This window comes from Aulonocara stuartgranti, assembly GCF_965226115.1.
Source record: "Aulonocara stuartgranti genome assembly, chromosome: 15".
In the NCBI taxonomy this organism is placed as follows: domain Eukaryota; kingdom Metazoa; phylum Chordata; class Actinopteri; order Cichliformes; family Cichlidae; genus Aulonocara; species Aulonocara stuartgranti.
Window position 1 is genome coordinate 10135059 of NC_138951.1, and position 72089 is coordinate 10207147.

A 72089-nucleotide genomic window follows, 5' to 3' on the forward strand; every position below is an offset into this window, starting at 1 on the left:
CCAGTGTTCATGGGTCTGGTGGACCCGCTAGAGTTTTGGCTTTCCAAATTAACACTATCAAACAATTTTATGTTAAATTACTCAACAGATGTTTACTTCATCCCAATTACAAGCCATATGAACAGCAAACATGGTTATTTTTTTCCCTTTACCTTTGTTAGATCACATTTATGAATTAATGTGCTTCTCGTTTTTTTTGTGTTTTTTTTTATAAAATGTTATAAAAAAAATAAATCAGTTATAATCAAGTGGAGTGAGTGGAAAGACACAGCACATTTACACGTGAAGCAATATGTTTCACAACTAAATGGGATCAGCAGCTCATCAATGGTGACATTAGGCCCAGGGTTGTAAAACGGGGAGGCGGTGCACACACTTATCCCACACTGTCCTGAATGGCAGCTAGCTTGTCTCTCTGCTGTCGAGCTGGTCTGTCGTCTCGGTTATCAAAACGGATAATCCTGGAAATTTGGTGGAAGACATTGATGCATGGAAAGGTTCTTGCCGGTTTCTGCATCCCACAGGGATTCTGTGGATTCCCCTTTGGACCTGAAAACTCCTGCAAGGATAAGAACCCCAAAGTAGGCCTTTGGGGTTCTTAGATGAATTTGGTCCATCTCCTTCCACCTCTCTCCAAAAACACACCTTCCTTCTAGATTACTGCAATCCAGAATAATTTTCTGGATGGAATCTGGGATGAAAAGCTCAAATGAAGACTTGATGTCCTGCACATGAGTAACTGTCAGCCGTGTTGGCCCTGGCTTATCACAGTAGCAGCTCTGCAGGGTGGCTCATTTCTTGGGCAAGAATGGTAAATGGTAAATGGCCTGTATTTATATAGCGCTTTACTAGTCCCTAAGGACCCCAAAGCGCTTTACATATCCAGTCATCCACCCATTCACACACACATTCACACACAAGAAGACCATTCAATTTCACCAGTTATTGACATCCATATTTCTTCACTTGCTGTCTGGTGGGCTTGTTCTGGTCCTGGAGCTGGCTGCTGATGGGGCACTCGTCTTCATTTTGTTACTAAATGGTGCTCAACCTCATCCTCTTCTTCAAAGTCACTGTCAGACTGAATTTTCAGAAATGTGAAATATTCTGAAACCTCTTTGTCAACATCATCATCCGAAGCCCCTCTCTCTTCCAAAATCAATTGGATGGCCCTCGCAGCAGATAATCTTTTGCCATCTTGATCAGTTGTGATAAGGAACCACACTGGCAAAGTCTTATTTATAGTATTATGCCCCTAATTTGCAGGTGGGACAGGGTATGAGAAAATAAAATTTGGATCCCTCAAGAAAGAGGGTAAAATGTGTGGGAATGTAAGAGCAGACGGTGTTGATAGTTGAACTTTCAACAATGTTGCAACTTTGTGCGGGAGCAGAAGGGGAAGAAAACACTATCAGCAGCACCAGAAAGGAGGAAGACAGAGTGTGGGAACACAGGACCTACACTTTCAACACTTTTATTAGACCTGGGTCCAGTGGACCCGAACACCTTGTATGTAATGTAAATGCGTGGGGGGAGGTACAGAAAGTCCAACAAACAATAAATTCTAGCATGCAAAAACTTCTATGAATATTTGTTTGCAATGATCATTGCTGTCAACCAGTTTATCACTGACAATGATGACGATGACTAAAGAAATCTTCCTCTCTCCTTATGTGTTCAAGATAAGAAAACATTGCATATGTTGGTAAAAAACCAAAAAAAACCAAAACAAACCTAGACTGTGCAACTGAACCTGTGAACAGGATGAGTTGCACAGTAAAATGACCAAAGAAGTGTCATGTGTAAGAGCACTCAAGTCAGTTGTTATGTAAGTTGTAACTCTACTTGAAGTGAAGTGCTTTTCCTTAAAATATTAGATATTTGTTCAGCCACTGCATAGAAGAAGAATCTCTCTGAAATGTTCGCTAAAGAATATGAGACGGTTAAAGATTGCACACTGTAAAAAATAACACATGAACAAGGAAATAAACCTAAAACTTTTGTATCTTAGGATCTGAATGCAGCACGCAGAGACTAACTACACAATTCACATTCCTGCGCCATGAAATTCTTTTGACTCAACTCAAGCCTTTGACATATGAGAACGTGACAGTAGGTGAGAAGAAAGTATTATACATTTCACTTCTCCTTAGCACCCATTCATATGTCAATCACCTGAGCCTGGCAGTTAAAAAACAAAACAAAACAAAACAAAGTGTAGGTGAAATCTTCAGCCTACCTGTGGACATTTTAGTGCTGTATGAAAAGCACTGTGGCTGGAGACTGCTAGTACATAAAAGATTCAATTACGGATTTAATACTAAGGCTTTAAAGAAGTTGAGTTTGAAACTCTTGTGAGGTTTTACAAGGATGAGAATGTGACAGGGAGCCCAGTTTTTATTGTTCAGCAAGGGCAAACAGTAAATGCCTGAGCACTTTACCCCCCACTATCACTTGAGCTGATCTCGAAACGCAGGTGTGTCTTTGGATGGTGGGAGGGAGTTTGGCAGCCCCGCTAGTATTCAGCTCAGTTTGAAGAGTTTCAGCTTTGCAGCTTTGCAGAGGCATCATGTGCTCTCCGCTTCCCTTTTTCTCCCTGCTACTGATCTGCGCAACAGGGTCATGGGCGATGGATGTCACAATGCCCTTTATGGAGTACCTGGACCAGGAGCAACTGGTGTGCCTGAAGTGGGGCTTTGACAATCCAGCAGGTGACATTACATTCCAGCTGGCGGTCAACACCACAGGCTGGGTGGGTTTTGGTTTGAGCCCGAACGGAGACATGAAAGGATCAGACATCGTCATAGGAGGAGTTGGATCCAGTGGAAGCTACTTCTCGGTTAGTTATGAAATAATTATAAATGAGCAGCTGTTGTATTTTTACTTATTTAGTATAAACAGCTGGAAGCTTTCATCCTCATTCATCTTGTTTAATTTAATTTTGTGTTTTGGTTTTCTTTTCAGTTTCATATCAGTTGTTTTAGTTTGGATTCTATTGAAAATTATTAATTTTTGTTTAGTTTTTAGATTTGCATAGTTTTAGTTTTTAGTGTTACTGTGTCCTGTTCGGTATTTGTCAAGGACAGAAATAGAAAAAATAGATACAGCGGTGTGAAAAAGTGCTTGCCACCTTCCTGTTTTCTTATTATTACATGGCCCTGTGTGAAAAAGTGATGGCCCACACCTTGTTAAATCACAAATTAACTGTGATTAACCACATGTTATACAAAGCTGAGTTCAGTGTCACTGCCACACCCAGGGATGATTACTGCCAGACCTGCTGAATCAAGAAATCACTTAAATGGAACCTGTCTGACAAACTGAAGCGGGCTAGGAGATCTCAACAAAACATTTCATGATCCAAAGAAAAAGCTGAGAAACAAAGTCACTGACATCTATCAGTCTGGAAAGGGATATAAAGGAATTTCTAAGGCTCTGGGGCTCCAGTGAACTATGGTGAGAGCCATTATCCACGAAAGGAGAAAACTTGGAACAGTAGTGAAGCTTCCCCAGAGTGGCCAGCCTACTAAAATTACTCCAAAAGTGCACTGATGACCCTTCCAGGAGGTCACAGAAGAAACCAAAACAACATCTAAAGACCTGCAGACCTCACTTGCCTCTGTTAAGGTCAGTGTTAAGGTTAGTGACTCCACTAAAAATGGGGCTGGGCAAAAGTGGCCTTCATGGCAGAATTCCAAGATGAAAACCACTGCTGAGCAAAAGGAACAGAAAGGCTCGTCTCAGTTTTGCCGGAAAACATCTTGATGATCCCCAAGATCTTTGGGAAAATATTCTGTGGCCTGATGAGTCAAAATTAAACTTTTTGGAAAGTGTGTATTCTGTTACATCTGGTGTAAAAGTAACACAGCGTTTCAGAAAAGGAACGTCATACCAACAGTGAATTCTGTGGTAGTAGTGTGATGGTCTGGGGTTGTGTTGCTACGTAAGGGCCCGGAAGACTTGCTGTGGTAAATGGAACCGTGAATTACAGTCATCTGCTCGTGACCTCAAGCTGAAGCACACTTGAGTTTTGCAGCAGGACAGTGATCCAAAACACACCAGCAAGTCCACCTCTGAATGGCTTAGGAAAAACAAAATGAAGACTTTAGAATGGTCTAGTCAAAGTCCTGACCTGAATCCGATTGAGATGCTGTGGCATGACCTTAATAAGGCATTTCATACTTGAAACCCCTCCAGTGTGGCTGAATTACAACAATACTGCAAAGATGAGTGGGCCAAAATTGCAGTTGTTGCTGCTAAGGGTGGCCCAACCAGTTGTTAGGTTTATAGAGAGGAATCACCATGCAGGTTTTGATTTTCCCCTTACTAATAAACAGCTTAATTTAGAAACTGCATTTGTGTTTACTTGTGTTATCTTTTTCTAATATTTAACTTTGTCTGATGATCTGAAACAATTAAGTGTGACAAACATACAAAAAAAAAAAAGAAATCAAGACGTGGGCAAACCCTTTTTCACACCACACAACTTTTGTAAGTGATCTTTCAAAAGGACACACCTAACAGTGCCAGAGACTAATGTCTGGCTTTCTGCTGTTGTTTTTTTCCATTAGGATCGATACGCCACGGGCAACTCCATGCCTCTAGAGGATGCACAGCAGAGCTACACTCTCCTCTCTATGCAGGAAAATGAGGGGCAAACCGTCATGACCTTTAAGAGGCCTATTAAAACGTGTGATGATAAAGACTTCCAGATCACTGTAACTATTTTGTTGCTTGTTTCTTTTCTTTCTTTTTTTTCTTTCCCCTTATCACAGTCTGCATGTGTGGGATTAGTGTGACACAGCCATCACAATTATTATTTTTATTTTGTCTAATGAAGGTTTTTTGGTTTTTTGGTTTTGTTTTACAAAATAGTTCCCATAAAAACATAAAAACAAACAAGTGAATCATGCTGAGAAGAGGTGCAACGTTTCTCTCTTCATACCACATCTATAGGTCTCATATGACACCACAATTAGACTTTGTTGTCTAGGCCTGAAACACAAGTTAAGTCTCTTTGTTGTACCCTTTTCTCTGTTTTCCTTCTTTGTTGCCATAGATGTAATTCTCTGGCTAATGCTCAAGTTTCACAGTCTACAATCTGCAATTCCAGTTCTTTTGTTAGGCTCCCCGGGCTTTTTTTCCTCCACACATTGCCCTGGGTTTCCAGAAGAATACAATGGCATGATTTCATTTTGAACACATGAAATGCTACACAGTTCCTAGTAGCAAGACTCAAAGACTATAGTACACCTTTGCAGTAGCACAGAAATCTACACAGTCAGCGCATTAAACCACTTTATGTAACATGTTAAGTTATTTTACAAGGTATAAAAAGATATTAATAATCAGAAACGTCTCACAATATCACCTTCCACAAGAATGTATATATTACTGTATTGCTTCTATGTGTAAGGGATCATATTGCCTGACCTAAATTACCATCTCTCTCTCTCAGGCTCAGCCAATCAAACTCATCTTTGCCTATGGGAAAACAGATGAGATCTCTTACCACGTGTCCAGACGAGGCACCAAAGAAGTAAATCTACTGAACTATATGCCAAAGTCCATCCCAACCAACTCCAGCTATCTTAGTGCTACGGTGGACAACGTAAGAATTACTGACAATAACAGTCAGATCAGAAATATCGTATTGTTTGTTGTTTATTTACCTTTATATTTGTTGTTTACAGATCATAGTCCCTTCCAACACTACCTACTATCACTGCAAAGTTATGCAGTTCCCAAAGTTAAATACAAAACATCATATTTACCAGGTAAGCATTATTTCTTTATGTTTCTGTCGTCACTGTTCTTTCATTTGTGTCTGATTGGGTAATTAAAATGCATATAAAAGCACACCCACATTGATGTATGTGTAAGCATAAATAAACTACCGTAATAAAAAAAGTGTCACAACAAAGTAGACTTTATGAATTTATATGCTGTCATTGTGATTTTTATGTTTATTTCAACCTCGTTCTCCTAATTTACCTCAGATCGAGCCCGTGATCGAGCACCTTGACCTCATTCATCATATGCTGCTGTACCATTGTCCCCCCAAAGTGACAGAGCCTTATGACAAGCCATGCTACATTGGAGACATAGGAGACAGCTGCTTTGGAATAGTGGCTTCTTGGGGAGTGGGAGGCGGGGTGAGAGAGACTGTACACTGTAAACCTAAAGAAGTTAGCAGAAGTTTATTAACTTAACAGTTGGACCTTATCAGAACTCCAATATTTTGATTGCATTTGACATGTACCTTTTGTCTAAAATAAAAGTAAAATTGTTTAATAATTGAATTCATAAATATTTAGTAACAAGAACTTAGTTTTCGTTTATGACTCCCGTGTGAATAAGCTGACATAACTTACGAGGAACGAGTACAACAGAGTCACTGTTTCAGTTTAGCAAAACTCAATATTTATTGTTCACTTTTATAATCGTTTTTTTAAATAAACAAAAGTCAAACATCAACTTTGAAAACTCAAAAACAAGTCAGACAAAATGTAAAGTTTATTTATATTTTTATATGTAGCGGGTACTTAATATCCAAAATAGTTAAAGTTCATCTGAACTGACTAAAATGAGAGAAAATATTGGATTAACTTGAGTTTGTGGGACTGTTTTTTTTTTTTAAATTAAATTTACATCACATCATTTTTTTCTTGTGTGTGTTGTTTCTGTGCCAGTGTTACATCAGTTCTCCTACAATTCATCTCTAAATCTTCAGGTGTACGAGCTTCCGGAAAATGTGGGAATTCCCATTGGAGGAGAGAAGAGCGATGCATTCTATAGGCTGGAAATCCATTACAATAACCCAGAGAGGAAAGAAGGTAAATAGTGAGTTCATTAAAACTAAGGACAAGTTAAAAGAGAAATATGACCCCTTGACCTCTGCAGTGAGGTTGCCGCATTGATCTGGATTATTTTAAAGTGTCACTGAAAATTAATCCAGAGTTGTTCAAAATGTTCATCTTTCACTATGATGAAACATTTCTGGCCTGATAGAAGCCTTAATTTTTGCCACAAACCCCTTCAAACACCATTTTTGGTTTTAACCTTAATTTAACCAGAAAGGAATAATTTTGAGATTTAGAAATTATTCTGAAAGTGTCTTGGACTATGTGGCACGGTGGTTAGCACTGTTGCCTCACAGCAAGAAGGGCCTGAGTTCAATTCCACCATCAGGCCAGGGTCTTTCTGTGGAGTGTTTGCATGGGTACTCTGGCTTCCTCCCACAGTCCAAAGACATGCAGTTTGTGGGGATAGGTTAATTGAAAAATCTATAATAATGCCCATAGGTGTGAACGTGAATGGTTGTCTGTCCCTGTGTGTTGGCCCTGTGACAGACTGGCGACCTGTCCAGGGTGTAGCCCGCCTCTCACCCCATGACAGCTGGGATAGGCTCCAGAACCCCCCGTGACCCTGAAAAGGATAAGCAGAAGCAAATGGATGGATAGATGCCTCAGACTAAAACGGGTAGCATTAATCTTAATCTTACATACCAACGCTGGGAGAAAACCGGCTCCCAGCTAGAGTGGGGGGCACCTGGGGAGCCATGTTTAAATACAGTAATGCTGTGCTTTCCATTGCCACCACCAAAACACCCAGTTAGGTTGGCGATCTAGTTAAAGTGTTGAGGCACTTTGACACCCAGTATCCAACTATGTTTGTCAAAAATTTAATATGCTTCCTATGATCTTGAATTTATTTACTTAACTTTAATATCATTATTATTATTATTATTAGTAGTAGTAGTATTTGACTGTTCTTTTTCTCTCTACAGGCATTAAAGACAGCTCAGGATTAAGATTACACTATACTGCAAAGCTACGGCAGCATGATGTGGGCATTATGACTACAGGTGTCTTACCAGGAAGCGTGAAGTACGATATCCCTCCAAAAGCTAACCAGTTCCACACCTACGGCATATGCAACACTGCTTACTTTTCAAAGGTATGCACCTCTGCAATATGGATTCCAAGATGTATTTAAAAAGTCTGTAAAAGTTTTTTTTCTCCTTCCCATAGTTTTTGAACCCTGTGCCTGATCTTCAAGTGTTTGCTGTGTTCTTGCACACTCACTTGGCTGGGACGAAAGTCAGAGCTGGCCACTTCAGGTAAAAAACAAAAAAAGGCAGACTCTATGCAGCTCAACAGCAATCAATGTCGTCTGCATGAATTTAGAGTTGATTTTCCCGGTGCATCCCACTGCAGAAATGAACGACAGATAGATTTTTTGGGCATAGATGAAAACTACAACTTTGATCTACAACAGGCTGTCAGTTTGGGAAGCATAAAGACAATCAAGCAGGTAAGGGTTCATTACTTCCATGCACATTCATGAACACAATAGAGAAAAATGGAAAACAATTAGCTGTCTATGGTTTTTTCCTTCCACTACAGGGGGATGAAATTGTAGTGGAGTGCACCTACAATACTACCAATCGTGCTTCAGTCACTAAGGTGGGTTAGTAGTGTATGACCTTGTGTCATCATATGGCTTGAATGAAATCAAGACTGCCTGAGTGAAACCAGAAAAAAATGTAGCACAAGTAATCTTAAACAAACAAGTGGTTTACTAGTTTTTGCATCCATATCTTAGAAATGACATGTAATGCACAATGTTCAGCTGTGATTATGACTGTTAAATATGTACTGCTTCCCATAGCAGCAAAATCCTTGTATCAAGAAGCATACAGATATGAACACAGTGTTCCTTCCTATTCATTATAATAATATCAAAAGATATGTGATCTGTAGTGAGGATAGGGAGTCAAGCGGAGACCTGGAGGTGTGCTCTGGAGCGAAGATGAATAAAAAGAAAAAATATCTGTAAATGAGAGGGAGACATTTGTAACGTGTGAAACTGCAGGGAGTAGAGGTAGTGAAAATGAACTAGCTTAAACACCTGGGGTTAACCAGGAATAGAGGGCAAGTGGGGTGGAGATGAGTGTCAGGAATGATTTGTGATTGAAGCAACAGTGAAAGGGAAAGTTTACAGGATGGTAAACCTTGAAAAGCACAATCTTCAAACCATACATCATAATGAGGCCTGTTGTCATGTATGGTTTGGAGATCGTGGCTCTGACAAAAAGAAAAGAGCTGGAGCTGAAGATTCTATTATTTTCATCAGGAACCACACTGGACAAGATTAGAAATGAGTACATCAGAGAGGCAGCTCAGGTTGAACAGTTTGGAGACAAGGCTGAGATGGTTTGGACATGTGCAAAGGAGGGACAGTTGATTTATCAGACAAAAGGATGCTGAAGATGGAGCTGCCAGGAAGGAGAACAAGAGAAAGACCTCAGAAGAGATGCAGAGGGTTGGTGTGACAGAGGAGAATGATCCACTGTGATGACTCCTAAAGGGAGCAGCTGGAAGAAGAAGATCTCGCAATCATTTTACACCATGAAAGCAAGTTAGACTGCATTGAATCTCTAATGCATGCTCCTTTCAGATGGGGTTAGCAACTACCAATGAGATGTGCCTTGCTTTCCTGTTCTACTACCCTGTGATCAACATCACCTCATGCGTTAGCATTCCAGATACCAAAGGAGTGCTGATAGACGCAGAGAAGTAAGCTCTGATGCAATGCTTCAGCCACCCTTTTGATTTTTTTCCCCATACATATGCATTTGAGTAAACTAGCTATATACTGATTTTTGACAGAATACCCATGGATAAGATCACTGAGTATGAAATGATGTTAAAGAAGGCACCGCAATATCAAGCAATCATAAACAGTAATGTAAGTATCAGTCTTAGTTATTTGATACTGTTCTTTTTTTCCTGTGGGATTTAATCAAATGTTTTTGAAGATTAAAAGATAGATACTGGCACCGACAACACGTTATATTTTATTATTTATAGGTTATATAAAATGTTTATATCAATAAGCTTGTTTCTTTACAACTTCAGACATATAGTGGCTGGGTTATTAAAGTACAGGAAATAATATGAATGTGAACGTGATCCCATCATTAACATTTGACCTATTGTTTTTGTTTTTTACATGTATTTATTTTTTATCTAACATTGTTTCCTCCTCTACATCTGTTCTGTATTGTTGCCATTTTGCATTTATGCTAAGCATCTTTGGAGTGTTAATTTTTATAATAATATTTGACTGGCCAGTAAGCCAGGCTTCTATACTGTCACACACATCTATGCATGCGTATTTAAGATTTTATAAATGGTTCTTATGGTTTATGATCAAAATATGATAAACACAGCATAATCACAAAGTTGGAGCTTTTATTTGTCTTTCTCTACAGTATGTGGCATTTAAGTGGAAGTCACTGACAAAAAAAGCAAGATATTTCATTGTTTTTTAACTGCAGAAAAAAAGTGTTATTGTGATTATCTTTTTTTTTATTTGCAGCACAATGCAAACCTTTTCCCAAATGGCACTGTAAGGGATCTGATGAAGACACCTGCTGCTTGCCAGATTAGAAACACTTCAAACAGATTCAGCACATCCTGGATTGTGAATCTTGCAGGAATCATACTTGTGCTACTCTGGATTATATTAATGTAGCCCAGGCATTGGCAATAGAGCCAGTTCCAATCCCTATAAAGGAAGACAGAGTTGTTCAAATCTTTACTGTATCGACATTACATCAGATTTTCCAAGCTTTTGGTTTCTCTTTTTATGATATCATTTATCTTTCTTGTTAAATTTTAATCACAGTCATTTTCTTTAGCACCTGATTGATTTTCATACTAAGCACAGGGACAGGGATATTTACATTACACATATTAAGCCATTAATACTGAAGCACAACTTCAGTTTGTAAGCTGGGATACTGTCTCTACCACAGCAGCAATAAAAACATTTATTGTTTCTGAAATGGCAATAATAAAAGTTTGCATGATTTTCAGTATGAATGCAGTTTTTTTTTCCTTTATTGCATTAATATTTGCTAATTGAGTAGATCAGAACTTTCTGTATTATTAAATCCAAATGTTGGTTGTTAAGATTAACAGTTAATTACAGATCAAGTGTACATGACATAATATGCTTCCCATGTTGCACAAAAAATGACTTTCTGTTTGGTGACATATATTCTATTGATTTAATGTCTAATTGTTAATTTCTGTGTTTAAAAAAAATCTGATCACTCACGGAATAAAGAAATTCACCGGTAGCAAATTGAACTGCCATTCCCGTAGACAAAGATTACAGTTCAGTTGCTTTCCTAAAGGGGGCGCTCTGATTTATTTGTCTGCATGTTACTGACTGTGCAGTCAGAGAATGAATGTGTACGGCTAGCCGGCTGGTAGCTTCGGCAATGTTGTCAATATCAGAATGATATCGCAGCGGGACAGAGGAGAACTTGCTCGGTTTTATACTGTTACAGATCCCAAGAAGCACCAGAAAGGCTACACTGTGTACAAAGTCACTGCAAGGGTAAGTAAATAGACGATGAGCACTGGGAAGGCTAGGCTAATGCTAGGTGTCAATAGCTAGCAGTGTTAGCCAAGCTGTTATGATTATAAAGAGACCCAAATAAAAACGTCAGGTTAACCGTGTGGCGGTGAATTAAAAGTGGCGACAGCTTTTGAGAACATATGTGTAGCTAATGGGCACATTCATACCCTCTCTTGTTTCAAAATACATGCTTTCTATTTGCTAACTTACACTGTCGATTTGAAGCGAATTGAATGTGACCCAGAGTTAACCCGGGTGTTAATGGTTTGATGCTAAACAACTAAGTTAATGTTATGTATAGTGTTGTGATACACAGATATTCAGGAGGTGGCAACTCGTTCTTTTGTTTCGCTACATTTTCAGCTAACAAAACTATTTAACACTTCTGTGTTAAAGCCGAAGTACTTTATGATCCGCATGTTGAGCAGAACCGAAACACAATACGTGTGTACGAATGAGGAGGAGGCAAGTGTAACAGTGAAGTAAAAGGTGGATGAGTTTAAATACCTGGGGTCAACCATCTAAAGCATCTGAGTGCAGGCTGGGTGGAGTGGGTGGAGAGTGCCAGTGGAGATTTCTGGCAGGAGGATAGCAGTAAATGTCAGAGGGAAGGTTTAGAAAGTTGGAGATTAGGTTTAGGTTTAGGTTTGGAGACAGTGGAACTGACAAAAAGAGAGAAGGCAGAGCTGAAGATGTTAACATTTTCATTGGTAGTGACCAGGATCGACAAGATTAGAAATGATTATATCACAGGGACTGACTAGCTTGGGTTGTTTAGAGGCAAGGCTGAAATGGTTTGTACTTATGCAGAGGAAGGATAGTGGATATATTGGGCAAAGGGTGCTTAACTTAGAACTGCCAGGCAGGAATAAAATAGGAAAACTACAGGAAAAAATTAATGGATGTAGTGAAGGAGGACATGCAGAGGGTTAGTGTGACAGGAGGATGCTAGGAATAGGGTGAGATACGTAGAGCAGCGTGCCTACTGATGATTGAGTTTATCTGATTATTAATCAGCACTTATGCGATCACATTGCTACATTCGCATTGTAAAAACTGGACTGGGGCAGGCTGAGTGTCTTTGTCTGGCTGCTGTCCTTGTTATGACTCTGGGTGATGTCTCGTTCTAACACTCGAGACTTCCGTCACTGTACATAATGCAGTCATTGTGACACTCAGAGCCTTGTCCCTGCTCATACTTGTGACAGCCCTGCAAGGAAGTTGCTCTAGCAAGAGATAGGGATCACTCACATGGATTTTCTCTTCTCCCTCTTTTACACAGATAATCTCCAGGAAGAATCCAGAGGATGTCCAGGAGGTAAGACATGCAGCTTTTTTTCAATCCATTTTTTGAGTGGTCAATGCTTCTTTACCTTTGACAACTGAGAAATACCAAGACAAGGGCTACTGTATTTCTCATCCAAAAATAATGGCAAGGAGATATTTCAGTTTCAGATATTTCGTTTTACTCGTTTTAATTCATGAATTTCAGAATCTGGCTTTATGGCTTCTTTACACATTATATCCTGAAACCGAAGCTTAGGTCTTTTAACCAGAAACATTGTGAAATGTAGTTTACAGATAATTAGGCCTACACCTGGAAACTTGTTCATATCTAACTTTTGCACTATTTATTTTAATCTAAATGCTTACTATCTATATATGCCTTGGTATGGACAGAAATCCACCGAAGTTACTCATTAATTATTCTGCTCATTTTACACGGTTTTACAGAGTATTTAAACCAACCATACTTGTCTGTGTTGTGCATGCATGCTGTCTTACATTTCAAACACACTGAGGAATGCAGTTAAGCCCACAACCAGTGCTAATGCAACAGGCATGATGTCAATTACTGTATGTGTTTCTAAGAGACAGAGAGATGTTTTGCCAGAAACACACATACCTCCATTACTGAGTAATCTTCCTGTTTGGAGGATGTGATTGGCCTAGTTTTTCCCCACACCATCCAGCAGCCTAAAATTTCCGCACACCACAGTAGCATCTCAATATGTGGCCATTATGCTTTTCTTTATTCCACTAAGTAACTGCTTCATTCTGGTTGTTGTGGCTTGTATTTAAAGTTTCGAAACACAAGATGACAGCAAAATGTGGACTACATTGATTTATGTTTTGGCCTAGTAGCAGTCACATGAGGGAAAAGTCTCTGGAGTTAAAGGCTGTGGAGTACTCTGGTTGTTATGTTAGCTATTTTTGAGTTTAACAAGATAGCATTATCGGTGACAATGAGCTTGCATTTACAAACAAGTAGAAAATCAGCTGCTTTTGTTCAGTCAACGATAATAATCATAATCCATTCAATTAAAGATAGATAGATCTTTAAACCCCAAATGATTGATTTATCTGTGTCTTCTGTGTCTGTCTTTCTGTAGATAACAGTGTGGAAGAGATACAGTGATTTCCGGAAACTCCATCAGAATCTCTGGCAGCTGCACAAGAATGCATGTGGCCAATCAGAGCTGTTTCCTCCCTTTGCTAAGGCCAAGGTCTTTGGTAAGAAGATGACTTTCTCTATTCCCCTGTGTCACACATTTGCCCTAAAATTATCCAGAGCGAAAGCTTGTCTTGATTGACAGAATTACTCCTCTACAGTTTTGTTCTTCTGTGAGATTTCTTTCGATTCTACAGTACCTCATCTTTGAGTTGTTGAGATTTTGAACAAAGAAAAATGTGAATGTTAGACTCTGTAGTAGGCGTGCAACTAAAGATTATTTTGTTAGTCGACTAATCTGCCAATTTTTTTTTTGATTAGTTAATCGGTCAACAATTATTTCAATAACTCTTATTCCCGCTGTTACCCTGTTGTCTCATCCCAAAGCAAATTAAAATAATGACACAGGAAACAAAGGATTTTGAAAATAATCAAATGTGTTTAAACATTACTCAAGAGGAACTCTGTGAGAATAAAAATTAAATAAATAAAAAATTAGGTAATACAAATTAAAGTGTTAGTAGTATTTTGGCAAAAAAAAAGTTATGTGCAAATAGGAAACTAAAAATGGCTTCTGTCCATAAGTTTAAATAAAGCTTAAAATTAAATCATAAAGATTTTTTTTCCAGTCCAAAATGAAAAAAATTTGCAAAGTTCACAGATGATTTAATTCATGAATGCACGATTGCAGTGAAAATGCTCTGGACTGTTATCTTTGAGATGATGTCCCCAGCTGCTGATAATCATGCTGAGGATCCTCTCTGTCATGACTTCAGTCATTTGAGAGGTGCAAGAGCCTCTTCTCAGGACAAACTCATCTATACGCCTTTGCTTAATACTAGGAAAGCTGAACAAAACAGAATTGGAAATAAAACCAAATCACAAATTTGGTTTTATTTCATAGTTTCTCAGATGGTGTAGTGATCAATACCAATTACACTGTTTAATCCTGATATTGATGTGAGAAAGAAACTAGGAGACAGTGTAGCTACTGCTGTTTAATGGTTTTCTATCGCATTTCACTTACTAGCCAACAAAACTGAAACAGTGTTCGCTTAGCAAGCATCATCCATGAAAAGTTTCCGACAGGTAAGCTAATATAAACATTACTGTACACACATGAACACAAACAAGGTATTAACGCAATGCACTAACTTGACTGCTTAAAACTGACCCATTCAGAGTCGACGTCACAGCTCCAGGGTGCCGGTGTTGTGTCAAAAACTGATTTCCAGATTTTTCCATGCGTTTTATATGTAACGTCTTTAGTGCATGGTTTTAGAACATGATGCGTCGAGAATAAAATTCCACGGTGACAAATTTTCATAGTTGAAGTCATCAATTATATCGACGCATCGTTGCAGCCCTGCTTTGTAGAGATGGATTTGCCCACTTCAGATAGCTTGGTGTTATTATACTGTAAGCAGGCACTAGTTATAATAAATACAGTATAATCACTTGCGTAATGGAAGCATCACTTATGTATGTTTTTTGCATCTGTGTGTGCCTGTCGTAGGTCGTTTTGATGACTCGGTGATTGAGGAAAGAAGACAGTGCTCTGAGGATCTCCTGCAGTTCTCAGCTAATATCCCTGCTCTTTACAATAGCCAGCATATCCAAGATTTCTTCAAGGTATTCTAGTACACATTGACAGAAACACAAGAATAATCGCAAAAAACTTTTGACTGAATTATTTTTTTATTGTCCAGGGTGGTGAGGTCCATGACGGCTCAGAGCTCATTGGACCAGCGGAACCCTTTTCTGAGTTCCTGGCTGACACTCTATCAGACTGTAGCTCTGATGGTAGGGTTGCACACAGAATGTCTTTCCTGTTATTAGTCTTCCTTTCAGCTTAGGTGCTGATTAGTAGGTGCTAATTCAAATTTGCTTTGCGATGTCTGGATATGTTTTTCAGTTCAGAGAGATATCAGTGGGGCAGAAGATTTGACTCTCACATCAGAGTATGGAGGTATGTACAATAAACTTGCACACTTTAAATATTTTGGGATATATATGGATCTAATAAATGGTGAGTGTAAAAAAGGATGGAGAGGGTGAGCATGGGTGATTTGTGACAGAAGAGTGAAACTAAAGATTTATAAGATGGTAGCGACCAGAAGAGACAGGATTAGAAATGAGTACGTGAGAGGAAGAGCTGAGATGGTTTGAACATGTGCAGAGAAGGAATAGTGGACATTTTGGACAATCAATATAGGGCTGCCAGGCAGGAGGAAAACAGGAAGACCACAAAGAAGGTTCGTGGATGTAGTGAAGAAGGACATACAGAGGAGGATACTAGGGATGGGGTGAGATGGAGAGACAGGTGATCTACTGTGGCTACCCCTAAAGAGAGGAAGATGATGATGTAGTTTTGTTAAAGGTTTATGTTTGTAGCTGTCCGTTATGACTGCGGGATTCCTGTTATTCCTAGGCCCATCCAGTGACAGCGACTTGACCTCCCTTGCGGTGGACACAGACTCTTTGGCTGAGTTGGATGATGGCATGGCCTCAGGTCACACCTCCCCAAACCAGCCACAAGGGGGAGCCACCAACATTAGCAGCAGCTGCAGCCCTCGCTTGCCCTCCCTGCATGTACGTCGCACTCCATCACCTGCCCCGGTCCCTGCCTCCTCAGCCCCTAACCCAGAGGTTAGCTGGCCAGGTCGAGCACCGCTCTTCCCCAGCAGTCTGAAAAAATCCACTGGCGGCAACCTTAAGGACGTTAATTCAGACTACTTGGACAAAGCCAGTGAGCTCATTTGTTTTGCTGTCCAAAAGGAGAAGGAACAGGACTACCAGGCAGCTTTTTCATACTATCGCAGTGGAGTTGACTTGCTGCTGCAAGGCGTGCAAGGTTAGTTTGACCAAGAGCTCAATAAATTTCTATATGGTCTCATAGTAGTTGAGTGACACTTGGGCTCAGGAACTTACCTAGAACTCTTGCTTTGATGTTGTAGACTGGCAGTTATTGAAATGCAGAAAAAGCATTGTCCAGAAACCGTCCAATTTGTTAAAATTTCACTACAAATGTACCTTAAAAAGGATCTATTAAGCATAAATGCGTCATTTTTACTTTGTAAGCCATTTAAATTCCATGCTTTTAACTTTAGACTCCACTCTATTCGATCTACTTTGTTAAAAAAATATTAATTACATTTTTTTCTTTAGGTGAGCCAAGTGCTACACGGCGAGAGGCCGTGAAAAAGAAGACTGCCGAATATCTGATGCGTGCAGAGCAAATATCTAGTCAGTATCTGAGAAGCAACATGGGTCAAGGGTCAACACAAACAGTGGTGAGTGGGAGTGAAATGCTGGTTCATAGGCTTTCTGTATTGTATTACACAAATGTTCTTTATATGCATGCATCTACCAGGTTCCTCACACGCACTGCAGTGAAAACATCATAAGTTTGTGAATGAATTGATTAAATGATTAAAGGAAATAAGTTTATCTTTTTGAATGAATGATTTAATTGCATATGTATGAAACACTGAAAGGTTTTTCTTTTCAAGGCCTTTGGGGTACAGTGCTGCTCTTCTTTGAACAGAGGAGGGCAGCAGAGTCCATCTGAGGAGCTGAGAGCTTACAGGGTGTTAGGGGTCATAGATAAGGTATGCTTTCAATTTACAAGTGTTGCATCCTCCAAGCTGACTGTATGACTTCATTTAAGTGTTGTTTCATTCACCCAATCACCAGTTTGCCTTTTTTCTACCAAGTAATTTTTTAATGAAAACACATTTCATTAAAATACACATTCATGTAATTTGATAGCAGAATTCTCACAAAATAATTACACTCAGGGCTAGCAGACATTCGTTAATTTAATGATGACTTCGACCCAGAGTATGGATGTTATCCAACTCCAGATTTCTCTTCCTTGTGTGTCCTTTACTTCTTTGACCATCTCTTTTATCAGGGGTAATAAAACACAGTAGATTTACTGGATGTATGGTAAGGGCTGAGTGTGTGTATGTTTAGCATCAGTTATGACTACCACAAGGTCAGTTTGGGTTGCTGGTCCTCTCAACCAGCTGCCGGCGAAGCAACTTCTCCACTCAGCCATGAAATGACTTGGCAAGCAGCTCAGAGAGCGACACACAACACTGAATCAATGATGCTCATCCTACACACTCACTCAGACACACGCACACACAACAACAAACCCTAAGGAAAACGTTGACACAATACCAACATGTATAACTCCACTGAGGTGCACTCAAAATACACAATATGTCAGAAGTCTTTGAGGCGTTAAAACAAAAAAAAAAAACCTCAATCAAAGATGAAGTTATCCAGCAGTGGTGTTTTCTTTCCTCTTATCTATTTCCACCCCCTCCTCCTTCCTCCTTTTACTTTAAATGGGGACAGCGGGGACAGATGGAGAGAGGTCCTCACCCTGCTGCCCCCACCAGCACCGCCTCACCCACCCCTCCTATCTATCTCCCCCCTTCCCTGATGTTTGTTTCTTAATTATATTAGCACCCTGGCTAGCACCGCCACTCTGTTTACTCACTGCTCCATTCATATCCATTTAGCCTGCACCTGTTTGGTCCCAGTCAGGGTCACATGGAGAGAACGCACTCTCAAAACATACACATGCACCACACACACACACACACACACACTGGGTCGCACACATATGCTCAAGCTCTCCCCTGAGACAGGGAGGGAGTAAACGAGCGATGGAGATGTCAGAGAGGAAAGGAGAAATGAGGAAGAAGGGAGAAAATGAAGATCTCAGGAAGGAAAAAGGGGGGAAGTGAAAAAGAACAGGGAAATTAAATGGGGAAAAAAAGGATTTGCTTTCCCTTTCTGTTGACATCTGACAGTTTAGTGATGACACTGCTAGTAATTACTGCCTCTGTCATGACAAATTGCATAGCTCTGTGGTGACATGTTTTAGACAGCACATGTTCTCTAAAATTGATGCTCAGTCTTGTATATAAACAGAGTTATAAGTGACTCTCACTTTGTTCTGAATGTTTTTTTAAGGACCAAGGAATGGCCAGATTTGCTAGAATATTTCCAAGAATATTTAGGTCTTTTATATCCTTTAAAGCTCTGTTGATTCTTGTTTTTCTGTATAATATCACTGAGACTGTTTGGTTGGCACAACAGGATCTGACATAGTAGTGTCAATTTAGTGTAATTTAGGGGCCTGCATTAATCTCTTAGTAAACCTTATGTGTGTCCTGACCCGGTCATTAAAAAAAAAAAACTGCTTTGGAGGACATAACCACTACATCATCTTAGTCTGCATATGTCTCTTCGTGTCCTGCAATTAATGGTACTCTTCTATTGCAGGTTCTTCTGGTCATGGACAAGAGAACACAAGAGACTTTCATCCTGAAAGTAAGTCTAGTGTGTGTGTGTGTGTGTGCGCGCGCGTTATGTTGTGGTGTGGGTTTTTTGCCCTGCATCCTCCTCGTCCTGACTGTAAGTGTGAAGTGTGCCAGAAGCCCCTGTGTGTGACTGGTGTAATTGATTCTAATGGGCCTGTCCCTGTCAGCTCCTCTGCTCTCAGGTGTGAGACGTGTGCCAGATGCCAACGCACCGCGCAGGCATAAATGACTACACACACGCGTGCGCACACGTGCATGCATGCATACACACTCTCACACCCGATGTGAACTTTACATGTAGCGCTGATAGATTTGTGTGGCTCTTGTGCTGTATGTAGCTTGATGAATCCGGTGACTTTGGGTTGCCACAGGGCATAACTAGCACTTGGTTAATGGGAAGTTTCTCCTTTGCCACATTTTTTTTCCTCCTATTCATGCACACTCTTTTCTTATCTTCTACTTAAATGCTTGTTATTTGAATCAGTGCATATGTTCCCTTTAATGACTCACCTCTCATCTTTTTTTTCTTTTTTTTTATTGCAGGGTTTGAGGAAAAGCAGTGACTGTGGGCGGACGAAGACGAACATCATGCCTCGCTCTGTGCCCCACATGGTGCAGCTGAGAAAGTTTGTTGTCTCAGAAGACACAGTTTTTCTTCTGCTGCAGTATGCTGAAGGTAAGGGACACATTTCAGTCTCATCTGTTTCATCTTCCCTCATTTGTCTTCTTTACCTCCACCTCTCTTTTCCCCTCCTTCTCCTGACTCTCCGGTCTCCTGCCCCTCTCTGTGCCCTTGTTCCAGACAGATGTTTGATAGAGATGGGTGTGTGTCACAGGTCATTATTCTGAATACCAGGTGGCGCCATGCTTCATTAGCTATGCCAACACCTGGGCATCCTTACATCCCACTCACTCTAGGATGTGTGTGTAGACTGTGTGCGTGGGTGAGTGCATACTATGAATGGCAGCCATATTTTTTAACGCCCTGTAACCTATTCAATCTGGTGTACTCCATAACCATCCTGTGCTAATATTAGTGGACAGTGTTGAATTTCATATGGGATGTTCAGCAGGATTTGATAAAGCCAATCAGAAACCGTTTCACTCATTATGACTCACTCCTGTTACACGAAAAAATCCCGTAGTAGTCCTGCTTTTATAGTATTAACATGGAGGTAGTTGATAGGCTGAATAAGGATAGACGGGCAGACGGAAAGAGGCAGTGACCTGAGTGACATTGGACAAAACAACATGTGGATGGGTTTTACTTTCTAAGCCATCGAGCTGCCCCGCTATCATTATCATCACTGTGAACTTCGTATTCATTCTAATTGCACACAGCAGATGCTAGCTCCCAATTACTTACACTACAGCTGCGTGTGATACGTATGTATGCCTGTGTGTATGTAGCCACTCTTTTTTTTTTTTTTTTGATGTAGCATTTTCAGATTCAGAAAAGTGAGATGCTACGGAGCCCCGCAGGGGACATAGGAAAAAAAAAATTAAGACGGACTTTTGCGAGATCTCGCAAAACAAACTCGGGATCTCGCAAAACTAACTCGGGATCTCGCAAAACTTTCTCGCGAAAGTTGAATTCCAACAATGGCGGCAGCTACTTAGTTGTAATATTACTCTTTCTGGGTCACAAAATACACTTTTAAGATATTTTGAGGCGTGAATTTAGTTGTGTAAACGTCAGATACCTGCTCGGTTTACAAGACATCACATATTTGCAAAAGTGCTCCGACGTTTTTGGAGATCTGACACCCACTAGCTCGAAGCTAACGGGAGGTCGAGACCTACTACAGCCGGGAGGAACACCGCTTTCCCGGCACATCGTGCCTCGACCTCCCGGTCGGCTTCGAGCTGGCGGCCACTAGCTCGAAGCTAACGGGAGGTCGAGACCTACTACAGCCGGGAGGAACACCGCTTTCCCGGCACATCGTGCCTCGACCTCCCGGTCGGCTTCGAGCTGGCGGCCTCCGAAGAATGCGGCTAAAACTTTTGCGAGATCTCGCAATACTTTTGCGACATCCCGAGTTTGTTTTGCGAGATCTCGCAAAAGTCCGTCTTAATTTTTTTTTTCTAACTAATTTTTTTTTCTCCCATGTCCCCTGCGGGGCTCCGTAGATGCACATCTGGAAAATGGTGTCAAAAAAATGGGGATTTCTACCTGCATGGAAATCCCCAAACTCTCAAACTCATTTGTGTGCCAATACTTTGTTGTACTTAAGTCAGTTATTAATTAATCAGAATCAGAATACTTTATTGATCCCTGGGGGAAATTATTTTTTGTTACAGTGCTCCATTTTAAACCAACATTAAGACAAGACAGACAATACACTAACTAAGAATAGTACAATATATACATATATATACATACATACATACATAAGTCACTCATAGATAAATAGTTGGAAAAGAAACATGTGTAGTTGTAGCAGCAAACAGTGTGTTAAGTGGATGCGTTGTACAGGGAGATGGCCACAGGCAGGAATGATTTCCTGTGTCGTTCAGTGGTGCTTTTCGGTAATCTCAGTCTCTCACTGAACGTGCTCCTGTGACTGACTAGCATGTCATGGAGTGGGTGGGAGGTGTTATCCAACATTGTCTTTATCTTGGACAGCATCCGCCTCTCCGACACCACCTTGAGGGAGTCCAGCTCCATCCCCACAACATTGCTGGCCTTACGGATTAGTTTATTAAGTCTGTTGGCATCTGCAACCCTCAGCCTGCTCCCCCAGCATGCAACAGCATAGAGGATCGCACTGGCCACAACAGACTCATAGGAAATCCTCAGCATTTTCTGGCAGATGTTGAAGGACCTCAGTCGCCTCAAAAAATAGAGACGACTCTGGCCCTTCCTGTAAAGTGCTGTGGTGTTTTTAGCCCAGTCCAGTTTATTGTCAATGTGTACTCCAAGGTATTTATAGTCCTCCACAATGTCAACACTGACCCCCTGAATTGAAACAGGGGTCAAGTGTTTCCTGGTCTTCCTGAAGTCCACGATCAGTTCCTTGGTCTTTGCCACGTTGAGCTGCAGATGATTCTGCTCACACCACGTGACAAAGGAGTCGACCACAGCCCGGTACTCTGTCTCATCATCCCTGCTGATGCATCCAACCACCGCAGAGTCATCAGAAAACTTCTGAAGATGGCAGGTCTCTGTGCAGTGGCTGAAGTCTGTGGTGTAGAGGGTGAAGAGGAAGGGGGAGAGGACAGTCCCCTGTGGTGCCCCTGTGTTGCTGATCACCTTGTCAGACACACACTGTGGGAGACGTACATATTGTGGTCTTCCTGTCAGGTAATCAACAATCCAGGACACCAGAGAAGCATCCACCTGCATCGCTGCTAACTTATCACCCAGGAGGGTCGGCCTGATGGTGTTGAAAGCACTGGAAAAGTCAAAAAACATGACCCTCACAGTGCTCGCCGGCTGGTTCAGATGGGTGTAGACACGATTGAGCAGGTAGATGATGGCGTCCTCAGTTCCGAGACGAGGCTGATAAGCGAACTGAAGGGGATCCAGGTGTAGTCTTACTATGGGTCGCAGCTGGTCCAGGATGAGCCTTTCCAGGGTCTTCATGATGTGGGAGGTCAATGCCACGGGCCTGTAATCCTGGGGGCCACTGGGACGTGGCGTCTTTGGTACAGGGACGAGGCATGATGTCTTCCACATCACCGGGACCCTCTGCAGACTCAGACTCAGCATAAACAGTTTATGAAAGACTCCACACAGCTGGGGGGCACAGGTCTTGAGGACAAGGGGACACACTCCGTCTGGTCCAGCAGACTTGCCTGAGTGAAGTCTCCTCATTTGCATCTCAACCTGGTATTGAGTGAAGGTGATGGGTGGGGGAGGGGTGTCAGGAATCTCACAGGAGGCAACAGCGCCATGTGAAGAGAGAGGCTGGCACAGTGGTGTGGTTCTGGATTCCAGGCTGACTACAGGTGAGGTTGTGGGGGTAGGAGCAGACACTGTGGTGTCGAATCTATTGAAAAACAGATTCAACTCATTGGCTCTATTCTCACCTCCCTCAGTTCCCCTGCTGTTGGTTGGCCTGAATCCAGTGATGGTCTTCATGCCCCTCCACACCTCTCTCATGCTGTTCTGCTGGAGTTTCCACTCCAGCTTCCTCCTGTAATTGTCCTTAGCCTCTCTGATCTTGTCCTTTAGTAACACCTGGATCTTCCTCACCTCCTCTTTGTTGCCCCCTCTGAAAGTCCTCTTCTTGTTGTTGAGGAGGGCTTTGATGTCCTTAGTCACCCACGGCTTGTTATTTGGGTAACAATGAACAGTCTGAGCTGGAACAATGGAGTCGGTGCAGAAAGTTATGTAGTCTGTGATACACTCAGTAAGCCCATTGATGTCCTCGGCGTGAGGCTCACAGAGTGTTTCCCAGTCGGTCACCTCGAAACAGCCCTGTAGTTCTGCTAAGGCCTCCTCTGACCACCTCCTGACAGTCCTGGTGGTCACAGGTTCCCTCCTCACAATTGGCACATAGCGGGGGGTGAGGTGAATCAGGTTATGATCTGACCTACCAAGTGGGGGGAGGGAGGAGGAGCTGTATGCATCCTTGACGTTAGCATACAGTAAGTCTAAAGTTTTCTCTCCCCTGGTGGGACAGTCCACATATTGTTTGAATGTTGGTAGTGTATTGTCCAGTGATACATGGTTGAAGTCACCCGAGATCACAATAAAGGCACTCGGGTGCTGAGTCTGTAGCCGAGCTATGGCAGAGTGGATAGTGTCACATGCAGCTGTGGGGTTAGCAGAGGGGGGTACATAAACAGCCACCAAGATGACGTGAGAGAATTCCCTGGGTAAATAATACGGCCTGAGTCCAACAGCACACAGTTCAGTGTCCGGGCAGCAAATCCTTTCTTTGATTGTTATGTTGGCAGGGTTACACCATTGTTAACTAAAACAGCAAGCCCACCTCCTTTCCGCTTACCGCTAGCGATGCTGTCCCTGTCCGCCCGAACAGTGTGGAAGCCTTCCACGGAAGCATTCTCATCGGGAATGTCCTGGTGCATCCATGATTCGGTGAAACACATCAGGCTACACTCTCGGTATTCCCTCTGACTCCGTACCAGTGCTGAGAGCTCGTCGATTTTAATTGCCAACGATCGCACATTACCCATCACGATAGACGGCAGACACGGTTTAAACCTCCTCCTCGCTTCGAGCCTCCGCTGTCTCACCGTCACCTTTTTTCTTCTCTTCTGTCCTTGACCTCTGCATCCCCGATGTGTTTTCCTCCAAATTTCAGCTGGTACTTCTGCGGGCCTGGCCAGCGAACCGGCCGGCATCAGGGCGATCAGCTGATCTCTGGAGTAAACAGTCCGTGCGTGTAGGAGATGTGCCGCGGTCCCGTTCCTTGATAAAAGTAACAGTTCCACGGCCACCAGAAGAACAAAAACTCTCTCAATCCACATGATTGAGTAAGAGATAGAAAACGGAGGAAAATACAAGTCAGGAAAAAAAAGAATACGTAGGAAAAAAAAGCTAAACTAAGAGAAAAGCAGGAGCGACTGTAACAGGCTGCACGCTGGTTGGCGCATGCGCACTAAGTACTTGTTAAGTAGTTAACAAGTACCAGTAAATTTTAAGTGAAGAATGGAAGAAGAGTGTAGAGGCGTAGAATCAAAGGTGTTTCACATCCAATGTAAAATTTGATGTTATGGTTAGCTTAGTCACCTGACCTCTCCACATAGACGATCTGTAATGTGTTCTCTAGAGCAGTGGGCTCCTGTTTTATCATGAACTAGAGGGTGGCAGCTTGTAATGCAAATATAACTATCGCACTTTATATTATGCACTGTCAATAATTATTACATGATTATCACATCAATACCAATTCGCCATGATGCAGAATCAGTGGGAGCCCAGAGCTTGTTTCATGGCTTTATTAGCTAGCTGGGCAATATTATACAGAGTAGATGTGGAGCGTGTGAATCACCTGTTGCGAAAGTTGCACCTGAAGCTGCAATTTAAATGGGATTCTTGACATTTTCTTTTAAATACAGTTTTCTTTCCATTGTCCTCAGCTTTTTGTGAGGGTTAGCTTTCAGAGTTACTGATGCATGGGGGCAGAAAAAAATCTCAGAACTAAGTTAAGTGCAGGAGTTAAGTCCAACTCGAAAGTGGCATTGTTTGGAAAAGTAAAAATGTCTGGAAAACTGATAAAAAATAAAATACATACAATTTTAAGCAATTTTCTTCTGTCTTTGCGGCCTGGTAGCAGTCCTCAGGCCAATGGTTGGGGACCTCTGGTCTACAGGAAGATAAGTTGTTATTGTTAACGCTGGAGCAGAAATGTTTTAGATAAAGAAAACTGTTTCCTAGGAACAAGATTATGTGTTCATGATAATAATCACAAAGAAAAACAGGAAAGTGATTATCTAGCTAATATTGGCTCATTTGTTTCTGTCTGCTCCCTAAGTTCTACTTCTGATACCTCTGGTTCTCCCCATATTGTGCACTGTTTTCTTTTTAATGCTCTGCTTTTTTCAGGTGGGAAACTGTGGTCTCACATTGGAAAATACATGCATAACTCCAGCCCAGAGGACAGCTTTGACATCCCTTTCATCCAGAAAAGTCACACAACTGCCGTGCGCTCTCCTCAACATACCATGCCACAGCTGGAAGTAGATTCAGCCAGCTGTGGTTCGGTGCCTGTTGCTGATTCAGAGTCTGTCTCTGGGCTACAGAAGGAACCCGAGAGCCTCTTTTCTCCTCTTAAAAGCGTTCTTCCTCCCAGGCTTGTGGAGCAAACTGACTCTGGAGCCACTTCTGAAGAAGAGTGCACCAACAGCTATTTGACCCTTTGCAATGAGTATGAACAGGAGAAAGTAGAACCGGATGCACTGCAGGAGGAGGAAGAGAAGAGCGAGCAGGAAATGCTCTCATTAGAGGTACCTAATGCAACGACCACCACATCGTCACGTAGCCGCTCACTTCTCAGCAATGAAAGCCTTTCTTCACCAATCAGTTCTCAGGAGCTTGGCTTCTTCAGTGAGTTGTCTGATAAAAGCGGTAATGCCCAAGACAGCGATCAAAACCGCGGTGAGGGACAGGATCACAATGAAGTCTTTAGTCCTTTACGTTCCCCCGCTGTGCCTCTGTCTTTAGATGAGTCCAAGAACACGCCAATGGAGTTTTTTCGTATTGACAGCAAAGACAGTGCAAGCGAGGTTATGTGCCTTGAACTAGGAGAGCAGCGTCCCTCTCATAAACAAGTCCCTTTCTTTTCTACGTCCGACCTGGACTCAGGTGTAACTGAAGATCTTCCAGAGCTGGCTCAGGAGGTCAAAGGTCCCGGGTTGGATCTTTGGGGTTTGGACTGTAGTGATAAAGCCTCCAATGAGTCAGTGCCAGTGATCTCATTTAAAGAAGCAGTAGTGGAGGATGAGGGGCATCCACCAGACCTTTTGGTGAACCTCCCTGTAGTGAGTGGGACTGCAGACTCTTTACAGGAGGAATTGGAGACTTCAGGAGTGTGTCTGGGCCTCGAGGTCACGGCCTCTCCTCAAAAGTTCATCCAGCCAGATGTCTTACAGCTTCATACTCAGCCTGAGGAAGAGGAGGAACAGCCACTGGAGCAGGACCTTTCATCTTTATGTACAGCCTCTGCAACTTGTGACACGAGTGTTGCATCTCCATCTCCATTCAACTCGCTTTTGGATGACTACAGTCTGGCATTGGGACAAGAGGCTTCTGACAAAATGTTTATCCACTCTGAACGCCAAAATAATGACCTCCCTCTTGACACAGGCATTCCAGACACTGATTCTCATAGTGAGAAACTAGAGCCCAGTGCAAGAGTAAACACAGACTTGGTTCCAAACAGCACAGGCTCTGACTCGGCCACAAATGGCACAGAGGCCTGTGGAGCGGTTGAGAATTTATTAGGACTTGATGACGAATCATCAAGAGTTATTAGTAATACAGGTGGCAGCGAATTTGATAAAGAAGTATCCCGGCTGTTTGCCGAGCTGGACAAGCTGTCGTTGGCTGCTTCCCAAGCTCGTATCCCGGAGGAGTTTGTACGGTGCTGGGCAGTAGAGATGGTGACAGCCTTGGATTCTCTACACCAAGAAGGGATCATCTGCCGGGACCTAAATCCCAATAACATCCTGCTTGACCACCAAGGTCAGACTTTTTTTTTTTTTTTGTCCATACCCTTTATAATTGTGTTAAGGGTTTTGTTTTTATTCTGTCGGGCATTTAATCAGTCCTTAAAGGGGAATAAGATCAAAATTAATATTTAGTTATGTTTGATAAGTAAAGAAAGAAGGATATGCAGTTTAATGACAGAATGTTAATAATTAGTCTAGTTTACCATACTTTTCCAACCTTGGTAATAGCTACCCCAAGTCATCATTCCCGTCACTTCTTGGTGGATTACTGGGTACATGGGTAACATGTATGTTAAGGACTTTTACACATGAAACTAGGGCTGTTCGATATGTGGTGTCGCAAAATAAACAGTTTACGGCAATATTTTTCATCGTTTTGATGGTCACTGTAGTGTAGGGCTGCTCAATTAATCGAATTTTAATCTCGATTACGATCTGGGCTTTCAACGATCATTAAAAATGACTGAGCCGATTATTAGCCCCTCCCTCGTGCTTTACTCTCGCGCTGCTCCGTGTGGAAAATCGAGCGCACCTCTCTGCATTTCGAACACGTGTCAAAATAATTAAGAGCAGCGGTCCCCAACCCCCGGGCCTCGGACCGGTACCGGTCCGTGATTCGTTTGGTACCGGGCCGCGAGAGTTGAGGCTCAAGTGTGAAATGTATAGTTTTCAGGGTTTTTATCAGTTTTCAGCGTTATTTTGTTATCGCTTTTATCGTTAACTCGGTTTCCCTGGGTCTTTTCACGTGTGTTATGAATAAATCTTCTTTTTTTCGGTACCGGTACTAGTTTTATTTTGTTGTATTTATCCGCGACACCTTAAAGGCGGTCCGTGAAAATATTGTCAGGCATAAACCGGTCCGTGGCGCAAAAAAGGTTGGGTACTGCTGATTAAGAGGACCCGAGGGAAGCTCGGAAAGCTAAGCAGAAGTTATTTGGAGAGGAGAGTGACTGCCGTTGGTTGAAAAGAGAGGTAAAAAAAAAACTAAAGTGGTGTGGAAACATTATGGGTTTGCGGAGTCAGACGTGGATCAAGTAGACATAGTGTGTAAACTTTGCTACGGTGTCGTAGCTGCACCACAGAGCAACAATGCAAAGTTTACTAAACATAGATGTTTACATTTTTCATTTATTTTTTATATTGCAAACATTTGCACTGTTATCAGTATTTGCACACTATTTTATATTATTTTTTGACAATCTTTAAAGTCATTATTCAATACATTGTTATTGTTAAATAAATATCGTCAAATAATCGAGATCTCAATTTCAGTGAAAATAATCGTGATTATCATTTTTGCCATAATCGAGCAGCCCTACTGTAGTGGCTATATTAATTTCTTAAAGTTCTCTCTTTCTCTTATATTTAATATAACCACACTACTGACGGACAAGCGCCTGTTTTTATGCATTGTCGTTAGCAACAACGATGGTAAAACCATGGCATGTCCGCTTGTTTAGTTTCCACATAAATCCTTCACAATAAAGCTCAAGATCCTGTTGAGACTTTTCAAAATAAACGAAATCACGTGAAAAAGTATGCAGAGTATTTACGGATGAGAAGCAAAAAAAAGAGCCGTCAGGTGCTAAAAAATAAACCTTAGACTCAAACGTTAGAACAGGCTTTTCCCCGCAGCACGGCGTGTAATAAATACTCACAAAGAAAACAGCGGCCGTTACAACCTATGTCTAAAAATGTGTAGTTTCTTGCATCATTTGAAACAGTCGACTCCAGGTACACGACGCCCAGCTGGAAACACTTCAGCTACCCGAGATTCACAGAATTTACAGAAAATGTGATTTTTATCGTTATCGGGACGATAGATGTTTTATATCGGGATATGAGATTTTAGTCATATCGCACAGCCCTACATGAAACGATAAAATGCACTAAAACAAGAAACCAGGGAAGCAATTTAAACCTCTAACAGTCAATATGAAAATTAAATGCGCACTTGATTAATCTAATCTTGATTAAATTTACCAGAAGCTGGACAAAACCAGGTTTAAAAAGAGATAAATAAATCACCATGAAGCAGCTACTGTATATAACAGTTGTCATGTTTAATTTGCCCTTTTTTCCCTCCCCAAACTGGATAACTTGCATTGTAAAGATACAGTCCACAGCCTTCATCAGTCAGCCGTGATCTAATCTGTTTAGCAGAATGAAGTCTCTCTGAGAAGCGAAAGCGTTGTTTTACCATGAGGTCACAGATTCCCCCTCAACTTCTTCTTTTGTCGTCCTACAATCATCTCTCTCCACCTCGTTATCAACAAGCATCTAATTAGCTGAGTGGCTGTTTTCGTCTCCCTGGTGGTAATTATTGTTCTAAAGGGCCCATCAACGGCCTAGTGTGGTGCATCAGTCTGGCTAGCCCAGGCTAATGGCCATGGCTACCTAATGACACCATTAGTTCTAATGATAGCTTTAACGGGTACCCGCTAAACAGGAGTAATCGCTGGGGCTGTGTGCTTGAAAAGTTCAGAGGGATGTAGAGCGGCAGAAAGGAATGGAGGAAGGAAGTGCTTTAAAGGTGGGGTGAACAGTTTGAAAAGTTGAGTGTCTGGGTGACACTAGACGTGTGGGTTTGATGAGAGGCAGAGCAACAGATTTATGTTTAACAGACTCCAAGCTGAACGCTTTCTGTCTTTTCTTCTCATCTTAGGTCACGTTCAGCTTACCTACTTCTGCAGCTGGAGTGATGTGGAGGAATCCTGTGACAAACAGGCCATTGCCAATATGTACTGTGCGCCAGGTGAGACATATGCAAAGGTTTCAGTACATTTTTCTATTGATTTCTTTCATTTTATCAGTTAGTGGGTATATTTGCAGTTAATTATATGCTGACTTTTGATAATTCCCACCACCATAATACTCAAAGGAGCTTGCAAAAAAAGCTCCTTTTTATATAAACTAATGAAATATGAAGTATTGAAAAACTAACAAAATAAAATAAATGTACATAAATCTTTCATGGGGTTAAAATACTTCTTATTCATTTTATTTACCTGTCTAATTGGTCAGTATATTAAGAATAAATAAGAAACGCCATTCATTTTTAACTCTTCCTCCACAAATGTGAGTTGCTGAATCTCGTTGTAGTTGTTCTGATGTCCTGTAGAGTGCGCTGTTGTGCAGCAGTCAACTGGTAGCACGGCGGGCCTGCTTGTGGCAGCTCTGGCATGCTGTTTAAAAGCTGCCTAAAACAAACTGGTGCTAGACTACAGCACCGAGTCCCTACTTAGCCCTTCAGCATGCGTGGTTGGGCATTTGTACATGTATGTGTGCCGTCTAATGTATTGGTCCTTTAAGCAGGTGGCTTCACACTAAGGCTGTCAGGCAGAGTGTGCGTGATGTGTTTAATCTTCTCAAAATGTTTTAGCGGCTAGTTGAAAACACTGGATGCATTCTGAGACACTCACAATGACCCTCACACCCATTCACTCTCCCACACACTTATATTTAGCTATTCTTTCATATTCATCCTCTCGCTCAAGTCAGGAAGGTCACTTCAGATTTAAATCCTCCTTTTGTCTAGAACGTACAGTGTCTCACTTTTGTAATAAATCTGAAAGGAACAAATGCTCTCTTTAATATCCAAAGTGTTCATTTTTATTCCCTTGGCAGCAGCTTGTTTAACAGCTTACTAATAGAAGTGCATACATTTTGAGACATGTGTTGTGAGTGATGTGGAAGCTAGCTTAAACTCTTAAATGGTGAGCAAAGACATCCCACTTGTTTATTTTTCTTCAGTTATTGTAAGCAGTGGTAATTTTTACACTAGTCTCAAATGCGTGGTTGATGAGTAAACTGTAATATGCGGATGATGCTTATCCAGTAAATATAGCCTCATTAAAAGATTTTTTTAATGCATTGTATTTTATGCAAGCTTTTTAAGTTCTATCCTCATGTATTTTTGGTACATATTTGGTACCCATAAATATATTTCATTTAAAATGATATCAAAATGTTTCAGTTAAACCAAAATTTACAGTTTTTAGTTCAATGGAAGTCATCCTTGACAGCGTGTTTCAATGGTAAGAGGCGCAGGAGACAGCAACATAATGACACCTTTACTTCATCTAAGCCATCTGCAGTTCCTCCTGAAAAAATAATGTGTTTGGCTCACATTAGTATAATTCATGCCGTAGCATCAAAAACATTTTATGACAATATGTGACCGGGAAGAAAATGTGGTTCTGTGATAAAAGGCAGATGACCTGTGAACTGAGCTGAAACTGAACCCACCTCGGCCTAAGTGTGAAAGGTCTAGTTAGTCAAACAAGTTGATCCCATGTGAATTTAAGGATGTAATGCATTTTAGCTGCCAACAGGGGGTGTGTTACGCTGCTGTTAAATGAAAAGACTGCTTCGACATATATCGACTGTCCTACTCAAACGCTGGCAACTTTCTCTCTCTTTCTAGCGTCTCGTTCTGCCTCATCTTTATTTAAAATTCATCCATAAAGACACATTAAAATGTAGAAGCTGTCACACACTTTGTTTATTTATTTATGTCACACCAGAAGACTTCTACATCATGGACATGCATATGTCTTTAGGTGTGTGTGTGTGTGTGTGTGTGTGTGTGTGTGTGTGTGTGTGTGTGTGTGTGTGTGTGTGTGTGTGTGTGTGTGTGTGTGTGTCCTGCCCTTGTTATGCATTGCTGTTTATCCAGACAGGGTCAACTCATGCAATGGCTTCATTCCTGATGACAGATTTATGAATGTTTGCCAGAAAGCTAGCAGGGGGCCTGCTGTGACTGTGTGTGTGTGTCAGAAGGAGAGAAACATGTTTTTAAATAACACATATTCACACCCAAAAAAACACAGGAGTGTTCTTGGAAAATGCATCGGCAGCAGGGCATTAATCCGTTTGTCCAGCACTTCTGCTTATTTATTTTCTCACCATTTTTTTTCTTTACTGATAAACATCAGATGGCTAATGTTTTGTTCCTGGTAAGAAAAAAAAAAAAACGCCTTTGCGCGAACACGACCTGATTTGAGCAGAAATGGGAATTGTTTATTGTTCTGCTGAGAAGGAAGCACAGCCAAAACCGATTGTCTTCGATTTCTAAGAAAAGGGAAATTAAATATTCTTCCTCTCTGAGGTGACAAGGCAGTTCCTCAGGACACGATCATCATAACCACTGTTTGTTTTATTATTTTTGTTTTGTTTTGTTTTTTTAAGTCCTTTTACCTGCTCAGCCACGCCTGATCTGATTGAAGTTACAGTTTAGTTCTCCTTTTGACACAGAGCCATCATCTCATTATTTTTTGAAAGGTTATACAAAGAAGAACATGTACCCTGAAGCCTTAAAGTACTTCTGCTTTACTATTTCAGTGTGTTTACTCTGCTTGTAAATATGCCAGGAATCTTGATGTGGACATGAACTCTGAGCTACATTAAGGCAACTGCAAATTTATCGACCAGTCACCTCTAGATTATATCATGATTTACCTTATCTTGGTATGTCACTCTAACAAGTCAGATGAAAGACCAGATTCTGAGTGACACTGTCATTGCTCACATTTTTTATGTATGTCAAATAATTCAGCTGCTAATGTTTCCCCAGGCTGAGAGGCTATACATGTACATGCAGATGGAAAAAGAAATTCACCCCCTGCCCCCTAGAGTGGAGGTGATCTGGTGTCTTTGTTGTGATATGGGGTCATTTTACTGGCAACATTTGAGTATATCTTGTCTAATTAGAAGAAACCTTCACTACAAATCAATTCAAAGTTGTTTGGACTTCACAGCTACTGGTTCCAAATGTTGGTCGGGGCTTTGGACCCGTGTCATCATAAAATTAAGGGTCATTTCATTATCAAGTGCAAAAAATAAGATATCCTTTTTTCCCAATGTTAAATGTATTAATGGTAGTTGCAAACGTTAGTAGATCTTTTTGTGCGTTGATACCTTGAGAAAGGAACTCCCAGAAAGACATCCTAAGATTTGTTTGCTTGTTAGTCAGATTAGTTAAAGGATTTTATCTGCTTGGCCCAACTTACACGTGATTAGGAGTTTTCAATTAGTTTATCATTGAGATTGCAGGCAAAACTGGACACTGGTCAAAAGTTCACAAGTGTGTGTATATTTGTAGATGTTCGTGTTGATCTAAAGTTCCTTCTTAATCCAGAGATTCCATTCATGCACGGTGTAGGGTCTTGGCCTTTTCTTTTCTTTAGTTTTTCCCATAAACTTGAAGTTTATTCACAGTCTCTTTGTGGTTTCGTCATATCGTTTTTATAATGGAATCTTTTTATACAAATGTATTTATACCTTGCATGTCTTGTGTAAATCTCTTTGTTTTAAATTGTCGAGAGATCCTTTACACACAGTGCTCGCCTTGCCTTGGAACAGCAAACATCAATCCTTCCTTACTTCCTACCTGCATATACTTGACTTCCTCTTTTGGTAATGACTGTCGGTTAAGTTTTTAGGGAAGTCAGACCGAGAGGAGAAGAGAGAAAGTTCCTTATGGCCCCCAGGAGGGAGGAGATGAAGTGTGATTAAGATACAAAGTAGGAGGGAACTTCATTGTTGAGGGGAAAGGGAAGAAGAGGCCATGAGGTGAACACACTGTATTGTTGTCGCGTTGGAGCTGAACTTGTCTGTATCCCTTTGTTGTCTTAGAATTCTCGTGTGTTTTTTTTTTCTTCTTCTTCTTTGAGCTGTTGAAGAAATACAATGCAAAGTTAGTTTAAGTATGCTCAGTGTGGAAAATGTGCAGATCGTGTAGCACACCGTAACACTGGGCTTTGCACGACCCATGGCCTGTGGATGCAGTTAATTCGCCCATCCTCTCCTCTCTTTCTGCATCTCCCTTTCTCCTGCCTCGCTCTGACAGAGCGGTAAGTGTAGCCAGCTCCACTGTACTCTCCCTGCAGCTCCTTAGACATTAATCCATTGTGATGACATCGACCTTGCTCTGAGACGTTCGCGTGTGTGTGTGTGTGTCCAGTATTTTCCCTCCAGCTTATAACTACACAGGTATCACTGGTCCATTCAATGACGATCTTCTCTCCTTGGCTGTCAAAACAGTAGTCCTGGGGAGCCCTGAAGACTGGTTGCTCAGTTGGCCGTGCGCGCGCGTGTGTGTGTTTGTGAGTATATGAAACATGCAAGTCGTATCATAGCCCTCTCTAACCTTGGCTGCAAGAGAGCTGCACAGTCCCCTGGAGTTCTCAGCAGCCTCCAGGAGACGAGGGGTCTTTGTCTAATATCCTCCTCCAGCTGAGGAGCCAGGTCCCTGGGCGCACACAACCATGACCCTGGGTCCCGGCCCAGTGGGCGACCAGACCCCCTCCCTCTGGACAGGAGAGGAGAGGGACACTAAGCGGCACAAGAGGCCATCTGGTACCCAATGGAGCTGCCGTACACGCTTGACTTTTGCAAACAAGTGTCACTCTTGTTCTCTGTGTCTTAGTTAGACTTGTGCTGCGGAGCCTGCCAGATGGGTTGTAGATCAGTTATTTCTGTCAGGTTTTTGAACAAAATACATAATTTTGGGATGTAAGTAAAATAGGAAACTAGTTTCTGACACTTTACGGAGCAAAAAAATACTTGAATGAAGAATTTTTTTTCTTCAAACAAGCTGATGTCATTAGTTTTAGCCCTAAGCTCAACTAAAAGAAAATGTGGGAGTAAAGAAAAATGAACAACATATTTTACTCTTTTTTTTTTTTTTTTTTTTTTTCCCTCAAGTGTTCCTGCTTTATCTTTCTTGATTTGTGTGTGTGTATGTGCTGCCTGAGTGTCTGTGTGTTGCATGAGTGTGTGTGTTTATGTTTGAGGTCAGGTCATGCAGATGGCGTGAAGTTGCAGCACAGACGGTTTCCTCAATTTAACTGCTTTTTATTATGCAAATCACCCTTTTATGAGACACACACTTTGTGTGTGAGTGTGGCCACGTTTTTGTGCTCATTTCGAATTGATTGCAACAATTCAGCAAAATATTAATCCAAGTTGTTACTCTGAAACGGTGGCACAAAAGCAAGATCCTTAAAGTTTATCGTAGGCTTAAGATCAACGACTCCACGTCTGTATGGTTGATCATATCCCGACTTCACATTTGTCACTAGTTTATTATTGCTACCTGGGTTCCTCTCCCACACACAGATGATTTCTCTGCTTTTTAATTTATTGATCATTTCTGTCTCTCTCCTCTCGCTCTCGCTTCAGAGGTGGGAGGTATTGGTGAGGAGACGGCATCGTGTGATTGGTGGAGTTTGGGCGCCATCCTGTTTGAACTCCTGACAGGCATGGTGAGTCAAAAAGTACAAAAACTGTTTTGTTTTGTTTTTTTATCTTTGTTGCGAAGGTGTTGTGGGATGTCTGTAGGTGTCTTGGCTTTCAACTCTCTCACACTCTTTATGGTCGTGCCAGGTTGTGTGTGATTCTGCGCGCGTGTCTGTATGTGTTTGAGTAGGTGGAGGTTGTTGTTTTGGTGTGTGCGTGTTTGTGCGAGGTGCGTCTTGGCTGCAGTCTCTTACTCTGGTTCTCAGGGAGTGCCAGGGGTGTCGGTGTGACTTTCTCCCCCAGCCTGAGCTCCATCTGCTGGGCCATGGGGTCAGCTCTCACCGGGCCTCTTTGCTGGCTCCTAGAGCAGCGCTGGGCTTGGAGCACACCGACCTTAGATCGCCGTGGAAGGTGAAGACCAGGGCAGCTCTCAAGGTGCTGCAGCTCGGCTGGTCCAGGATCAGAGGGGACCATCTTTTAAGACCAGCTTGGGAGAAAGGGGAGAATCTCAGAGCCTTTTGTTTTGAAGATAACGGATACATTTATAGCTGTTATGCATGTACACAAACGCATGCTAATTATAACTTGCTGCTCTCTTGAAGGACAAATTCGCACACGGATGCAAGCACAAACGGCCAGTGCAGGTGCAGAGCGTCCCTTCAATTTTTCATTGTCTATTAAATTTCAATAAATTCTAACTGATTGCCAGTGGGCACATTTTCATATCAGCCATCAGCGCTTCTTTTCAGTGGCTCAGACATGAGTCAGGGTGTTAGGTTAGGGCCATTGTGTTGGAACAATAAACAACTACTTACCTGGGTAAAAAAAAGAAAAAAAAATCCCAAAACAAATAAATAAACAAAAAGCAAACTGAGTGACACAGATGTCTCCTTTGATGATTATGTCTTGGTACAGTCCTGGCAAGGATACACTCACACAGGCACACATAGTGTCTCTTGATCCTTGCAGGATAAGATCTTGCCTGGAGCAGTCTTGACTGCGGCTAGGAACGCAGCCAGAACTCCTGCAGCACGTATCAGGAGAGAGAGAGAGAGCCAACCGACCTAACTGATGGAAAAAACACACAGCCCCCCCCCCCCCCTCCCCCCCATACAAACACACACAGTTTAAGGCTTTTGCTTGGTGCACACATTTTGCTCTAGCATTTCCAGCCTGTCAGTGAAGATGCACTGAGAAAAGTGCTTTTACAACAAGCGGCAATTACACTCATTATTGTCAATTATTTCAACAATTGGGCTATATACTGTGGTTAGGAAAGCATTTGGAGGTCTTACTGCTTACTTTTTCTCACTTGCAGGATTAGGTTTGCTTTATTTTCCTCTGAGTGAACTGATAATTTGACCTGATCAGGTTTTACCTCTCAAAATATAAAAAAACGTTTCGCATTTACCGGTGATGAGCTGCTGTCCCTTCCAGGAAGCTTTCTCTGTGTAAGCGAAGAACAAACGAACCAAACACAATAATGTTTTTGTCATTCTTTCTTTTTCCTGTGATTTTCACTTCATGTGACACACACAGAGGGACGGCTCCAAGAAAGAGCAACAGTGCTGAAATCATTAGCTTGTTGCAGTTGGTGTGATCAGTGTTGTTTCAGGTGCTCTCGCTCTCTGATCTCCTCCCTATTTGTCCAGTCCTGGTGCTTTAACATTGACTTGTGCTCTGCGGGTGTCTGTATATTCTGTGTGTTTACATGATGGTTATCTACCTCTCTTCTTTCCACTCCTCCTTCCCTCTGCACAGTCTCTGCTGCGCTGCCATCCAGCAGGAATCGGTCGTCACACAGCGCTCAACATCCCTGAGTCTGTTTCGGATGAGGCCAGATCTCTGCTAGAGCAGGTGAGAGTCTAGTGTGATTACTACTAACTTAAATGCTGTACACAGAATTAGGTTTCCCTCCTAAACAGATATTGAGTAGGGCTTTCCCAGAAACAAAGGAAGAACAACTAATAATTTCTTATAGTAGTGCTAGTGGTTAGTATGCAACAAATACAGTGGAAGAAATGGGTTGACATTCACTGATGTTTTCCACCAGACATGTTAGTAATCTCTGAGAAGTGCAATGACACAACAGTGAAATCTTCAAATATATTTTTAAAAAAGCCAAGCTTCACTTTAACGTCATTAAATGATAAGGAATATACAGTATGCATTTGTCAGTCAGATTATGGCAGATGAACATGCACTACTGATGATGGACATGTCCTTAATAACACAGCTGGCACTGTGATAATATCTTAGAGCTAATTGCAAATCCTCAAAATTTGGTAATCTTTGGATATATATTAATGTGGTCAGCCTGGATTTCTCTCTGCTTAATGTAGCATGAAGCTAACAGTAAGCCAGTGTGGCTATGCCTACAAGGTGACAGCATATACAGACTGTATACCGTATTTATTGGATCTGCCTGATGTCTTGATTTTGGTATCATCGTATGCAATACAGTGCTTATACTTTCATAGGCAACAGCTAGTGGTAGTTTGAAACTGTCAGATGTACTGTTTTTAACTCAGACGTTGAGAAAGGCTTTTGGAATAATATGGTTTATTTGTGTCATTTAAATTATTAGTTTCATTAATGTTTTTTTTTTTCTCTTCAATTTCTGTCTTGTGCTCCTGTGCAGCTGCTCCAGTACAACCCGACAGAGAGACTGGGGGCAGGTGTGGGAGGTGTGGACGATATCAAATCCCACCCCTTTTTTGCCACAGTGGAGTGGCCCAAATAGACTCACCCCATTGTGGAAAGCAGAGTCGCTTGTCGTCAAAAAAAACCTGGCTGTTCTCAGTTAACTTCCTTCTGACCGAACACACAAATACAAATACAGTAAACTGAACTTTGACCCCCTTTTTTTCCCTCTCACTACAGCCACGCAGCCCCCATGTCTGAGTTTTGCCAAGTGAGAGTTTGCTCAGTGCTCATTTCTTTATCTCATTTACTGTGTAACGTTTGGTGCAGGGAACCCTTAACACGTGTGGTGCAATAATTTACGCAGTAAGTGTTTGTACAGAGCGATGATCACTGCAACACTGTTGCATTTCCACTCTGCGCATAGTAGCTGTAAGCCAAAATGATCTAACTGAGAGTGAGAGGTGACATTTTTGTTCCCTCATTGAGTACTGTAAGCTATTCAGTCACTTGAGTCAGCTTTCTTAAAGACCCATGTGCAATACGCTCGGTTTGTTTCCATAGACGACACTTACATCATTCCTCATGGAGCCCACTGAGATTAGCTGACATGAGGCTGTGTGTTGTATAATATATGATTACCTACTTTTTTGTGCGTGTGTGTGTGTGTATGTGTGAAATCCTTTTATTGAAGACCAGCCCAAGAACAGTAAATGTAAAATAGACTGACACTATGCAAGGCGAATGAACAAAATAGTTAAGTGATATGAGTTGAGTGGTACTGTTATATGGAGAATTTAGTTACCATGAGATTAAATTATTTGATAGACTGTAACTCTGTAAGGGCCGGTTGGCTTGAGCCTCCTCCCTGTGTGGTCAGTAACGCTTTCAGTGAAGAATGAAAAAGGGTGAGGCGTGAGCTACACATTTAAAACCAGCCCTTTTGCAGAAGGTTGTTTTTATGATTATCAGAGAAAACTCTCTGTGTTGTACAACACTGCATTTTGTGCATGTAGGATTAGGATATTTAATACTATAAAAAAATATATAAATAATGCGTATCATGTAAATATACATTTTTAAGGATCCACTGATAAACAAAAGGACACCAGGTGTCAAAGTTGTGATTACGTTCAAGCTGTCAATCATTTTGGCTCAGTTAAATCCTTTTTCTTTGTGTGCGTTTTGTGGTTGAGCAACACGTCTACTAACTTGCCACAGATACGTTAGCGCTGCCTATGTTGACAGATTTACATTTTTATGGTCACGTGCCATGTATCAGATATAATCATACAAGGCTTTATTGGAGCATTTTCGATACATTTAATACATTTGTCTAATCAATATTCGGATAATCACTCAGCTGTTAGATGCTGCACTCTGTTTTTGCAGTATTCATCCATCTATTAACCATTTTGATGAGACATAAACATAAATGTGACATTTTTTTTGTTTTTCTAATGCTCGCTCTTGTCTGTGGTCAGTGTCGTATCAGTGCACTCTGGAAAACAATAAACATACCTGGATGAGCACATGTACAGTAGTGGTGTGTTTGTGTGTGTACACAGTCATTAAGTGCAAGCAGCTGTGTATTTCATTTGTTTTTTCCTGTTCTGAGGCTACAACCTGTCTTATCTGCTGGACGCATGATACTCCTAGAAAGCTGATGTCACGCCTGCTGAGTGTCATGTTGAGCGCAATATGAGACGGCACACAGACATGCCAACACACACACACACACACACACACAGAGTATGGTAAATACCCAGCAGTCACTAATGCACAAGGGACCTTTTTTTTTGGGTCCAGTTACTATTTTTCTGCCCTCATTTTGCTTCTACGGCTATTTAAAACTGCCACTACAATTTTTCCAATAAAATTAATATCAGAGTCTTTGTAAAGCAGGAGTGTACATAGAGGTACACTTGGGACAACAATGAGCAGTTTTCACAGTAAAAAGGCAAACTACTGAGGTTGCACCTGTGTGGAAATCAGGCTCCAGGGCTAAAGCACAACAAAAACATTGAGCCAAAAAGCTGCAGTTTCTTGAATGGCCCCTTAACGTTGAATTTGCATGACAATCCTCACAGACTCAGCACAGATATTTTAAACTGCCAACACTACAACATAAATGAATAATTTTCTTCTTCATAAGTGCATGGGAATTATTGTTTTGATTAAGTTATCCATATAAACTGTTAAGGCTCAACTTTGGGGATGTATATAGACTCAAAAGCATTAAATCATAAGGAAAATTGTCACTAAGGTCACATGCAGGGTGAGAGCTTAAGTTTATTTTCCCACAGACTCATCCCTTGATAAAAGAAAGAGTACAGGTTTAAGGCACTTTCACATTGGCTTCTCTTTACAGACTTGACCCCGTGTTGAGATATGCCAAGTTTTTGACTAATAGCACTTTGGGAATCACCTTGTTGGTGCAGAACTAAATAAATGGAAACAAATTGTACATTTTTGTGACTGGCTGCTAAAATTGGTTGTTTGCTAAGTTGTCTGTTATCTGTAGACATAATTGGGGTTCATCCCTCGAGGTATAGGTACCTTTTTATGCTTGGATGATTCATAGGTCAGTATTACTTGGCTTTAAAAAAAAAAAAAAAAAAAAACTAAGAAAGAAAACAAAGCTCTGAAAATGGTCAGGTACAAGGATGGAACTAAAAATGAGTAATACAAGAGCCAATGTCCAAAGAAAAACTGAAAGACTTGATGGGTGGCTCTAGGTTTTTGCACAGTATTGTACATAATTACTATAAACATACCTCATGCAGTTAATGATTGGATTATTTTCAAAAGGCCCACAAGGACTGTGATGAAAGAAGGAAGTAATTTAGCTACAGCATAAACTCTAGCTAAAACAAATGAGAGCAACATCAGTGTCCTTAACGTGCCTTGACCTGAAAGGTGGAGAAGAAGAAAACTAATTAATCATAAGTTTAGTTTAAAATGTGAGTTGAAGTTACATATGTATGCTCAAAGGGATGCTTTTATTAAACATCTTAAATCAAAGAGAATTCTCTTAGAGATCAATATTCTGCCTTTTTCCATGTTGAGGAAAAAAATTACAGTCTAAGCGCAGTGACCTGAATGCGAAGCATTTCCCGCTTTGTCTCCATTACCTGACGTGCCACACGCTTATCCACGCACAGGTCGCAGGAGTTTGTTAGCAGTGTCGTAGTGCATTCCTCTGTGTCAGCTTAGCCGCCACGGGGTCAAGAGTCTGGGCTTATTAGTGCTTGTCATAAGACCTGTCTCACATTACACACACACTCAGGGCAAGAGGTTCACTTCAGTTCAGAGAAGAAGCCTGTCAATCTTATTCAGTGCAGATGTGAGTTATGCCTTCAGTGGGTTCGCAATAGCTGCAGGATCCCTCCAAGCATATTTTTATGATTTCTCTAGTTCCTGGTTACATTTTCATCAGATTGTGTGATCGGCGTTAACAACTGCTACAGCTCAGAAATGACTCCTGTTTGCAGTGAGACACTTTCACTTACAAATGTAAAGTTTTAGTGTAGTTGAAGTTTCAGCTTCAAAGCTTTCTTAAGTTCTTGGTGGTTCAGTCTGATCATTAGAGTTCATGTTTGGTTCTGGTGATTGGACTGACACGTTAGTCTACCTGCTCGTCTATTTAAAAGCTCTTCGGTTGCTTCAGCTCTAAGTTTAGAGTTGTTGTCCAGTTAGTTTCGACTCAGCTGTCTAAATCTGAGCACGCAGAAAGTGCCTGTATACGTCTGCATTCATGCTGTTGCTTCCGTCAGCAGTGAAACCATCAGCAAATGCTGGCGTGCCAGTTTCATTAGCAGGCATGCGTGTCCAAGCCTTAACATAAGCACCACCATGTTTGACAGATAAAAGGATGATTCTTTTTTGTTGTCACCACGCTTTTTGCTTTCCATCCTGTTTGATATAAAAGGAAGAATTTTTTTTTCCATTGTAGAACTTTGTTCCAAAACTCAACCAGTTTATTTTTCTGTGTTTTCTGCAAGCTGCGACCTGGCCTTTCTGTTTTTAAGGCTCACCGGGGGGTTTGCATCTTGTTGTGAATTCCCTCAGGTTCTGGTCATGAAGTCTTTCCTGGGTTGTTGACAAGGAAACATGTACGCCTACGTCTTGGAGAACATCCTTGAGCAGTCTTAGAGGGCTCGCTGGTCCACCGGGTCATTTGTCATTTTCTGTACCTTTTCAACTTCTTTTTTTCTGAGGATTTACCCAACTGTTTTACAAAATCGACGATAGTACTGTGCAAAAGTCCTGAGCCGCCCATTATTTATTTGTACTTTATTTGTAGAAAAATGTGAGAGGAGTGCAGTTTTTGTGTTTTACAGACCGCTTTTGACGCTCACTGTGTACGACCTATTGCCACTGATTTTCAGTCTGGTTCTTGTGTAATTTGACATATGTCAGACTTTTCGTCCTGCGTCCCTTCCTTATCAATGGCTTCTCGACAGCCACTTTTTCACTGAGAAAATTTCCCATGAGTCTTCAGTGGATCCAGCAGGGCGTAATTGTTTTTCCTTATTGCTTCAGAACTTTCACTTAGTGTTTATTTTTACTTCACTTTTATGTGTAGACACAATGCTCGTTCATGTTTTTTTATGCTTGTGTTAAGTGTCTTAACAATAAAAAACGTTATCCCCAAATGGTCAGATACTAGGAGTAGATTGAAAGTGAGAAGAAACACAGCCAATGTCCAAAGAAAAACTTTGAAAGACCTTCAGAAAGCCTGGAGAACAAGACCACTTTAAAAATCACAAGAAGAAAAAAATACTTTTCAGATGGAAGCTTGTAGCTGATAAAATAACCCAATATTTCATAAAAACTGAAAGATTAAAGAAAACTCCAAATGATTTATCTAGGAGAGGTTTGTGTCTTCTTTCCCACCTCATTAATCATTTTTCAGTCCTTCAGATTTATCTGTGACCTAGTTAAGGAGGACCTCACACCTCCAGTTGCTTATTACACCTTAAGTACACAGTATTTTAAAATTGTTGTACTGATACTTTGACTATTCTGCTCTCTCTGTGTTGCTCCCAACATACAAAGAACCAAGGTGCATGTGCTTTATATGTGTCTTTGTGTGTGTGCAAAGCCACAGGGAGAGACCCGTCTGGTCAGAGGCAAGATTAAGAGGACACACCAAGGACTCCCGTGATGCAACAGAGGCCTCTTTTTCTGAGCCCCGAAAGCATCACCCTGGCCTGCAGGCTGAATTGACCCCTGAACCCATTCTGCAACTTCCTGCACCTCCCTCTCTCCCTTTCTCTCTCTCTCTCTTGTCTTTTCCCACCTCTCTCTTTCCTTAAATGTACCTCCCTTCAGCTCTCGCACCCATGGCTTCCACACAGAGGCACCAGTGTGCGGGCAGCAGCCAAATGGCCTGCCCTCTGCTTCATATTGCTGGTGGTCAGGTTTTGTTTTTGTCTTTGACGGTTTGACTTTCGTTCACAAAGCCCAGGAGGACTCAGATCGCCCGGGGATGGACACACACACGCTCACACTCTCTCACACATACACTTACACCGAGCTGAAGAGTTCCGCTCCGAGACCTCAGGCATCTTCTCCAGCTTCTGTCAGAGCCATGATGTCATTATGAGGAGACACAATGCCTCTTCATTATCCCCCCCTGCAAACACACACACCCTCAACATTGCACAGACACACATACACTACGTGGTCAGCAGCTATAGAAGCCAAGGCGCAGGTGAAAACAGGTACAGGTGGTAAAAATTAATCATTTATTCAATTTTAAGGGGCTCTTTTAAGAATTTGCATTTTCTAGGATTAAAAACAATAATTAAAATGCAGACGGCAAGTCTGTGTTCTCTGATGTACATTCTCAAATTAGCTTTATTTTCTGATGGTACTGCATCTGTTGAATGATGCATCACAGGTTTAGTTTTTATTATATTTAGATCTAAATAACAGAAAAGTTTCATACCCCAACAAAGCATGTCTATTGCTTTTTATCTATGGAGAAGTGAATATAGATTCGAGGTGCCCTGTAATAAAGAGTAAACTACGATGGTCTCTAGTGTCGTCCTTGGGGAGGCCATCACCAATAAAAGCAAAAGGCCCAACAAACAGAGGTGTGCACAGCTATCATTCAGTTATCAGCAGAATTTTTTTTTTTCCTTTCAAAGTTCTATAAAAATTATATAGATGTGTAATCATAAGAACAGGATCTTATATCTAAGAAAAAGATATTTCAACTTTGTACCATCTGCTGTAGTTTACAGTAGCTGGGTGGCTTTTAGTGAGGTTATTTCAGATAACACAGAAGGTGAACTCTGATTTTACCGAGTTCAAAAAAGGCAAAAGTGGTCCACTAAAGATAAAAATAAAAAGGTCTAACTTAATCTGCTCCTGGTCTGACTTTAATTAACTGCTGTAATACTACTTGTTAAAGCGGGGTCACTGCCCTTCTGCCTTGGGCTGTCTCACACTTTAATCTGATCAGAAAGCACAAAGCAGCTCTGTCTCTTACCCTAGCTCCTTCACTAGCCTGAGAAAAAGAAGCTCTGCAGTAGCAGCGTTCTAACTGTACAAAACATTTCCTGCGCCTGCACACAATCATGATTTCAGTTCAGTGTAGACACAGCCACGAGATTAACCACCAATTGGCCTTAAGGCTTTTGGAAACAGATCATTGACCCACTGTGTGCACCACTACCACCACTCCCTCCACCTGCAGTGGTCCTTCATTAGCTGTATTGCTGCAGATTTGAATGATCTGGTTTCTGCCTTAAGATAATGACCAGGGTCAGTGAGAGGCCACTGGAAACACTGTAGGTCTGGTCATCAGGTCATCAGACACCACCTTGAAATATTGCATCCTTTGACTTTTGACTCCTGAGATCCTTTTTTTTTTTTAAAGATAAGATAAAAGATTTTCAAAGATAATCCCAAATCGCTGTAAGAAATAAAACATTTACCCCAAAGAAGAGAAGACATAAACTGTGGATGTCAAGCATAGGTCCCATAGTTCTGTGGACTGAATGAATTTATAAAGTGTGAAAACTGCAGAGAAACAATTAAAGATTCTACCCTTTTAACAAAATTTCTATTATTACTGTCATGCCAACATTACTACACAGGATTGAAAATGTATGGAAAGTTGCAAGTATTTCTGTCAATAGTAAGACGTCTAGAGATAGGACCGGAGATGCATCTGGCCCTTTATTTGATCAACCTACTGTTCACAATTCTTCTTAAGGAAGGAGAACAGGGCTAAAGTATGTAATTACACAGAATCTGGACTAAAAATCAGTGGCAACAGGTCTTACGGAGTGATGGAATTTTTGGTTGAAACCATCCTCAAAGTACAGAGGTCATCAGGAGGAAGGAATAACACAAGTGTCTACAACCATCTGTAAAACTGTGATGTTGTCAAAACTGATGGAATTATAAATGCAAAAAGTACCATCAGATATAAATTGATATCATCTAGAAAGTATCTGATAGGCAAAAGTTTAATGTTTCAGCACGACAATAATCCCAAACATATTGTCAATATGATAAAAACATCCCTGGATAGAAAAAACACAAAATGAAGCACTATCAGTCATGGGTAGGCTTTCTCAGAGCCTGAAACTCAACGATATTGAAGCAGTGTTGGGTTGGATCATCTCGACAGAGAACACAACAAAAGTCAGCCAACTTCCAAAGAAGATCTTTGAATGTCCTTCAAGAAGCCCGGAGAACTATTCCTGCAGACTACTTAAAGATATGACAAGAAAGCTTGCCAAAGAGTTCAGGTTGTGCTGAAGAATAAAGTTGGTCCAAATACCAAATATTGACTGTCACGTTTCAATAAATCATTGCACCTATTTACTGTTTTCATAGCAAAATATGATGAATTGAAAGGTGGGTAAATTGGGTACTACAAAACCTAAAAAGAAAAAAAACCTGTTACATCATGAAATCAAGTTTTATGTTTTTTTCTTTTTTTGTTTTTGGGCATTCAGGCTTGTTTGATGTTTGATTAGGATGGAGGCATTTTCAAATTCTATGGAAGAACAAAGACTGTTAGGTCCTTACTGTTCGTACACTGTGGGTTTAATGGCGAGAACAGAAAAAACCCACTCCTTATTCACATATTTCTCCAAAGTGGTTAGCATTAAGGCTAACCTTTAGGGCTAATGCTAACTAACAAGTTAAAGTAGATACATTTCGTTCTTTTACTGTGTGGCATATTGTTGTAGCTGGTTGTTACCCACTGAAATTGAGAGTCTGGTAACATGTCTCCAGTTCTTTTCATTAATGGGATGTCAGCAATTTCCAGTAAGTATCTCTGACTTACAAGCTGAAACACGACAGGAAAAGTTTGTTCTACCTATGTCACTCATAGTTAACGATTTGAACAATATGGCATGAAAGCAACATCAGACTTGTACGTTTTGTGTTATATCAAGACAGCATACACTCAGCTGGGTAAGAGAGCAAGTACAGCCCTGGGAAATGTCTGATCTCGCTTCAAGTCAAATTACTCAGAGTGTCTTGCTGCATAAAGCCTTTTCTATATACCTCGACTTGAAGTGCCAGTTAGTTTTACTGCTCTGAGCATTGTTCTACCTCACCTTCGCCGCCACATTAGATTTAGGGGTCTCTTTATCTAACCCACATGCCTGCATGTGAGTCATGGTACGGGAGGCTCAGATGGTAAAGGAGTCCCAACCGGTGCCCAAAAGATGTGTCACTAGTAATACTTCCCCTCGAGACCCGAGGTGTCTCTTTTCATTGCGCTTTGGGCCTCTGTGATCTGTGTGGAAGGGCACCGTGCCAGGGCCCAGGCATGCCGTTAGCAGCTCACTAACATAGCATTAGCTCTACGGTCATCTCAGTGGGCCTGCGCTGTCTCAAATGTTTCCTCACGCTCAACTACACACACCTTCTGTGGCTCCACGCCGCTTGTTAGCCACAGACCCCCTCTGTCATAAGACCACCCTCCTCTCTCCCCCTCCCCCTGACCATGTCTCCTCCTAGGCCTTTATACTCTTTCTTTTTTCGCCTTTCATTCTCTCCACTATCGCTCTCTCTCTCACGGGCTAAAGAGGTCTCAGCGGGGGCTCCTGTTAGTGGCGTACAAACATCCACAAACGCATGCAAAAGCATCTTAGGGATGTACCGTGTCAGGGGGGTGAAATTTGTTTGACTATCCAGTAAAGAAAAAAGAGATAACGAAAAATAAGCAGGAGAGTGCCATCAGATTACTTTCTGCGCTCCTTGTATTTGGGGTGGAGGGGATTGCCACAGGCCACCTGGAGGGGAATTTGATGCTTGTTAAGGAGGAGACGTTCCTGGGAATGTAGCTTGAATGGCACGCTGGGAGCAAGACTCTTCTCGCTAATCTGTCTGTTCCTCCAAGGCGCAAGTCTTTCTGGCGATGAGACACATTTTGCTACCACACACACACGCAGTTGAAGTTAGAGTCCTGGCCAGATGATGTCTCGCTCCCCCTCGGGGGAGAGAGGAAAGAGCAAAGGAGGAGATTTAGAGGAGGGGGGGTGGGGGGGGCGGGTTAAGGGAGGTAGATGACATCTCACACATCTTGGGACAAGGGGGGCAGAAACAAGGGGAAGGGATCTGAGGGAGATGGAAAGGAAAAGGGAGGGGGCAGAAGCGATTAAAGAAGGGGGGGAAAAAAGAAGAAACCAGGTGGGAGGTTTTACTTTGATGTGCCAGAGGCTGTGAAGAAGATGTAAGTCTATAGTGATGAGTAACATCTAAGAGGGGAGAGGAGAGCTAATTTTATGAAGCACTGAGCAGAGGATTTAGAGTTAACTGGACATCATGATGCGAAGGTTGGGGACGAGAGCAACATCTGAGGGTGAAGTGTAAAAAGGGTGATAAAGGGGTGAGGTTAGCAGGACATAGAGCAGTGTTCTTGAGGGAGTGCGGAGGATCCTTGGAGTCCTGGCACCTTATGGCATGGCCTCCAGTCAAACAGATGCTGCAGGCCTTGCCAGCCTTGAGCAGGGCACAAATGAGACCATTAGTAGCAAAGGAGGAACGTGCCTTGTCTTACCGAGCAGTGCAGGAGCGTGTCTGAGTGTGGACCTGTCTAAAAAGAAGAGCGTGAGCTGTTTGCTGATGTTATGCTAATGAGCCCACTTTTCTTCACTTGTATATTTAGCGGCTTTATTCCATGCTGTCCTCGCAGTGAGCTGCTAACAGGAACTAGTTTTCATAGAAGGTTCCAGTTCACTAGGTACACATATTAATATTGTGCTGTTATATGTTTAAATTGGCACATTTATCTTATGCATGTCTTCTGTTTTGGGGTGGCTAAGTCAGCAGAAAAGAGCAGGATAAAATTATTCTGTTGTACTGAGTTCTTTTAAAGTGACAACATAACACATCATTACCCATTTGCAGGTCACCAGGAGTGCAAACTAAAGGCTGAACCTTTATGATGTCTGAGAAAAACAAACATCACCACTGTTACAGTTAGCTGTGTGCTAGCTTAAGCGTCCTGCATGGTTGTGCATCAGTATTTATAGTTGCTACTGTGAAGTGAGCTTTGCTTACTCGGTGGTGAACTTCATTGTCGGCCTTTGGAAACACTACACGCAATTGTGTCTCCCTAGCTTCTGTTTAACTTAAATCCGCACAATCCCTCTCTTCCTAGCCAAAGTGTTATGTGAAATGCAAAAATGCTGGATTAGCATCTAGAAACTTTTCTGATGGAATCATTAAACTGGCAGTATGCCATGCTACTAGTGGCCAAAGGCTCGAGTATTTGCGGAATTCTTGTCAAATCATCGTTTCCTCTGACTTCTTAGTGCCACTTTCCCTCCTGTTCCACAAAGGAATTCTCTTGGTCAGTTTGGTCAGATCTTACAGCATGGCAGTACTTTTTCATCGTCTTTCTCCTCACTCTTGTTAGAAGATTTTCACATGGACCTGTGTGTGTTCTTCATTAATCCTGCAAATCCTGCAGTATTACTGAGTTTGAGCAGATGTGCAGGGCAAACCACTTGTTCTTCAGCTAGTCTCTTCATCTGCCTCCATCTCACCCTACCCATAGCATCCAGTTTTATCAGACCAACCCTCTGGATGTCCTCCTTCACTACATCCACCAATCTCAAAAGGTTGATTCTGTTCATCTGGACGTAGCATTTTCAGTGGAAGAAACTTTTGGTGTCTCCTTTAGTCAATCTCCCAACCGATTTAGTATCAAATCTTATTGATAATCCAAAAGTTCAATTAGGCAATGATTTTATGCCCTTTTTTGACATAACTCTACCCATTTATCCGGCCTTGGGACCAGACCCAGGAGGATGGGTTTAGTCAGTTTTTACAAATGTAGATAAAATTGTAATAAATAAAAAAATTATGTTGGATGATAGCCAATGGTTTAGAGAGTGGATGCTGGCAAGTCCCTCTTTTGCTTGATGATTGGTCATCTTGGAACTTGGACTTCAAGAACCCAATAGGAGTCTGCTACTAAAAAGCATATCACTCTTTAAGTATATTTATATGCTGACTTTGATTTATAGAGATTACTCAGTTAATTCATATCAGTTTTCAGTTTTTTCCCTTTGTCAAATCTAACTCTTTGAGCCTACTTTTGAAATAACCTCTATTAACAAAACAAAAAAAATTGGCAGCGCTGTCAGAGGATTTGTAACATATATTAGTCCTAACCATTCTTGACTCCCTTTGCAAATCACACCTGCATGTTTAAGGAAGGCAGATGAGTTAGAAAAAAATATCTTAACTACAGACTCTATGCCTCTGTTTTGGAAAACTACTGACTCTAGTGGGTGGAAGCACAAAGTAAGTGGAAGAAGAGCAGCGCCAACTCTCTCCTCGCTGTCTATTTTCTCTCCTCCATCTCTAGTTTTTTCAAGTGTAAGTGATAATATCCTCCCTTTTTTCTACCTCTCAACGGCTTGAGTGATTTGCTAAGGCGGTGTGTTCATGTGTGTGTACGTGTACATGTGTGTGTGCATCTCACATTAGCCTTTTTCCATTAAAGCAATTTCGACGCCCATTGTATTCCTGAAGAGGACCTGGGAAGTCACTAATGGTGCCTTGCGTCCACACTTGCACGCTAGCACACACACCCGCACACAGCAGAACATCTCTGAGCGTGTGCTATCATCACCTGTCGCCTGATAGCTGTAAAACACACACATTAGCATAGAATGAGACACATTATCACTCCTGATTATGGGACGCTAAGAGGTTTCACAGAAAAAAAAGACCTCACACCTTTTCTCCACAATGCCTGCTGCTAGTGAGATAAATGCATGTTGTCCAACATCTCTGATGCTACTGAAACAGCCTGAAGACTCTGCTGATGGATTTAATGGCCTCTTGTTGTTCATGTTCATAACTGCTCAGATTTGTCATGTCAATACTAATTTTTTAAATTCAGACAGCGCTGTGATCCAGCTGCCACCATCAAAACATGTACAGTACTTTGTGTGTTTACGGCTGTTTTGAAAGTGGAGTGAAAAGCGCCCGGCTGGTGGTGATTTCAATAGGTTATTACTTATTTTAGTGAGATCAAATCTAAGTAGGTGCAGAGCAGACAGACACACAAACACACAGTGCATCCTTTGTGGCCTCCTCTTCCCTGTCTTAATGAGTCCAGGAAGTGTTAGCCTTGTACAGGAGAGGCAGCGGACACTTGTTTGAGTCAAAGGGCAGCCCTCTGATATTTTGCACTGGCTTCTAAAGTCTCGCATATCGGAAGAGGTCCCGGTACTTTTGACACCCTTCACTTATTTCAGATGTATAGGAGGAACAGGAGGAAGGAGGACAGATGTTATCATTGAGTTTTGACTATTTTCTTTAGTCTTTCCTGTATTTTTTCACCAGCAGACTGGAAATGAGGGGTGCATCCTAATATAGCTTAGAAAAGGTCACAGGGTGATAGGCGGTGGGTGCTAAGATGGGGATTCCCTTGTAGTCAGGTTTGGTTAATGGTATATTGTTTTAAAAAAAAGGAAAAAAAAGAGGGACTTTCCATGCTGGCAGAAGATGTATGCTCTCTGTTGAATATATACTTTTTGGTATGAAATCAGGAATCAAGGTCCCGGAAGTAGCTTGACATTTTGTGTTTTCTTGTCAAGAATGTCAAAAAAAGATACCACTTTTCATATATATATATATATATATATATATATATATATATATATATATATATATATATATATGTGTGTGTGTGTGTGTGTGTGTGTGTGTGTGTGTGTGTGTGTGTGTGTGTGTGTGTAAATGTAATAAATGCATTAAGAATAGGTTTAAAAATTATACATCGTGTTTTTACTGGGTATCACATGATGAAATTGTTACCTACTTTTGGTCTTCTTGCTAAACAAAGCCCTATAGCTCGAATAGACACAATTTTTTAACAATGTTTAAAACAATGTTTAAAACAATGTGGCGTGGACATTATTCTTATTCTCTAGTTTTGTTTTCACTGCAGTTTTATTTTCTGTGTCTACACAAACCTTTAGATTACAGTTAAAGTAAAATCAACTCACACAGTGTATGTTCAGTTGAATTCTTTTTCATTCGGTTCTAACAGGACCTGCGTTTCTTTCCAAAGCTTGAGCAGAGAAGCTTGAAGTTCACTGTTTGAATCTCTCTGCACACTCTCAGCAGCTTCTAGCAGGAAGCCAAATGAAACAAACCTGAAAAACCTTAACAATGATCTAACACACATAAAACAACTAGGGCCAGATTTACTATCTGGCTTTAAAACATTTTTCAAAATCACTGGTTTTTACAAACAGAGCGCAGTGACAGGATTGTGTGTAAGAGGTAGAAACCCTTGTGACTGACCCTGTTGCAAAATATATGTTGGAGAGTATACTGCTAATTGCTCTGATATTTAATGCTTAGAAAACGGTGCAACTTTTGTAAATCACCTATTAAACTAACCAAACCCGTGAGCACTTTTTGGGGATTGTACTTACACACTATATTGTGGCGCTACATGCAAACTATTTTAGCTAACACGTGCAAGCTTTGCTACTTGGAACTTGCAAATCCGGAACTTTCCAGACCCACCCATTCTGCACTACCGCATTAATGACAAGCTGGCAAACATGGTGTTGGTGGGTCTTCACTTTTCCTCACCTCTCTCCTGTCTTTCTGGATCATAGCATAATCTATAATTGCATGCTAATACTCTCCTGACAAAGGCTAACACGAGTACTTTCCTATAATGCATGGCCACATGCATTAACATGATGACACAACGACACACACACACAATTAAATACTTCCAAGTGCTGCCTACTTATTCAATACCAATCTATTTAATTAATTCAAAAAAGAGTCACGAAAACTCAAAATTTTGAGTAAGTAGAATTGTAAATATTAAAGTTTGCACAGCTTAAACTATATAGCTTTGAACATTCAGGTTTACAGTGTGTAGTCCTGGCTGCCACATCGCAGCTAATCTCTTCCTGTCTGTGCGCCACCTAACATTCAGAAAGAGGGCCCAAATACATTTGACGCTTACTTTTAGCTTAGCAGGAGCACTCACTGCAGGAATTCCATTTACTGAATGAATGAAATTAGTGAGAAAAGATTTCCGAGTTAAAAGAAAAACCTGCTGAAACAAACTGAGAACATGCTATTAAGAGATTTTAACAGGCAACAGAGAAAGTGAAAGAGAGTGAGTTCAGATTTCCTTGGCACTTAGCTTCGTTTGCCCACCTGTCACCCAGCACACACACACACGCACACACACACACACACTCACAGAGGTCTGTGATAATGACATAATTGTCCCAGAGCACACAGCCATGCAAATAGGGAAGATGGCTTGTGTTGCCATCCGTAGGTCTCTGCCATCTATTTCCATTATTCTAATGCACTGCTACTGATGACCTGCTCTCACACAATTAACAATCAGCGAGTGAGAGGCAGAAGCAGAGAGAGAGAGAGAGAGAGAGAGAGGGGAATGTGTGGTATTTGGGAAAAGCATTTTTCTGTGCTCGTCTTTCTAGCCTGATCTTCTGGCCTTTAAAAAAAATGGCATTACAGATGGAACATATGGTAACTTTTTGGCTCTCATTTTTGTTTGACTTTTGTCATCTCGTCATTCATCCCCAAAAGGCAAAGCTGGAGTTCACTGAACTTAGAAAAAGAAAGAAAGAAAGAAAGAAAGAAAGAAAGAAAGAAAGAAAGAAAGAAAGAAAGAAAGAAAGAAAGAAAGAAAGAAAGAAAGAAAGTAAGTAAGTAGCTGGAACCATAGCTCGCTTTTCTGTCCATGCTTTCTACGCCATTCCTCTCTCCATATTCTTCCCGGCGTTTCTTCTTGCCCCCATATTTTCCGTGTGTGTGTGTGTGTGATCTTGAGAGAATGGGCTGTTGATTCTGGTCTGTTCCTTGGCTCCCCATCTCATGGTCTTGGCCCGGGTCTGATCCCTGTGATTGGATCGGGGGGCTTTTGTGGTGGCTGATGGGACAGAATTAAGCCAAGTGGCACACAGTGAGCACGCTCCATGGCGGGCAGATGGACGAAAAGTGAAAGAGCTGTGATTTCTCATTGTGTCCCACCGTCTTTTGGGGTGTGTGTGATACCCCCAGAGCACATCCTCCATCCAAGAGCTCTATTCTCAAATCAGTGGCCACCGCTTCCTGGATCCAGAGACACGCCTCTCCAAGATTTCATCTCTGTATCAGACCACAACTGGGTTGTAAGCAGCTTAGAGAAGAATAATGCAGGGCAAGATGTAGCTGCTCAGTCTTTGTTTAAAGCGCTGTCAAAAACTGCAGTACAAAGTCTTATTTCACATTATTTCAATCTATTTATCGCTGACGTCTCACCATAAAAGTTTCAACTTAATCACATTTGCATCTGCGCTTATTGTCGCACATATGTTCTTGATCATTTTAAAACACAGTGCTTGTGTGAAGTCAATGGATCAGTGCACTTGCAGCCGTCCAGCTGTTGACAATGCACTCGGCATTTTCCAAAACCGATTATAAATACATAAAGGGGTTAAATGACTGAGGCGGTAAAAGTTCCAGCAGTTTATATTTAACCTCTTACCTTTGGAGCCACCCCCGAACCCAAGCTGTGCAGCTTAGCCTCAGTGGGATTTGCACAAGTTTGTGCAATGGTTATTTGACCGACAGCTTTTCTGTGCATACATATGTGAGTGTGTCTGGGTGAATTTGCCGATTACAGCAGATTACTTACACCCGTGGAAAAACAGGAATTAGTTCCCAATAAGGCATGCTTAAAGGGCCTAAAAACATTAAAGATAATCATTAGGCCAAGGGGAGCATCACTCATCGCATCACGCAATCACACATCCTCACTATTACATGTTAAAAAGGAGTAAATATCCAAACAGCACCTTTTTTTCCCAGACCCCCCACCCCTTCAGAAAGCAGCAATCTGAGCTGTCAGTGGTAGTGCTTAACTGCTCCTCTGATCTGGACATTAGCGCAGGAGCTTTGGAGTTTTATTCTGAGTAGGGAATAAATCACATGAAAGGTACTAGGAAGCATGGACAAAATGCTTTGCCTCAAGCCTTTCCCCTCTCTAGGACTTATTCAGGCAGAACCTTTTGTAGCCCTTTCTGAGAGCTGACAGGGAAAAGGAAGCAAGACTATAGGAGACAACAGCGGTAGCATGGCATCTCCAATAAGGGTTGAGTGATCTACTTAGAAGGGCCATGGCAGGCCTGGGCAGCAGAAGCCAGATAGATGCCTGAGCAGGCTGGCAGAGGACCAGACAACCCTTTAAATCTGCTACTATGGCTAATCTCTAATCTGGAGATTTAGTCTATCTGTTCCCCTCTCCCTCTGTTTCTCTTCCTCTCTCTGTTCCTACTCCTCTACATCTATAAATGGAGCAATCTGTGAGTATTTCAAAAATGCATTTATCTGCAAAATGTGTTATTAAAGACCGTCTAATTCCTCGCGCATCTCTCAGCTACTTCAGCCCCACCCCCCAAGGCCCAGCAAAACACACACACTCACACATGCATGCACATTCTCGCAGTTTTTTGCAGATGGTCACATAATGCACAATCAGCCAAACAAGACGGCTGATTTTCGGGTGGAAAGTTGGACTCCCTCTCCTTTGGAGGGCATCCTTGGTGGACATTGCTAGCTAGAAGCCATTAGATGCTAGCCGTATGCAGTGAGCCAGCAGCAGTCACAACCAATCCTAAATCTTCTTGTAACTGGAACAAGCTGCAGTCCAAAAACTGGATCGAAGAAGAGCTCGCCTGCTTGAGTTAGTGTAGCTGGACCGCAGGAATAACGTGCCGAGCGCCATGCATGTAGCAGATGATTTCTTGCACAGCTCATGCTAATTAGTTTTTGGTGTTTCAATGGACATTCTGCTTGCTTGGTAGGTTTTCTTCCTCTGCATCTAACACTGCGAACAAATGCACCTTTCCCTCGCCCAAAGCACTAAAACATACGGTGGTCTTGAAACTTGCATGATGAAGACATGTTGTTTCATAATAATTAGAAGGTGGACAAAGGACCTGCTGTTTAACATGGTAATTTATGCAGTCCCCTGTGCTTTCTGTGAAGCTAAATTTGAGCATTAATTTATTTATTTATCGCCTTCCAGCTCAAGTTAATTTTCCACTGCCTGTCCACTGAAGACTTGCAGTGGTCAGTGACACTACTGTCATGCAGGTCAACATAGGAAGGGTTCTACATAATGTGCATCTCCTTCTATGCTCTCTTCTTTGCTACTGGCAAAAAAAAGAAAAAAGAAAAAAAAACAATGCATCCCTCCTCCCTCGTTCTCGTTTCTCCATACTTAGGCCCTCGCAGCAATTATGCCCAATCACAGGGCCTCAATAGGAAGCAACCAGGGCTTGTTTGTGCCTCTGCGGTCATTAAGAGGGGGGCGAAGAAAGGCATTAATGACTTAATTGAGGAGGAGAGAAAAAGGGGGAAATCACACAGACTCTGGGAGCGGAGGGGAGAGTATGAATGGGGTGCCTGGAACGCTCCTGGAGCAGGGGATTGTGGGATTGCTGAAGTGTGTCAAGATTTTGGTCGTCCTCCAGAGCAGATGGTGGCTTGTCGTTCGCATACCATCTATTCTCCTCTTTGTCAACCCAGAACGGCTTCTTTTGTTCCTCCCCATTGCTTTGCTGCAAAAGTTCATGGGCAGAGAGAAGGAGGAAAAAAGAAAAAAAACAACACAACAAAACTGAAACATTGGTCCAGTTTCCTCCAGCTCAACAGTCTCAGCATCTCTCTCTCTCTCTCTCACTCGTTCTCCCTCCCTCCTAAAGTTTTGACCAAATCAAAAAGGATGCTGTGTCTACAGTGTCTTGTGTGCCAGGCTTGGCACATTGCTATTCATTCCTGTCTAATGTGGCAGTGTCCCCCTACTGCCAAGCCTCCGCTCCTGCTCCACAGACTCCTGATTACTGTGGATAAACACGCAGGAGGAGATCCCCCCCCCCCCCACACACACATCCCTCTCTTCTATCCACACCAACTGAGACTTGAGAGATACGCTACCTCCAGGAAATTCTGGCTCGACCTGCTCTCGCAATTACTCTTCTTATCCAAGATTTCAAAACGATAAAGTAATCAGGAGGAAAGTGAAAAACAGCTTGCTATTAAAAAAAACAAACAAAAAAAAAAACGCAACAAGGTTGGATGAAGCACTGTTAAGCCCCAGGGTTGACAGACCTGATGATAGCAAGCTGAGGTGCTTTTAACATTCTCCTTTTTGTTTTTTCTTTTATGTGTCCTGATTCCTGGAAGCATTCTTTCTGTAAACAGCATCTGAAAAACCCTCCCAACAACAACTGAGGCTTATTTGGAAAATGGTTAGCACCTTTGCAGGGTTGAATAATTAATGTATGCTAATGCTAACGATGTATTAGTTATTCAAATGTAATCCTTTTAGACAACAGAACTGTTTACCCCCTATTACACCCTCTGATCGTCCACTCCAAAAGGGAAGCGCATAAAGAGAAGAAAGCAAAGGAAGAGAGGAGCAATGAGTGTATGTGACACTAGCAGACACCAGCCAACACAACAAAGAAAAGCAGTGAGATTAGCATGACAGAGAATACCAGCGCTTCACACATTAATACACAACATGAACTATAGCCATAACCCTCAGGGGCCCGATCCAATATGCATCTCCTCTATCTCCTCCTTCATTCTTTCTTTCTCTCTCTTCACATCTCTTTTCTTTTTTTTTTAAAGAACATTTTCAACCCTCTCTCCGGTCTCTTCTGTTCTTTGCTCAGCTCCTGTCCTTCTCTTTCCCACCCCTCTGCTCTTTCTCAGTAGACGTCTGAAGGGCTCTTCAGTCCAGAGGAGATGGGGACTGGTCTTACCAGGGCAGGGGCCAAAGTGTGTGTGGAGGGGTGGCACAGGAGGAGAGGAGAGAGCTTTCTGTCTGGAGGAGGGAAGGATGGTTCAGTGTCTGAATGTTGGGAGAAGAGGGCCTCCCATTGATAGATTAAGGACCAGGTTGGCTGTACTTGAGAACTATGGTGCTCTATCGCAGGAGGTGAGACTCGAGAGCCAGGTCACGCATTAGCATGTGTTTTGTTTTCGGCTCGACCGTCCCAGAGTCCGTTACTCGGTTGTATCACTGACGAACAGGGGGATGTAGAGCAGGGTAAAGCCGTCTTGTTTGTAGAGCCGTATTTACACAGCGTGTTAGGCTTATGGAAATCTTTAGAACACACATTTACAGCACACAGCCAAAAGACTGGTTTAATGTCGCTACGTATAAATATAGTGTATGCTGTCAAGCTTTGTCTCTTTGTAGCACTTTTGTAGCTGTGAATTCTAAACTGCCACCTTATTCAATATAGTTCTGATAAAACTGTAAAAGAAAGTTTAATGACTGTCATGATAAAACCATCAAGCTTTGTATTCTGACCAATCTAGTGTATATATATATATATATATATAACTAGCTACCTATAAGATCAAGTGGTTTCAGGTACAATTTGGTGCATAATTTCTTTTCACATTCCTTGTGGACACTGCTTGGACCCTGCAATGATGATAGGCAGTGTTGTAGAGAAGCTGCGTTGAAACCAAAAGGAAATATTAAAGAAAAGGACATATTCAGTCCTTTTAGCTTACACCAAAAGAACTGAATAAGGTAAGATGTGCACCTGATTTCACCAGGTCATTTTAACTGCAGATAAAATGTCTTGTTACCCAGATCAGGGTTCTATTATAATGTCCTGTTTAAAAAGAACAAATATGCCAAAACCTTTTAATGGTCTTGACTATTAATTAAGGTAGGTTTCCTTTAATATTTATCCATGCTCGCCCATTACTTGGGTCTGGTCAGCGCAGCCACCAATGTCTTTCAAAATGAACCTCAACGCTTTGTTCCCCACATGCAAATCCCTACATAGATTTGATGCTGATGAATGACACAGTGCCTCTGTACTAGAGTTGTGCTGAGTGGTCACAATATCTTTTAAAGGTTCTTTAAAACATATTTTCATGGCAGTTCTCATTCATGTGACACTTTTTTTATATGCTAAGACCACCAGAAGCAAGATCCTCAAGGTGATTCAGTCTGGGAATGTCTTTGAAGCTCCCCGAAGCCACTCCTGCCTGCACAAAAGATCAATGCGTCTGCGAAACTGCGAGCGCAGTTGAGTTTACCCCTCGCCCCCCTTCTTCTCATCAAAGATAAGCTTGAATTAGGTGCAATTAAGGTATTTCCACAGCCACCATAAAACAAAAACCGCATGACAGCGGAGCTGCGGCTTCACTATTAACAATAATCGCCCACTAACTTCACACATTGTCTCTCTGCAGCAACAAGGTCAAAGATGTGAAGCTGACCTGTTTAAAAAATAAAAAAAAAAACGTACACGCCAATCACTAAAACAGTAAAATTCGACTAAGGGGCTGTGAAACAAAGTCATTTAAACACTGAAAGCTACAGACCCCCTCCTCCATTTCCCTTTTTGATAATGATATCAGTAATAGAGTCTTTTGTTTGATAATGAGAGCTGCTATTTCTGATAGGAAATAATAATACATAGCTATTATAGTTTCATCTGTTGGGATTGAATGAATAACAATGCTTGGTGCAATATTAAGCATCACACTAAAGCACACATATTCTGTGTGTCTGTAATTGAGGGGTTGATATTAAAGTGGCCAGCCACCTCAGTCCAGCAACACAGGGAGGAAAGCAAAGGTCCTTGAAGTTATTGTTGCCTGTGTAACAATGTAGACGATTTGGAGTTTTTTTGTCATGCGCTTTCGTCCTGGCTTTCTTCACCTTGCTATGAGATTGTTTTGATGCTAATTGTACAGCGGGCTAATAATTAAGTTAATAGCGCGGAGCTCTTTACCTGCGAATTAAGGGAGTATGTTTGTGGTACTGGGAATGCTTGGCACGCATAATAAGTGACTCAGGCCCGGCTGTTTACAAAAGTTGGAGAAGTCGAGATCGTAATTCCCTGCGATAATTACAGTGCACATTGTGAAGAAGAGTCAATATAGTTGAATCTCTGTACGGCATGTGCAAAATTCTCATGCAAAAACCCCAAAGCGAAATCACAGTTTTACATCCAAAATCCATCTATGGTTGAAGCGTAACCAGTTGTTTTGTTTTTTTGGTGGGGGTTTAATCTCTTTTGTTTTGCTTTTTTTTTTTTTTTTTTTTGCTGCAACCTGTGAGAGCGAAAAACTGAAAGATGAAAACTGCGACAAACTGACAACTTTCCGCTGCTCCTGCTTCCTGCCAACTTCAATGACTCCAGCTGCAACTGCCAAAACACTGATTCACAATCTGACAAAACTGGATGATGACAAAAAAGCACATTCTTAACTCAAAACACTGTGCCGATGCTTGAGATAGAATTTCTCTCCTTTGTGGGATGGATGATAATAGGTGAAAACAAAGAAGCGGGGTGTAAAATGCTTCAGCTGAGCGTGATTACAGCTGTGGCCGTCATTAGGCAGCCTCTTTAATGTAATTGATGGAGTGGATTCTCATAGCAGACCTCAATAGACTGGGCAGGGTCTCCTCGTTTATTTGGACTCATCTGCATTTGGTGTGCGTGCGTGTGTTTATGTGTTTATGTGTGTATGTGTGCATGCAGGCATGAGGTAAAGCCAGAGTGTGCTATAATTACAACTTCACACTCTTCAGACACTTAGAGAAAAGAGCAAAACAAAGCCCAGTAATCAGTGTGTGCGTGTGTGTGTGTGTGTGTGTGTACATGCGTGCACAGTTTGCTACATTCGGAGTGCAAATGCAGTGCGTGTGTTCGTGCACACATGCCTGTATGTGTGCGCAGTCCCGTGTGCTTGTGTGTGTGCAAGAGCGAGAGAGGGAGAGACTGTTTGCATTTGCTCAAGGATCCTGACCCTTCAGAAATGACACGTTTTCTCTATCTACCCCATCCTTTCCCCACACATTAGGTGCTTACAAAAGACAGAGCACTAATGCATCATCTAATTGGCCTAGGCTCCTGCCTCTGCCTCTCCCTCCATCACTCTATTAGCTCAGTAATTACCCATATGCCTCGGCGAGGCGGGCGTCCAGATAATGGCCGCCTCAAGGGCCCTTGAGCGCGGCAGAGAGGGGCCGCAGTCTGTCGCCGCGGGAACAGAGCAACCTCTCCAAACTATCCCAGCACTGCACTGGGAAAAACACAATAGGGAAGAAGTTTGGCAACACCCTCTCCCCACCTTCCACCAGAACTACCCCCACTCCCACCCCCCCACTCAAAAAAAAAAGTTTTGAGTTGAGTGTGTGGTGGAGATTCGAATTGGTGGCTTTTCAAGTTGGATGCTGTCTGTTTACCTAATATTTCTGCACTTGTGTGAATGAGCCCGAGACATGCTTTTGCGTGTCTTGAAATGAGAAGTATGGAGGGTGGTGAGAGAGCATCTGCACAAAACTCCCACACACACTCTGATGACAAAGTTCAGTCATTTAGATCTTCATGAAGAAAAAATATAGCATTGGCACAATATCAACAAGGACTTATGTTAGCGGTGGTGAGTTGTTTGCTATTAGGATTTCATAGCAAATATGGATCAAGTGCAGTTTGATTACCAGGTTTGTAATACTCAAAAATCTTCTGTGCAGTACTCCTGTTATAACATAATCAGTAAAATGCAGTTGCATATATGTGTGAGTGAATGAGAAATTCTCATTTCATGTTTCTCACTTGAAACCATGCCACAGTTAATAGTTCTGTACAAAGCATGAATATGTGAATACAAAAGCATGATAAAACATTTCATCGGCGTTGTTGTGCATTTTGCAGACTTGTCCAATGTCAGTGTCTAGCAGTTGATTTGAGTACTCAGGTAGTGCACACGTAATGCATTAAAAGCGTGACTATTCACCATAATTATGTTTCCCTCTGCAGTCCTTTTTAAAATGACGAGTGACAGAAAACACATATTCGTGTTGATCCAAAACTTAACCAAAACAGTATTAATCCCCTGGTGATAATGTAAAGGTTTACAGAAACTACTGCTTCACTGCAGCTAAGACACTCTTTGGAAGACCACATGAGCCCACATGAACTTAGACCTCTTTTGGCGTTAAAAGAAATGTTTTGATTTAGTCCTCTGTTTCTGGACAGACGCTACAGGGCAAAGAGCTCCTTTGTCAAATACATTTCGATAACTAAGATTCTGGAGTATTTTAGCACATTTGAAAGTAACTAGACTTGTCCTTAAACTGTTGTCTTTCCGCCATTCTCTTCCAATTCTCCCCCTACATCTCATATCTTTTTAAAATGGAAATTATAATTCTCCAATCTTCAATCTTCATCCTCTTAATTGAAATCACATAATCTGTCACAGAATAGGACTCGCCATCCTCATCCCTTCCCCAAACAACACTTTGAAAAAGAGTACAACAAAGAGCTTCTTAAATAATTCCCCCGTTCTCCACAGCATATAATATGGATTACAGAGCCCTCTGCCTCTTTTCTCTCTCCCTCAATCTGCGATATGGTCTCATCTCTCCATCCTACGCAAGGCAGATTTTGTGACACTCAAACTGACCAGGCAGCATTATCTGTTTTTAAAATCAGATAAAGATATAAATAAAGCATCCAGCAGTAATGCTAATATATGCCCTAAGAGGGTCTAAGGCTTCAGATCTGTGGACTTAATCTGGGTTTTGGGGAGGTATCTTCCCTTGGCCGTTCAGAGATTTGTGAGATCACTGTCAGTCCTGGGCTGGCTGAATTATCTTTGCGTATTGTGTTAATCTGTTGGCATGCAGATTGTGGTGGACTAAGGTTCAAGTGGGAAGGATTAGGGGAGATCTGAGCAAAGCTGATGCAGGCAGCCTTCTCAAAAACGGCCCATGCGTTCAGGCTCCTCTGTGGGGGGTTTTGCACGCTGACCAGCGGGACCACTGAAGCATGTTCTCTCCCTCGCTCTCACATACACACTCACACACAAATCGCCTTCATTCCACCCTCTCCATTCCCGATAATTCCCCTCTTAAAATCTCCCCCTCAGACCAACCACTGCAAGTGCAGGACCCAAAATGCAAAAACCAGCAGCCATGCCCACTCCACAAATCCCAAAACCTTTTAGAGCTACTTGACAGAGAGAAATCCATCTGGAGAGGATATCCACCATCCATTACTTAGAGACTAATGTCTAGTTTTAACTCAGCGGTATTTATTTACATCATTGCATCTAAATAAAGCACATTTTACACAACAAACTCAACCCGGTAATGCCTTATTAAAATACTCGTAACACACAGCCAGTACACGGACAAGGTTTGTAACTTTGTTAATTGTTCGTTGTCAGTTCAATAACCCAGCACTTTGTGTCAGACTCTCCATGATTATCTCTGGAGAGTGATAAAATCACTTCAGGTAAATGAGTGATTGGACTGGAGGACCGCTGAAGTACAACTTAGCAGTCCTTTAGCAGCTTCTGTTTGCTAAATGGAGCCATGGAGTTGGGAGGATGAGGAGGCTGGAGGGGTCAGAGGGGTCCATACGGACCAGCAATTGGACGACTCTCGGAGGGACGAGCAACCAATCACGTTCTCTAAAAATCCTCGACCCAGGGACCCGGAGATCCAGCGGGAGAGCCGGGATTTCATTTCCACCAATCACTTGGCTTCAATGAAAGCTAATTGAACAATTCTGATCTCTCAAATAATTTTATTTGGTTTAAGTTCTCGGTGACAGAAATAACAGTGTTGGAGGTGCACTTGTCTTTATGGAAATGTTAGAAAAAAAAATCTCTTTGTGTGGAGATGACTGTTGAGTTGTCCAGAACAAATGGACTGTTATGATTCTTGGGAAAACCAAAGGAACCACAATTCATCTTGTTCTGACTCTGACACAATTTCCAGAGTTAACTGGAAAAGAAGTGACCTATTGATTTAAATCTGGCTCAATTAATACATACCTTTGAAAAACTTGTATTCATCCATTCAGATCTGGGGGTCGGAGCCTATCCCAGTGGAGAGGTACGGCAAACCCCGGACAAGTTGCCACTCTGTCACAGGGCTAAACCTTCAGAAATTTACATTTTAAATTCATGTATGCATTTTACATAGATAGAAATTAATGAGTGCATAAACCAAGACACAGAAAAAGAGAACTGATGATTGCACTTGCTTAGTTTAATAAACCAAATGTCTTCCATTGCTCATCTCGCTTTATTAGAGACAGAATCTTCTGAGTCCTTCTGCCTGCATTTACAAGGTTAATAGGGCTCTAATATGGCAATCGTGTGGTCAGGGCGGAAGGAGACCAAAAAATTTTAATTAAGGAGCGAGTAGGTTTTTTTTGTTGAGACTTCAGAAGTAGCTGTTTTGTCATTTCTCCAATTAAAAGAAGAGGACCGTCAGAGGAAGTCACTGCCTAATTTCTTTCTGTTTGTGATTCATGAGTGAACAATAAGGACACTAATAAAATCTGATTAGCGGTGGCAACAGGACTCCTTGATTGATTCTTGTCCGATATTGTTTTCCACAGACATAATTAGACTCATGTAGCTCTGCATTTCATTGCCACTGCATTCGTTTTCCATCTTAATATTCTTTCCTAAATATTCTGTAATTAGTTCCCATTATTAATTCCTTCTGCTTTCCAAAGAAATGTCGAACAAATCTTTAAATGCCATGAAAAATATCAAGCAAAATAGAGAGCAAATGCGAGGCAAATATATGTAAGTCGGGCAGAGAAGTTACAAAGAGAGACAAAAGCTTGCTTAGCATTAATGTCAAACAATTAAAGCAGGAGCATTCATAACGGGAAGGATCTTATTAGCTGGAGAAAAACAGAATGAGACGGACCGTTTCTCGGCTGCTTAAGCCTCAGGATTACTCAACCTTTGGTGGCGGAGACGAACAATGTGGCTTTTAAAAACCCATTCTGGAGAGAAACGTCTGGTTGACAATTATATGCCTCTAAGCTGTTTAATAGGTGGTTGGGAGAGGTCTTTAAGATCCTCATTCAGGACTAGTGATCTGGCCCACAGTGTTTTAGGCATCTCAGTGTGTGTGTGTGTGTACGTGGGGAATGAGAAGGGTTTTACGGAGAGCCTGACATAAGAAATAGAGAAGCGGCAGAGGAAGGGAGACAGTTTCAAGCTTGCTAAGCAGATCAGTGTCTTTGTGTGCGGTCAACAGAGGCACTTGAAACTTTTCGTGAGCCCCAGCTGTCTGGAGCTTATTCTTTCTTTTTATTGCTTTTGTACAGAGATGAGGGGGGTAAACAGAAGAAGGACATTTTTGAAAAACTTGCAAAGCTACTTTGTTGGGGGTCTCCGCACTTGTTGAAATATTTTGCCGCAAAATGTTACACATCGAGGGATGATTGTCGACGAAGCCAACGGATCCAACAAATCAAAGACTTAAAATACAACCAAAAATCACTTTTTATTCAGAAGACTTCTAAGCTGAGGTGAAATCCATGACTCCTATTGGCTCCTTAAAGCAGCCTATTTGTGTTTACACATTGACTTTTTTTTTTAAAGAAACAGTCAATAATCTGTTTTCCCAAACGATTTTTAATCACCCTTTCAAATATTTGTGCCGTCGCTTGTGTGTGGAGTCGTGTCCTTTAGGATTTCAGATGGCCACAAACAACGGGGGGGGGGGGGGGGGGGGGGGCAGGAAAAAAAAAAGATCAACAAGCAGGCGAAGCATAGAGACAGAACAGTTTGAGGATGAACGCTGCTAATCCTGACCTCAGCTAATGCTAATGCAAATGCATGTTTATCAAATATGTAATCGACATTAGTTAGAAAAACAAGGATCTGCCAGCACTCTGCTCTTTGTTCCGTGATTGTGGAAGAGGGAGATTAAGATGAGCTTTAGTGATGCTCAGATGAATGGAAGGAAAGAGGGATGGACGGATGGATGCACTTGTGCTCACTGTCAAGAAAAGACGTGGACCTGTGCAGCTGAATCTGCTCCATGCCTGAGCTGTGTGGAGCTTCATGTTAATGTTGATGGCTGATTTAATCTTTGCCTTCTGACCAAAAAATAATCTTTTGTTGTTGTTGTTGTTTGTTTGCTTTTGAAGATTCCCATCTATGTCCATATTCCCCACAAATCCAGTAAGTTTTACTCATGTAGGTGATAATGTATATATTGCATTAGCCAGTATATGCACATTCTGTAAGCATGGAATGTCTTGAAGGCTGCCGAGGTAACAAATGCTCAGTTAATATTATAACTTTTAATTATTTCTGTTGATATCTGTATTGTGTTAATTATTCATGTAACATACCATTGAAAAAAGGCAATATCGAACCTGGATTCTCTTTCCACTTAACACTGGTTAGCACTGTTTCAACCAATTATCATACAGGCCGCCTGAACTTATTTTGTAATTTTGGCTGTAAAATGACAAAATATGTGTCATCTTTCAAGAATCTTTTAATTTTGTCTGTCTCTAGCACAAACGGTCTTTTAAAGGTAGGTTGTAGCTGATTAAAAAAAGAAAAACGTTAACACTGGTGAAGCTTTGGATAGCTGTCCACCTTCACCTGCCATAACAACATAAAAGAGCGGTCTATATTGCCAATAGCTTATTTTCTTTATATGACCTTTCAGTAGGTGCGCAGGGTCCAATTAGATAGATTCACAGGTCAAAAGTGACAAGTTAGTGTAATGTCTGTCACGAGAGAATACCTGCACAAGATCCACCTCCACAGCCTTTGATGGCATGATATTTTCTGGTTTGCTCCAGCTGTTTTGTTGCTGCTTCTTGTCTAATTTTCAGACTGTTTATAAATGAACTTAGTTCATATTCTGCTTATGTTACTTTTTCCGGCTAAATGTTTACAGGATGACACAGGGGCACAACTCTTGCCAGTTAGTGGCTCCCTTGGGCACCCAGAGAAACAGAGGTAACCTATTTTCTTTGGCAAGGTTGAGCAGTCACACGGAGACTGTGTTTGTGTTGTTTGATTGCATTGCTCCTTTAGGCTTCTTTCTCTTCTTTAATCTACCTTTTTCTTTTTTCCTTTTTGTCTCTTTGCCAAGATTTTCTCAACTTTTACCTCCATTACTGCTTTTCTTTGATTTCTCTTAGAATTTCCTTATTGCTTTGTCTTCATTTTCCTCCCTTCCCGTCCCTCTTTTTCACCATCCACTGTCACACAGCGACAAAGGGGAGAGGTATTGCTTTGCTGTGTGTTTGCCTGCTTGGTTGCAGGGTTTGTTGTCAGTAAATGAGGTCATTAGAAGACACTCTGACCTAACCAAAGGCATTTGTTCAGCATGCTGTATTTTTTTAATGCTTTTCTTCTTATAAATATACACCTCTGATGGAATGGCCAGATGCTGGGATCATTAACATGTCATTATATCACCCAACAAATTAGCATGAAAAATTTCTTGCCGCGTTCCCTTCACCTCTCTAAACATTACATACAGTACAGAGAGGTGCAGATAACTTTCAATCTGTATTTCGGGATTGGCTATCTACTCTCTCTTTCTTTTTCGGATGTGCCTACTCCTTTTCTCCATCCCCTCCTGACTTCTTTCCTTGATGTATTGGTACATCTTGCAGCAGGATGACACCTTTATGTGTGCCTCGGGGCCTTTGGATCATCTCTCTCTGTGGCACGAAGCCAGATCACCGATGACACCTGTGAGCCTTGGCAGAGCTCCTGGTTTACAGTAGTTGTTAGCAGGCTATTATGTCAAACAAAACACCAATACAATGTGTTCTCTCTCACTATACCTCAACAATTCCCCACCCCAAATGACTCCAGCCCACTTTCTCCTGCACTCAACGTGACCAAAGCTCTCCGTGCAGTCATATGCTACTGTAAACACTGCCAGTGAATCAGCCTTTTTCTCACCATGTCAGCGAGTTTTAATTATTGGTGAATGTCAAGGATGTCTACTGGGTCCATCTCATTTCTCTCAGAGCCAAACCCATTTCTTGTGTTGTGTAACACTGTCCCCCATTGTCTGAGCGCACTCATAAACATACTTCATATGCAGCATCTCTGAAGTGTATTCCATTGTTCCTCAAGTGGGGAGACGAGTGTTGCTGCTCTCCAAATGGACATTGGCGCATCTCCTGAAACAATGCGGCTCCCCCACACCACATCACTCGCATGCGTTTAAAAACGCCAGACCTTGACCACTTACGCCTGGAAAGAAAATTACCTGAGCACAAAGCGGGAGCTCTTATCTCCACCCTAAAACACACCATAGCACTCTTGTGATTGCAAGTGGAGGGTCTATTATAAACAATTATTTTAGCCCTTCACGGACAGTTTGGTCTTTTTGATACATTGTGTGTTTGAGTGAAGAAGTATAGGCAGTAATCAATGGAGGAGCCGTACGGTCAAGGTAAGGCTGCTGTGTGATCTAAACACATGCAAACATGGGAGGGAGAGGGAGGCTATGTTGACTCAGACACTGATGTTTGATACGTTGGACTAAAAAAGCTGATTATGACACAGAATACTGGGTTCTGATTGGCACCAATACTTTTTGGACTGGCAACACTTCATCCACAGTCTCAGCTGTAGTGACCCTAGCTTTGTGTTTCATCGGCTGAGACTGTTACTTACTGTTTCTATATGTGGATTTGAGAGAACTGTAATGCCTGGTGTGGCCCTACGACATGTAAAGATTTGTTGCCTTTTCATAAAGGTTGTGATCTGCTGACCTGTGCTCTAAAGTTTACTGCTCTTTGTGGATTTAAGCAGAGAAATCATCTTTAGTTTAAATTGTTTGCTATCCTTTATGCAACCCCACAGGCTGCCCTGCATCAATCCAGCACTGCAGACTTCACACAGTATTAAACTGTGTAGTATTTTCATGAAAACTTTGAATAAGACAAATGATTATGCTTAAAATTTCAATATGAAAGACAAATTTGAGCAAAATTCATATATAGCTATAGAAAATAATGCATTGCTCATTTGCAGCTTATTCACGTGAAACACTTCAATAAAATGCATTTCTCGCACATAGTTTGAGAGATAATGGCAGACAGTAAAGTTAAGGCAACAAACACAGAAGAAGCTATTTTAAAGTTTGGATCTTCTTGATCGCATCATTGCTTTGCTGTTTTTGTGTCACTCTCAGTTTGTCTCTAGCCTATATGACAGAGGTACCTTCTAGGTAAACTGACTCCTCTAGATCAGCTCTGTTACAAGGCACTATAAAAATAATTACTCCAGTTCTATGAGTATTTAAAGCCTCCTAACACTTCAGCAATTCTGGGTGGTGGTTGTGGCTACCCTCCGCCTTCGCCCCAGTTTGTGCAGACCTTGTACAAGTGGATTCCCATTAGAGCATTTATAGCTGCTGCTTGGAGTGTATATCATAACAGACGATTGATTTACGTTCATCCGGCAGTAATTAAAGCCATAAGAGTATCGCTGTGAGACAGGTGGCATCACAGGAGAAAGGTTAATTATAAACCTAAAACAATGAGATAATCAAATCAGGGTCAAAAATTATGATTAACTTTGAAATGTTATTCAAAGATAAAATGAAGAGTAACTGACCGCATGTGATACTGTCAGGTAATGTTGCATTCGTCCCCATAATGTCTGTAAACCATGAGAGAAGCCCTGTGCACATGCACACACACAGTTGTGCAATGCTTACTCTGTTTTGTCCGAGCTATATGCAAAAACTCAAAGGATAAAATGCCAGGAAAGAAGGATTCAGTTTTTCTTGCTACTTTCTTGCCACAATATTTTTTTACTACAGTGACGATCTGCAGCATGAGGAGAGAACAAAACATCAGTTAAATCTTGTCCAGGTCCTTGAGTCCAGGTATGAATTTCATGGAGCATAACTAAAATACAAAAAAGAGAAAGAAGGATAGAGATAAGAGACACACACACAAAAAAAAAAAAAGCGAGGTGTTAGACGTGTGGGTGGACATTGGGCATGGTGGCAATAGGCAAAAGGGGCTTAATGAGAGGTGAGCCAGAGGAGAAACAGAGCAAGGACAGACGGAGAGAAGGTAGCAGAGAGAGGGAGAGGTGAGAAGGAGGGAGTGAGTGATAGATGGTGCAGAGGGAGAGGGGGAACAGAGGAAGAGGGAGGGAGGACAGGACTTTGGAAAAAACAGAAGCAGTAAACAAAAAGCCAAGAATAGAGTCCAGGTGTGAAAAGTGAAGAAACAGGTGGGAGGCAGGGATAGAAAGGACGGTTTAGAGGAGAACACTGAAGGAGCAAGGCGGGGTCATCCGAGTTAAAACCGTGTATCAGAGGAGAAGAATACAAAAGGAAAACCCGAAAATATTTTACGCTTTTTCTGTACATAAATCCATAATCATATCAGTAGATGATGAGCTGCATGCAATAAGAGAAGTTAAAGAAATGTCCTAAACAGGAGGCAAGCACCAGATTTCAGTGACTTTTATCAGCAGGTGGCACAAATTCATCCACGTGGCTTTGTGAAATATTGTCTCATTAGGCTGGATAACATATATACTTGGTAATAATTTAGATGGCCATAAAACCTCAGAAAGTTAGGACAGTGGTGGCTGCCGTTCACAAACAGATTCACCTGGTTTCACAGCCTTGCATCACCTCTTGAGTTTGAAGGATTTACTGATGGGTGTGCCAGACAGCCACCAAGGTTCCAGTCACCATCATCAACAGAGTGATGCAGCGGCAGATATAGGCACAATGATAATAAGACATGACTTAAAAAGTAAATTTGTACTCACAAAGCAAATTGAATGCAAAATGACTGTGGAAGTAGATCCCATAGTTTCTGCGTAGGATCAGGCCCAAGACATTTTCTCACCACTACATTAGTATTTCACTTGATTTCTACTCTTATTTTTTATTTTTTTTAAAGTCTCATAGAAATTCCTGCTGATTGGTTGATAAGTTAGTCAGAATAGAGAAGGGAGCAACAGCTCCCAACTCATTTTCACTTCAGCTCTTCCAATGTTATAACTTTGCTTTTCTCCACGGCAGGCTGATTAATCGACAACTTCAGAAGCAAGAGTGGCCCACAGACCCGTTGTACCACACACTTTGTACACTGCCTTCATCTGGCAACAGAGCTCTCTGCAGGCTGACAGATCATCTCCCGACTGCCAGCTGACTTCAAAAACGCTTCTTCTGCTGGACTATAAAATTAGGTATAATAGCTCACATGGAAAGCTTCTTTTGTAACTGTTTTAAAATATATCTCTATTTCTCATACGCTATGACCAGCGGACAGAACAAGAAGTCTTGGTCTGGATATTCACTGGAAACACCGGAAGCCCTCAAAGAGAGATGAAAAGAGAAAATAAAAAGAAAAGTTTAAGTTGTCTCTGAAGAAAGAAAATCAGTATTCTGATGCAAAAGAAAGGGGAAAGCGACAAACAGAAATCTGGCACTATCCCAATTTGTGAAGGAGTTTGGGACATCACTGCTTCCCCCCGTCTCAATACCCCCCACATAATCCCCCTAAAAGGTGATGTATGGCCAGGGAATGGATGTGCCCTTGTCAGAGCTCTGTGTCTAAAAATGCTGATGGATGGGGAGGAGGCGCAGGAGGAGAAGGAGGAGAAGGAATGCAGGTGATGGGGAGATGACAATGATGAAACATCAGCGTGCCACACCACCACATCTCAGACAGCTGTTTAGCAACAGGGGCTAACGCCCTGTATGTGTGTGTGCGTCCAGGCCTATCTCTGTGTGATTTTTGGGAGTAAGGGACAAGAGACATGTCTATTTTGTAACAAAATCTGTTGACTTAAAGTCAGAGGCAGCTTCTCTTCTTTCTGTATCTCACGTCCTTCAAGGCATGGCTGCAGCCTCCAGGCAAGCCTCGGGCTCCGAGGCCTCTCTTTGTGTGGCAGGATACCAGATCGGACTCAGACACACACAGCTGTGGCCCAGGGGCCCTCACTCCTCCCGGAGTGACATTCAAACTCCCAAGAGCTATATTTAAGTGCAACAGTAAGTGATTATGTGTGTATTATCTGTGTATTTTGTGTGGTCGTGACTTTTAGCCTCCAGACGGCAGGTATCCAAGGGCTTTTTCAAATTAGAAATGGGGGGATTAGCCAATTCCCCGAGGAGACCAGTGGCTTTCTGAGCAAGGACTCAGGGAATATCACACATATCTGTCACAGCAGAACATGGTAAAACATCACAGCAGCAGTCATAAATCACTCAGCTGCTCCTGATCATCATCCACCAACCACAGGTTGCTTTGTCTGTGAATAGAATAGAATAGAATAGAATAGAATAGAATAGCCTGAAGCAGTTGAAGTTTAAGTCACAAATAGCTGCTATTCTCTTTTACAAGCAAGACTCTGAATCACTATCAGTTCTAGAAATGCTCTTTTTTAACAGACTGATATCCATCTGGAGGTAGGGTTGCCAACTCCCTGAAAAATAAATAAGGGACACCTCG

General features: G+C 41.7%; 2 protein-coding genes across 3 annotated transcripts; both read left to right on the top strand.

The window, feature by feature from the left end:
- Positions 1 to 2553: 2553 nt before the first annotated feature.
- On the top strand, positions 2554 to 10897 carry moxd1l (monooxygenase, DBH-like 1, like). The gene is made up of 13 exons (XM_082504414.1): positions 2554 to 2839; positions 4572 to 4718; positions 5459 to 5611; positions 5694 to 5777; positions 6000 to 6155; positions 6734 to 6836; positions 7790 to 7959; positions 8034 to 8122; positions 8220 to 8316; positions 8409 to 8468; positions 9463 to 9581; positions 9675 to 9753; positions 10387 to 10897. Exons 1-13 carry the CDS (start codon positions 2570 to 2572, stop codon positions 10540 to 10542), a joined length of 1683 nt encoding a protein of 560 aa, XP_082360540.1. The 5' UTR covers positions 2554 to 2569; the 3' UTR covers positions 10543 to 10897.
- Positions 10898 to 11198: 301 nt separating this feature from the next.
- rps6kc1 (ribosomal protein S6 kinase polypeptide 1) lies at positions 11199 to 39794 on the top strand. Of its 2 annotated transcripts, none has more exons than XM_082504398.1 (16): positions 11199 to 11415; positions 12719 to 12754; positions 13830 to 13950; positions 15405 to 15520; positions 15598 to 15691; positions 15804 to 15857; positions 16320 to 16742; positions 17057 to 17181; positions 17401 to 17499; positions 19193 to 19240; positions 19774 to 19906; positions 25748 to 27385; positions 30038 to 30127; positions 35557 to 35639; positions 37375 to 37470; positions 38255 to 39794. In XM_082504398.1, the coding sequence occupies exons 1-16, from the start codon at positions 11314 to 11316 to the stop codon at positions 38354 to 38356; spliced, it is 3360 nt and encodes a 1119-aa protein (XP_082360524.1). In that variant the 5' UTR covers positions 11199 to 11313; the 3' UTR covers positions 38357 to 39794. The 2 variants fall into 2 exon arrangements, with proteins under 2 accessions (XP_082360524.1, XP_082360525.1); XM_082504399.1 differs by lacking the exon at positions 11199 to 11415 and adding an exon at positions 11753 to 11901.
- Positions 39795 to 72089: the final 32295 nt, after the last annotated feature.

What these genes read in the sequence shown, in the direction of transcription:
- rps6kc1 (XM_082504398.1), top strand. Translation starts at nt 11,314, where the DNA reads ATGATATCGCAGCGGGACAGAGGAGAACTTGCTCGGTTTTATACTGTT. An exon ending in TGTACAAAGTCACTGCAAGG is followed by an intron (nt 11,416 to 12,718) that starts GTAAGTAAATAG and finishes TCTTTTACACAG; the next exon opens with ATAATCTCCAGGAAGAATCC. An exon ending in AAGGGTCAACACAAACAGTG is followed by an intron (nt 17,182 to 17,400) that starts GTGAGTGGGAGT and finishes TTTCTTTTCAAG; the next exon opens with GCCTTTGGGGTACAGTGCTG.
- moxd1l (XM_082504414.1), top strand. Translation starts at nt 2,570, where the DNA reads ATGTGCTCTCCGCTTCCCTTTTTCTCCCTGCTACTGATCTGCGCAACA. An exon ending in CTTGGGGAGTGGGAGGCGGG is followed by an intron (nt 6,156 to 6,733) that starts GTGAGAGAGACT and finishes CTAAATCTTCAG; the next exon opens with GTGTACGAGCTTCCGGAAAA. An exon ending in GTCAGAGCTGGCCACTTCAG is followed by an intron (nt 8,123 to 8,219) that starts GTAAAAAACAAA and finishes ATCCCACTGCAG; the next exon opens with AAATGAACGACAGATAGATT.